The 72089-nt window shown below is 44.3% G+C and overlaps 1 protein-coding gene and 1 pseudogene across 1 annotated transcript; both read right to left on the bottom strand.

Moving 5' to 3' along the window:
- Positions 1–48761: 48761 nt before the first annotated feature.
- On the bottom strand, positions 48762–60055 carry LOC110504776 (regulator of cell cycle RGCC). The gene is made up of 5 exons (XM_036975212.1): positions 59881–60055; positions 59347–59532; positions 51455–51550; positions 50950–51012; positions 48762–49699 (listed from the first exon to the last, which is right to left on the bottom strand). Exons 1-5 carry the CDS (start codon positions 59948–59950, stop codon positions 49692–49694), a joined length of 423 nt encoding a protein of 140 aa, XP_036831107.1. The 5' UTR covers positions 59951–60055; the 3' UTR covers positions 48762–49691.
- Positions 60056–60775: 720 nt separating this feature from the next.
- On the bottom strand, positions 60776–64314 carry LOC110504766 (annotated as a pseudogene).
- Between the last annotated feature and the right edge of the window lie 7775 nt (positions 64315–72089).

Below are 72089 nucleotides of genomic sequence, written 5' to 3'. Positions count from 1 at the left end.
GGCAGAGTGATGAATCGATAGACAGAGGGAGGAATGGATAGAGAGAGGGAGGAATGGATAGAGGTGAGGGAGGAGTGGATAGTGGTAATTTCAGAAGTGTGTGAGGAGAGGAGGGGTGGAGTGACAGACTGCATTCTCTACTGCTTGCGTAACATGCCTTACATAAAACCACACACACACACACACACACACACACACACACACACACACACACACACACACACACACACACACACACACACACCCCAGCCTGGGTGTGGGTTTGACCTGTAGGTGAGCATCTCACATACCCTGGAAAGATATTTGACTGACATTTGCAGAGTTATAAAAGAAAGGAGGAAGCTTTAGTGTTCTGTACTAGAGCATAATAAAATCATGTTTTGAAGAAGCTAAGTCCATGTTTAGTCAACAGCACAGACACACACACGTATGTAAGAGTGAGCGCCACAGACACATACCTCAGTCGGCTGCTATAAATTCCCTTGTCATAAACAACACCAGGAGTAAGACACGGGGCCGGGGGCCTATGCATTTATGTAAACAGCAGCTGTTGCACGATATCTAATGAAGTCTCAAAGTTTGCTCGCCTGAGGTAGAGTATCTCATGACAAGCTGTAGACCACACTATCTACCTAGAGATTTTTCATCTGTATTTTTCGTAGCTGTCTACATACCACCACAGAACGAGGTTGGCACTAAAACCTCACTCAATGAGCTGTATTCTGCCATAAGCAAATAGGAAAAACACTCTTCCAAAGGCGGCGCTCCTAGTGGCCAGGGACTTTTAATGCAGGGAAACTTAAATCTGTTTTACCAAATATCTATCAGCATGTTAAACGTGCAACCAGAGGGAAAAACATTCTAGACCACCTTTTCTCCACACAGAGAGAGGTGTACAAAGCTCTCCCTCGCCCTCCATTTGGCAAATCTGACCATAACTCTATCCTCCTGATTCCTGCTTACAAGCTAAAATTAAAGCAGGAAGCACCAGTGACTTGGTCAATAAAAAAGTGGTCAGAAGAAGCAGATGCTAAACTACAGGACTGTTTTGCCCGCACAGACTGGAATATGTTCCGGGATTCCTCCGATGGCGTTGAGGAGTACACCACATCAGTCACTGACTTTATCAATAAGTGCATTGAGGACGTCGATGCACGTATGTACGTACATACTCTAACCAGAAGCCATGGATTACAGGCAACATTCGCACTGAGCTAAAGGGTAGAGATGCTGCTTTACCTGAAGCAACCTCTTATGGATAGGGGAGACGCTAGCGTCTCAAGTGGCCAATAGCCTCGGGAAATGCAAAGCGCCAAATTCAAATAAAACTCAAACTTTCATTAAATCACACATGCAGGGTACTCAATTTAAGCTACACTCCTTGTGAATCCAGCCAACATGTCAGATTTTTAAAATGCTTTTCGGCGAAAGCATGAGAAGCTATTATCTGATAGCATGCACCCACCTGAACCACCTGAGCCAGTTGTAAACAAAAGAACTAGCGTAGCAGGCGCTACACAAAACGCTGAAATAAAATATAAAACATGCATTACCTTTGACGAGCTTCTTTGTTGGCACTCCAATATGTCCCATAAACACCACAATTGGTCCTTTTTTTTCGATTAATTCCGTACATGTATACCCAAAATGTCCATTTGTAAAGTAGGTTTGATCCGGAAAAAAACAGCTTTCCAAAACACAACGTCACTACAAAACATTTCAAAAGTTGCCTATAAACTTTGCCCAAATATTTCAAACTACTTTTGTAATACAACTTTAGGTATTTTTAAATGTTAATAATTGATAAAATTGTAGACGGGGCAATCTGTATTCATTAGAGCAAGTAAACAAAACATGCACCATTTTCCCTCTTGCGTAACTCTCAACAGTGTAACGTTGTTCCAGGATGTGCCTCTTCTTCATTTCACCAATGATTAAATTCAACCCAATTCCAAAGACTGGTGACATCCTGTGGAAGTCGTAGGAACTGTAAAATGGTCGCTATCAAATTTCCCTTGGCAAAGACAACTGAGGGAACGGTCAGAGGAAAAAAATAAAATAATTCTGAACAGTTTTTCCTCGGGGTTTTGCCTGCTACATAAGTTCTGTTATAGTCACAGACATGATTGAACCAGTTTTAGAAACGTCAGAGTGTTTTCTATCCACACCTATTAATCATATGCATGTAATATATTCCTGGCATGAGTAGCAGGAAGTTGAAATTGTGCACGCTATTTATCCAAAAGTGGAAATGCTGCCACCTATCCCCAAGAAGTTTTAACCTATATAGGCTAGGTGGGACGCTACCGTCCCACCTGACAAACATCCAGTGAAAGGGCAGGCGCCAAATTCAAACAACAGAAATATCATAATTAAAATTCCTCAAACATGCAAGTATTACACACCATTTTAAAGATAAACTTCCTGTTAATCCAACCACAGTGTCCAATTTCAAAAAGGCTTTACGGCGAAAGCATACCGTGCGATTATGTTAGGTCAGCACCTAGTCACAAAAAACATACAGCCATTTTCCAGCCAAAGAGAGGAGTCACAAAAAGCAGAAATAGCGATAACATTCAAATCAAATCAAATCAAATGTATTTATATAGCCCTTCTTACATCAGCTGATATCTCAAAGTGCTGTACAGAAACCCAGCCTAAAACCCCAAACAGCAAGCAATGCAGGTGTAGAAGCACGGTGGCTAGGAAAAACTCCCTAGAAAGGCCAAAACCTAGGAAGAAACCTAGAGAGGAACCAGGCTATGTGGGGTGGCCAGTCCTCTTAATCACTAACCTTTGATGATCTTCATCAGATGGCACTCATAAGACTTCATGTTACACAATACATGTATTTTTGTTTGATAAAGTTAATATTTATATCCAAAAATCTCAGTTTACATTGGCGTGTTATGTTCAGTAATGTTTTGCCTCCAAAACATCCAGACATCAATTTGCCTCCAACATCAATTTACAGAAATACTCATCATAAACGTTGATGAAAGATACAAGTGTTATTTAAACATAGTTTTAAAGATGAACTTCTCCTTAATGCAACCGCTGTGTCAGATTTCAATAGCACACCATGCGATAATCTGAGTACAGCGCTCAGCCATCAAAACAAGCCATACAGATACCACCAGCCTTGTTGTCGAGTCAACAAAAGTCAGAAATAGCATTATAAATATTCACTTACCTTTGAAGATCTTCATTGGAATGCACTCCCAGGAATCCCAGTTCCATAATAAATGTTATTTTTGTTCGATAAATTCCATCTTTATGTCCAAATACACGCGTTTAGTTCACTAATTCAAATGCACAGAGCTCGGGCACTAGGTCCAGACAAAGTCAAAAAAGTTCCATTGAAGTTCGTGAAACATGTCAAACGATGTATATAATCAATCTTTAGGATGTCTTTATCATAAATCTTCAATAATATTTCAACCGGACAATTCCTTTGTCATTAGAAAGGAAAGGGAACGGTGCTTATGCTCACTGCCTTGCGCGATAAACATAGCTTTCACTTGAACCACTTACTGTGAGTGGTCTTTTTCTCTCCCCTTTCACAATAGAAGCCTGAAACAATTTTCTAAAGACTGTTGACATCTAGTGGAAGCCTTAGGAAGTGAAATCTGACCCCATGTATACTATATATACACTAGGCAGGGTAGCCTAGTGGTTAGAGCATTGGACTAGCAACCAGAAGGTTGCAAGTTTGAATCCCTGAGCTGTAAAGGTACAAATCTGTCGTTCTGCCCCTGAATAGGCAGTTAACCCACTGTTCCTAGGCCGTCATTTAAAAAAAGAATTTGTTCTTAACTGACTTGCCTAGTAAAATTCAAATAAATAAATATTGGATAGACATTCACTTGAAAAACTACAGATCTCAGATTTCCCACTTCCTGGTTTGATTCTTCTCAGGTTTTGCCTGCCATATGAGTTCTGTTATACTCACAGACATCAATCACTTTTTGAAAAACTTTTAGAAACTTCAGAGCGTTTTCTATCCACATCTATTAATAATATGCATATCCTAGCTTCTGGGCCTGAGTAGCAGGCAGTTTACTCTGGGCACGCTTTTCATCCGGACATGAAAATACTGCCCCCTATCCCAAAGGCGGTCCAGACCTCTTCTGGATCGTCTGGGATATTGTGGGTGAGAACAGAGAAGCGGTTCTGCAGCTCAAGTTTGAATGTGGATGTGACATCAGGAATCTATATCTTAGCAACTTCAAACCTGTGTTGATTGGAAGAGGACACAATTTGATTTAGGTGAAGATGGAGGGACATGGATAGAAGCCTGTGATCGGTGTTCTCAACTTTCGCTCTGCAGTAGACCTGGCAATTTGAGGAAGCATGCCAGCAGGGGTTAGTTGAGAATTTGATCTATATTTCCTTGGTTGTCCAGCCATCATCACTGATCCATGTCATGCAGTGTATGTGTTTATGAGCGTAGAAGGATCATTCAGTCCATAGTCCGTGGCTCGTGCAAAACTCCAGGAGTCTGTTTCCATTGTCGTTGCAGGTGCCAGTGCCCTGGGGTTCTAGTGCGCTTTCATAGCCAGTCCTGTCGGAGCCTGTGTCTGAATTGAAGTGGGATAAACAAACTGACGGTTAAAGTCGTTCCAGTCATTGGCAGCAGAGAACTGGAAGGAAAGGCGGCCAAAGAAGGTGTTGGCTTAAGGGATGACCAGTGAAATATACCTTCTGGAAGTTTACATACACCTTTTTTCACAAATCCTGAAATGTAATCCTGGTAAAAATTCCCTGTTTTAGGTCAGTTAGGATCAGAACTTTATTTTAAGAATGTGAAATGTCAGAATAATAGTAGAGAGAAGGATTTATTTCAGCTTTTATTTCTTTTATCACATTCCCAGTGGGTCAGAAGTGTACATACACTCAATTAGTATTTGGTAGCATTGCCTTTAAATTGTTTGACTTGGGTCAAACGTTTCAGGTAGCCTTCCACAGCTTCCCACAATAAGTTGGGAGTATTTTGGCCTATTCCTCCTGACAGAGCTGGTGTAACTTAAACAGGTTTGTAGGCCTCCTTGCTCGCACACTCTTTTTCAGATTTCCCCACACATATTCTAGAGGATTGAGGTCAGGGCTTTGTGATGGCCAATCCAATACCTTGACTTTGTTGTCCTTAAGCAATTTTGCCACAACTTTGGAAGTATGCTTGGGATCATTGTACATTTGGAAGACCCATTTGCAGCCAAGCTTTAACTTCCTGACTGATGTCTTGAGATGTTGCTTCAAGGTATCCACATAATTTTCGTTCCTCATGATGCCATCTATTTTGTGAAGTGCACCAGTCCCTCCTGCAGCAAAGCACCCACACAACATGATGCTGCCACCCCCGTGCTTCACGGTTGGGATGGTGTTCTTCGGCTTGCAATCCTCCCCCTTTTTCCTCCAAACATAACGATGGTCATTATGGCCAAATAGTGTAGTTCTATTTTTCTATCATCAGACCAGAGGACATTTGGTAAAGTACGTTCTTTGTCCCCATGTGCAGTTGCAAACCATAGTCTGGCTTTTTTATGGCGGTTTTGGAGCACTTGCTTGCTGCGTGACCTTTCAGGTTATGTTGATTTAGGACTCGTTTTATTGTGGATATAGATACTTTGTAACTGTTTCCTCCAGCATCTTCACAAGGACCTTTGCTGTTGTTCTGGGATTGATTGGCACTTTTCGCACCAAAGTACGTTCATCTCTAGGAGACAGAACACGTCTCCTTCCTGAGCGGTATGACGGCTGCGTGGTCCCATGGTGTTTATACTATTGTTTGTACAGATGAACGTGGTACCTTCAGGCATTTGAAAAATTGCTGCCAAGGATGAACCAGACTTGTGGAGGTCTACAATTTTTTTCTGAGGTCTTGGCTGATGTCTTTTGATTTTCCCATGATGTCAAGCAAAGAGGCAGTGAGTTTGAAGGTAGGCCTTGAAATACATCCACAGGTACACCTCCAATTGACTCAAATTAGCCTATCAGAAGCTTCTAAAGCCATGACATAATTTTCTGGAATTTTCCGAGCTGTCAAAAGGCACAGTCAACTTAGTATATGTAAACTTCTGACTCACTGGAATTGTGATACAGTGAATTTAAGTGAAAACATCTATCTGTACACAAATGTTGGAAAAATTACTTGTGTCATGCACAAAGTAGATGTCCTAACCGACTTGCCAAAACTAAAGTTTGTTAAATTAACAAGAAATTTGTGTAGTGGCTGAAAAACAAGTTTAAATAATGACTCCAACCTAAGTGTATGTAAACTTCCGACTTCAACTGTATGATGATAAATGTGATATATCATATTATGATATATATAATATGTATGATGATATATTTGATGATATGTAAGATTATATATATATATATATATATATATATATATATATATATATATATATATATATATATATATATATGATAACATGTATGATGAAAGGTATGATTATATATCTGATGATATATTTGATGGTATGTATGATGATATATATAATGATATCTATAATATGTATGATGATATATAAAATATGTATGATGATATATATACTCCAATTGTGCAAGTTCTCCCACTTAAAAAGATGAGAGAGGCCTGTAATTTTCATCATAGGTACTCTTCAACTATGACAGACAAAATGAGAAAAAAAATCCAGAAAATCAAATTTTTAATGAATTTATTTGCAAATTATGATGGAAAATAAGTATTTGGTCACCTACAAACAAGCAAGATTTCTGGCTCTCACAGACCTGTATTTTCTTATTTAAGAGGCTCCTCTGTCCTCCACTCGCTACCTGTATTAATGGCACCTATTTGAACTTGTTATCAGTATAAAAGACACCTGTACACAACCTCAAACAGTCACACTCCAAACTCCACTATGGCCAAGACCAAAGAGCTGTCAAAGGTCACCAGAAACAAAATTGTAGACCTGCACCATGCTGGGAAGACAGAATCTGCAATAGTTAAGCAGCTTGGTTTGAAGAAATCAACTGTGGGAGCAATTCTTAGGAAATGGAAGACATACAAGACCACTGATAATCTCCCTCAATCTGGGACTCCACACAAGATCTCACCCCGTGGGGTCAAAATGATCACAAGAACGGTGAGCAAAAATCCCAGAACCACATGGGGGGACCTAGTGAATGACCTGCAGAGAGCTGGGACCAAAGTAACAAAGCCTACCATCAGTAACACACTACGCCGCCAGGGACTCAAATCCTGCAGTGCCAGATGTGTCCCCCTGCTTAAGCCAGTACATGTCCAGGCCCATCTGAAATTTGCTAGAGAGCATTTGGATGATCCAGAAGAAGATTGGGAGAATGTCATATGGTCAGATGAAACCAAAATATAACTTTTTGGTAAAAACTCAACTCGTTGTGTTTGGAGGACAAAGAATGCTGAGTTGCATCCAAAGAACACCATACCTACTGTGAAGCATGGGGGTGGAAACATCATGCTTTGGGGCTGTTTTTCTGCAAAGGGACCAGGACGACTGATCCGTGTAAAGGAAAGAATGAATGGGGCCGTGTATCGTGAGATTTTGAGTGAAAACCTCCTTCCATCAGCAAGGGTATTGAAGATGAAACGCTGGGTCTTATGACAATGATCCCAAACACACCGCCCGGGCAACGAAGGAGTGGCTTTGTAAGAAGCATTTCAAGGTGTGGCCTAGCCAGTCTCCAGATCTCAACCCCATAGAAAATCTTTGGAGGGAGTTGAAAGTCCGTGTTGCCCAGCAACAGCCCCAAAACATCACTGCTCTAAAGGAGATCTGCATGGAGGAATGGGCCAAAATACCAGCAACAGTGTGTGAAAACCTTGTGAAGACTTACAGAAAAGGTTTGACCTCTGTCATTGCCAACAAAGGGTATATAACAAAGTATTGAGATAAACTTTTGTTATTGACCAAATACTTATTTTCCACCATAATTTGCAAATACATTCATTAAAAATCCTACAATGTTATGTTCTGGATTGTTTTCTTCTCCTTTTGTCTATCAGAATTGAAGTGTACCTATAATGAAAATTATCTTCCACCAAGGCACCTGCAATTTCCCGGACATTTCTGGGGGGAATGGCCCAAGCCCTCACCCTCCGATCCAACAGGTCACAGACGTGCTCAATGGGATTGAGATCCGGGCTCTTCACTGGCCATGGCAGAACACTGACATTCCTGTCTTGCAGGAAATCACGCATAGAACAAGCAGTATGGCTGGTGGCATTGTCATGCTGGAGGGTCATGTCGGAATGAGCCTGCAGGAAGGGTACCACATGAGGGAGGAGGATGTCATAGGCGACGTTGTTGACGGTGATGTCTGGTGAGGACCTGCCTCTCAGCCTATTGCGGACAGTCTGAGTACTGATGACGGGATTGTGCATTCCTGGTGTGACTCGGGCAGTTGCTGTTGACATCCTGTACCTGTCCTGCAGGTGTGATGTTTGGATGTACCGATCCTGTGCAGGTGTTGTTACATGTGGTCTGCCACTGCGAGGACGATCACCTGTCCATCCTGTCTCCTTGTTGCGCTGTCTTAGGCGTCTCACTGTAGGGACTTTGCAATTTGTTGCCCTGGCCACATCTGCAGTCCTCATGCCTCCTTGCAGCATGCCTGAGATACGTTCACACAGATGAGCAGAGACCCTGGGCATCTTTCTTTTGTTGTTTTTCAGAGTCAGTAGAAAGGCCTCTTTAGTGTTTTAAATTTTCATAACTATGACCTTAATTGCCTATGTTGTTTACAATGTTTATTTTTTGCTGAGTTATTATTATATGTACTGTATGTGTCAGAGTTCTGGCACAGCTCATAGCCCTGCACTATAAGGGAAAGGAAAGGGAAAGGGAAAGGTGGATAACTGCATACGTACACACGCACAAAGTCATGTTTGTGCTGTGTGGGTTGGAGGTGAACTTCAGGAGAGCGTATCTGTTTTTGTACTTCCTGTGTCTTCTGCCCTTTGACCTGGCACACACACACACACACACACACACACACACACACACACACACACACACACACACACACACACACACACACACACACACACACACAATACCAAGGGATGGCCGGCAGAAACTGGGCTCTTGTGGAATGCAGGGACTGTGTACAGGGTACTTTCCCACCTGAGTGCACAAGCTCAGCTAAATGTTGAACAACACCTTCCTCTAAGTGTCTGTGTGTGTGTGTGTGTGTGTGTGTGTGTGTGTGTGTGTGTGTGTGTGTGTGTGTGTGTGTGTGTGTGTGTGTGTGTGTGTGTGTGTGTGTGTGTGTGTGTGTGTTTAAGTGTGTGTCTGCCTGTGCGTGTGTTCCTGAGCTCTATCTATATCAACAAGTGCGGCTCCTTTCCTTCCTGGAAACTGGATACTGTGACGCCCGCGCAGCACCTCTAATCACCACTGTTCCTCACAACCCCACTCTCCTCCTCTCAGCTCCACTCTCCTCCTCACAACCCCACTCTCCTCCTCTCAGCCCCACTCTCCTCCTCTCAGCTCCACTCTCCTCTCAGCTCCACTCTCCTCCTCTCAGCTCCACTCTTCTCCGCTCAGCTCCACTCTTCTCCTCTCAGCTCCACTCTCCTCCTCTCAGCTCCACTCTCCTCCTCTCAGCTCCACTCTTCTCCTCTCAGCTCCACTTTCCTCCTCTCAGTCCCACTCTGTTCCTCTCAGCTCTACTCTCTTCCTCTCAGCTCCACTCTCCTCCTCACAACCCCACTCTCCTCCTCTCAGCTCCACTCTCCTCCTCTCTGTCCCACTCTCCTCCTCTCAGCAACACTCTCCTCCTCTCAGCTCCACTCTCCTCCTCTCAGCTCCACTCTTCTCCTCTCAGCTCCACTCTCCTCCTCTCAGCTCCACTCTCCTCCTCTCCGCTCCACTCTCCTCCTCTCAGTCCCACTCTTTTCCTCTCAGCTCCACTCTCATCCTCTCAGCTCCACTCTCCTCCTCTCAGCTCCACTCTCCTCCTCTCAGCTCCACTCTCCTCCTCTCAGCTCCACTCTTCTCCTCTCAGCTCCACTCTCCTCCTCTCAGCTCCACTCTTTTCCTCTCAGCTCCACTCTCCTCCTCTCAGCTCCACTCTCCTCCTCTCAGCCCCACTCTGTTCCTCTCAGCTCCACTCTTCTCCTCTCAGCTCCACTCTCCTCCTCTCAGCCCCACTCTGTTCCTCTCAGCTCCACTCTTCTCCTCTCAGGCCTGCTCTCCTCCTGTATGCTAATCTGTGCTCCAAACTGCTTCTTTCAGCACTACTCTCCTCCTCTCAGCTCCACTCTCCTCCTCTCAGCTCCACTCTTCTCCTCTCAGCTCCACTCTCCTCCTCTCAGCTCCACTCTTTTCCTCTCAGCTCCACTCTCCTCCTCTCAGCTCCACTCTTTTCCTCTCAGCTCCACTCTTCTCCTCTCAGCTCCACTCTCCTCCTCTCAGCTCCACTCTCCTCCTCTCAGCTCCACTCTCCTCCTCTCAGCTCCACTCTCCTCCTCTCAGCTCCACTCTCCTCCTCTCTGTCCCACTCTTTTCCTCTCAGCTCCACTCTCCTCCTCTCAGCTCCACTCTTTTCCTCTCTGCTCCACTCTCCTCCTCTCAGCTCCACTCTTTTCCTCTCTGCTCCACTATTCTCCTCTCAGCTCCACTCTTCTCATCTCAGCTCCACTCTTCTCCTCTCAGCTCCACTCTCCTCCTCTCAGTCCCACTCTGTTCCTCTCAGTCCCACTCTGTTCCTCTCAGCTCCACTCTGTTCCTCTCAGCTCCACTCTCATCCTCTCAGCTCCACTCTCATCCTCTCAGCTCCACTCTCCTCCTCTCAGTCCCACTCTGTTCCTCTCAGTCCCACTCTGTTCCTCTCAGCTCCACTCTGTTCCTCTCAGCTCCACTCTCCTCCTCTCAGCTCCACTCTCCTCCTCTCAGTCCCACTCTTTTCCTCTCAGCTCCACTCTCATCCTCTCAGCTCCACTCTCATCCTCTCAGCTCCACTCTCCTCCTCTCAGTCCCACTCTCCTCCTCTCAGTCCCACTCTGTTCCTCTCAGTCCCACTCTGTTCCTCTCAGCTCCACTCTCCTCCTCTCAGCTCCACTCTTCTCCTCTCAGCTCCACTCTCCTCCTCTCAGTCCCACTCTGTTCCTCTCAGTCCCACTCTTCTCCTCTCAGCTCCACTCTCCTCCTCTCAGCTCCACTCTTTTCCTCTCAGCTCCACTCTTCTCCTCTCAGCTCCACTTTCCTCCTCTCAGTCCCACTCTGTTCCTCTCAGTCCCACTCTGTTCCTCTCAGCTCCACACTCCTCCTCTCAGCTCCACTCTGGTCTGTAAATATGAGAAGCACTTGCAGGATGCAGAGGGTGACGTTAGAGAGGACAGAGGAACAGGAGTAAATGAGGGCAAGTTCAGAGAAAACAACTATTGAGAAAGAGAGTGGAATAGAAGGGGGAGAGGTAGAGGGAGAATGTCTGCGCATCTATCAAAGGATCCTTTCTTTAACTTGCCCTTCCAGTGTTGGTCAGCTCAGTTCCCATCGGCAAAATCCTTATCATTTCACTCAATAGGCTGATTTCTTTCTAGATGTCTCTTATGTGATGTTGGGATAGCATGGTGGAGGGGTAGACGGATAGCCTGATGGAGGGATAGCATGGTGGAGGGATAGACGGATAGCCTGATGGAGGGATTTTTATTTATTTTATTTCACCTTTGTTTAACCAGTTAGGCTAGTTGAGAACAAGTTCTCATTTACAGTTGCGACCTGGCCAAGATAAAGCAAAGCAGTTCGACACATACAACAACACAGTTACACATGGAGTAAAACAAACATACAGTCAATAATACAGTAGAAAAATAAGTCTATATACAATGTGAGCAAATGAGGTGAGATAAGGGAGGTAAAGGTAAAAAAAGGCCATGGTGGCAAAGTAAATACAATATAGCAAGTAAAACACGGGAATGGTTGATTTGCAGTGGAAGAATGAGTAGAGATAGAAATAATGGGGTGCAAAGGAGCAAAATAAATAAATAAATATGGTAGGGAAAGAGGTAGTTGTTTGGGCTAAATTATAGATGGGCTATGTACAGGTGCAGTAATCTGTGAGCTGCTCAGACAGCTGGTGCTTATTAAAGCTAGTGAGGGAGATACGTTTTTCCAGTTTCAGAGATTTTTGACGTTCGTTCCAGTCATTGGCACGTGCTACGAGTGGGTGCTGCTATGGTGACCAGCGAGCTGAGATAAAGGGGGACTTTACCTAGCAGGGTCTTGTAGATGACCTGGGGCCAGTGGGTTTGCCGACGAGTATGAAGCGAGGGCCATCCAACGAGAGCGTACAGGTTGCAGTGGTGGGTAGTATATGGGGCTTTGGTGACAAAACGGATGGCACTGTGATAGACTGCATCCAATTTTTTGAGTAGGGTATTGGAGGCTATTTTGTAAATGACATTGCCGAAGTCGAGGATCAGTAAGATGGTCAGTTTTATGAGGGTATGTTTGGCAGCATGAGTGAAGGATGCTTTGTTGCGAAATAGGAAGCTGATTCTAGATTTAACTTTGGATTGGAGATGTTTGATGTGAGTCTGGAAGGAGAGTTTACAGTCTAACCAGACACCTAGGTATTTGAAGTTGTCCACATATTCTAAGTTTCGTGTCTTTGGCTATGCCGGATTAAGCGATATGACATGCTGTTCTATAAAATCATTTCTCTGTAATTAATATTACCTGATTGAGCTAATCATGTAAATGTAATTAACTAGAGAGTCGGGCACCACAAAATAATATTTATAGAGCTGTTATCTTCCGAATAAACTCTTAAAGACCTAGTATTATTTTACATCAATAGCAGTAAATATTAATCGTCATCTTAATTCAGTCTCATCTGAAAGTTGTAAATTCTTGGTTATCTTCATGAACCCTGGCTAACAAGTTGAATCAGCAATACAAAATGGGGTTTAATTATTTATTTACTAAATACCTAACTATCACACAGAATTACACATACACATAATTAAGCATAACTTGATTACAAATTACGTCATAAAGGAAAACGCCCCTAAAGCGGGTGGATCAGATATGACAGCTTGTTACACAAAATAAAAGGGGCTGGGTCTGAATGAAAGAGCTGGAAGACTGAGGAACAAAGGGTGAAGCTGTGCTATGGTAAATACAGTATCTTATGCATTCTAAATTACAAAAAAAGGAAAATGCAATAAATATTTACTCTGAGCTGCGCTTCAGTAGGTTGGTGATAGATGGAAGACCGTGTTGCCAAACCAAGTCCTTTGTCCTTTGAAGAATGTATCTGGTTGTCAATTGGATACGTTGTAGGAACGTCGTTGTTTGATGGACGGGATACTCTGTCTGTTCCTTCCTAACCCTCGTTTACAGCTGCTGTTGCTAACTCAATGGCTAGGAGGTATCACTTCTGTAGTGAATAAGAGTTCAAAGTTCATACCATTCGCAACCAAAGCTCATGCTGATGTTGGCTTCGTTCTGTAGTTATTATCTGAACCATTCTGACATCGGACCGATTGTCCTCACATCCTCGGAACAGGAGGTTACATTGTTTTAGAAGCTAAAATCACATTTCATCGCATCATGAATAATTTCATATTCAAACATTTAATTTGAACAACAATTCCATGTGAATCCGATAACTCTGATGTGTAGACTTTCCACTGTAGGGTTTATGTCATCTTATCATTGATGAGAATGTCTCAGATGACAACCGAACTGACATCATATTCATTAAGTACCACTGCATATGTTCAATTGGTCGGATTACCAGAATATAGTTAATTTCCCCCCACCTTCTGATGTTCCCAGAATATCTATGTTAACCGAAGGGGTTTGCAAATGTAACATCAGTAGGGTGGAGAGAAGAAAAAGGGGGAAGATGTATTTATGACTGTCATAAACCTACCCCCAGGCCAACGTCATGACATAAGTCAGAACCGTCCAGAGAAGTGATGTTGGACAGGCGGGCAGGTGCAGGCAGCGATCGGTTGAAGAGCATGCATTTAGTTTTACTTGTATTTAAGAGCAATTGGAGGCCATGGAAGGAGAGTTGTATGGTATTGAAGCTCGTGTCCAAAGAAGGGCCAGAAGTATACAGAATGGTGAGATCTGCGTAGAGGTGGATCAGAGACTCACCAGCAGCAAGAGCGACATCATTGATGTATACAGAGAAGAGAGTCGGTCCAAGAATTGAACCCTGTGCCACCCCCATGGAGACTGTCAGAGGCCCGGACAACAGACCCTCCGATTTGAAACACTGAACTCTATCAGAGAAGTAGTTGGTGAACCAGGCGAGGCAATCATTTGAGAAACCAAGGCTGCCGAGTCTGCCGATGGTGTGACGGAGGGATAGCGTGGTGGAGGGATAGCGTGGTGGAGGGATAGCCTGATGGAGGGATGGCATGGTGGAGGGATAGCATTGTGGAGGGATGGCGTGGTGGAGGGATAGCGTGGTGGAGGGATAGCGTGGTGGAGGGATAACCTGGTGGAGGGATGGCATTGTGGAGGGATGGCATTGTGGAGGGATGGCATTGTGGAGGGATAGCCTGGTGGAGGGATAGCCTGGTGAAGGGATAGCGTGGTGGAGGGATAGCGTGGTGGAGGGATAGCGTGGTGGAGGGATAGCGTGGAGGAGGGATAGCGTGATGGAGGGATAGCGTGGTGGAGGGATAGCTTGGTGGGGGGATAGCGTGATGGAGGGATAGCGTGGTGGAGGGATAGCGTGGTGGAGGTATAGCGTGGTGCAGGGAAAGCGACCTGTTTTCACTCTGACTCTGTTGCTCGGTTTTACAGCGATGGTTGTTGGTGTGTGTTTCACTCACTGTATGCTGGATGTGTTTGACTAGATTGACTACAGACCCAAACCAAGTGTCATGATTCAACTTTGGGCTTTTTAAATACTGCTGTATATCAGATATTTTCCATTATTTTTCCAGTAATTCTTAACATTGCTGCTGTAATTTATTGAACTGTATCATCCATTTGTTTCATGCTTCCTGTGAATTGTTTTTCATTGATTGTAATGGTATAAATATGAACAAAGATTTCCTGTGCGGTGTTGCAAGATTATTAGTGTTTGTTTTCTGTGTTTGGTAAGTAGTGTGTTATGATTGAACCCAATTGTTCAAGCAAAGACCAGTAGCCCTGTTCTCAGAATCTCAGGGAGTTCCTGGAACGCTTCCACGACAGTTCCAAGTCAAACATTGATGCTTATCATCAGTAGCGGCAGGGAGTGTGGATGTGGTGTGTGTGTGTGTGTTTCCTGATGCAACCCAGCTGTCTTTGCATTTCTTTTTTTACTTTTGCTCTCTGGCCACATTTTCCAAGTCCTGTTATGAGCCTTGTAAGCCTTATCCCCACAAAAAGTACTTGGACCTCCTTAAGGCTGGATTAAGCCTGCAATTTAGACCTCCTTATTGCTGGGTTAAGCCTTCTCGTTGGACCTTCTTAAAGCTGGGTAAAGCCTCCTCCTTAAGGCTGGATTAAACCTTCTCCTTAGACCTCCTTAAGAACTCCTTAAGGCTGGATTAAACCTCCTTAAACCACCGTAAGGCTGGGTTAAGCCTCCTCCTTAAACCACCGTAAGGCCGGGTTAAGCCTCCTCCTTAAACCACTGTAAGGCCGGGTTAAGCCTCCTCCTTAAACCACCGTAAGGCCGGGTTAAGCCTCCTCCTTAAACCACCGTAAGGCCGGGGTAAGCCTCCTCCTTAAACCACCGTAAGGCCGGGTTAAGCCTCCTCCTTAAACCACCGTAAGGCCGGGTTAAGCCTCCTCCTTAAACCACCGTAAGGCCGGGTTAAGCCTCCTCCTTAAACCACCGTAAGGCTGGGTTAAGTCTGATTCCTGAGCCCCAGGCCAAGGTTTACCCCATTCCACTCTTGAGATAGGGACCACAGATCTAGGATCAAATCACCCTACCCCCTCATAAATAACAATTAAGGGGGTAAATGTAAATCTGACTATGAATCTGTGATTAGTGTGAACTTCTGCCTGTAGGGTGTATACACCCTGGAGTGTGTTGTTAATACTTCTACCACATAAACACACACTCACAATGTCATAATGCACACCTGTCTGGACCTGCTATTCTCTCCCTGATTGCAATGGAGAGATAAGGTGTCTAGACGCGTGGGATGTTCTCTGAGTCAATCTCTGATAGCTGTGTTTGTTTGTGTATGACATGCAATTCAGACTACTGTTGAGGCACCTAGAACACACAGACAAACATACAGCTCTTTGTTATTAAGTTGTGGGTTCTAGTTGAATGATGTCATGTTTGAGTCAGGTTCAGTGTCTTAGGGTCATTTAGTCCATAGTATATAATAGTCTAGTCAGTCATGGACACAACAGTCTCCAGAGCTATGGACACAACAGTCTCTCAGAGCCATGGACACAACAGTCTCTCAGAGCCATGGACACAACAGTCTCTCAGAGCCATGGACACAACAGTCTCTCAGAGCCATGGACACAACAGTCTCTCAGAGCCATGGACACAACAGTCTCTCAGAGCCATGGACACAACAGTCTCTCAGAGCTATGGACACAACAGTCTCTCAGAGCCATGGACACAACAGTCTCCAGAGCCATGGACACAACAGTCTCTCAGAGCCATGGACACAACAGTCTCTCAGAGCCATGGACACAACAGTCTCTCAGAGCCATGGACACAACAGTCTCCAGAGCCATAGACACAACAGGAAACACACTGGAAAATAGCTAGTTACACTTGACAGAACAACTAGAACTACATAACAGTCATAGACTGTAGTGGGCTCAAGTGGAACATCACTTAGAGAGGGTTACTGTAGAGCAGTGGTTCCCAAACTTTTTATAGCCCCGTACCCCTTCAAACATTCAACCTCCAGCTGCAAACTCCCTCTACACCAGGGTCAGAGCACTCTCAAATGTAGTTGACATTGTCCGTAAGCTTGAGTTAATTTGCACACAAAAAAATCATACAATGATTGAAAGACCTGTGTATTTTCCTTGTTAATGCAGACAGAAAAGAGCTCCAACTTCTTAGTCATAGCTACAATTTTATCCCGCATATTGAATGTAGTTGCGGAGAGTCCCTGTAATCCTAGATTCAGATCATTTAGGTGAGAAAAAACATCACCCAGGTAGGCCAGTCGTGTGAGAAACTAGTCATCTTGCAAGCTGTCAGACAAGTGAAAATTATGGTCTGTAAAGAAAACGTTAAGCTCATCTCTCAATTAAAAAAAATGTGTCAATACTTTTCCCCTTGATAACCAGCGCACTTCTGTATGTTGTAAAAGTGTTACATGGTCGCTGCCCATATCATTGCATAATGCAGAAAACACATGAGAGTTCAGGGGCCTTGCTTTAACAAAGTTAACAATTTTCACTGTTGTGTCCAAAACGTCTTTCAAGCTGTCAGGCATTCCCTTGGCAGTAAGAGCCTCTCAGTGGATGCTGCAGTGTACCCAAGTGGCGTCGGGATCAACTGCTTGCACGCGTTACCACTCCACTATGTCTCCCTGTCACGGCTTTTGGCCATCAGTATAGATACCAACACATCATGACCACCAAAGTCCATTTGATGTCACAAAGCTGTCCAGTACTTAAAAAATATCTTCTCATGTTGTCCTGGTTTCCAATGGTTTGCAGAAGAGGATGTCTATACCAGGAGCTGTGCCAGGCCCTCCACTTCTGTTGACTCATCCAGCTGTAACGGATATAATTCACTGGCTTGTAATTGTTTCAAAACAACTCCTGCCATGTCGCTGATGCGTCTTGAAGCAGTGTTGTATGATGAAGTCATTGTCTGTATCGTATTTTTTGGCCTTTTCCCCCAGCATTGGCAGCAGGAAGAACTAAGTCCTCCACAATAGTTTGGGGCCTGCCTGTCCTAGCCACTCATTAGCTCACCATTTAAGATGATTCTAGCCCCTTCTTAATAATGGTATCTGTTGCTTTTTAAACATGTCGAAAGTCTTCTTTATTCTCTTTCCAAAAACTTGGCCTATTTTTCAAATTGACATGCTTTGTTTCTAAATGTCTGCACAAGAGTGAAGTTTCCCGCAAGAGAGTAACAGTTAATGTGATTGGATGTTAATTATTTGACTAAGCTACCTGTTCTTGACATTGTGTTGTTATTTCGCTGAAAACTAGATGGTTGAATTTTATTTTTGGCAGTGAAACAAGGCAATAAATCAACCTCACCCAAATGTATAGCCCCGTTGAAAACATTATTTGAAAATGTGAAGAAAATGAACAATGTTTTAAAAAAAATGAAATTTGTGAATTACATTTTTATTTGATGTACCCCCAACGGCATTCGGCGTACGTACCCCAGTTTAGGAATACCTGATGTAGTGGACTCAAGTGGATTATCATTTAGAGAGTGTTACTGTAGTGGACTCAAGTGGATTATCATTTAGAGAGTGTTACTGTAGTGGACTCAAGTGGATTATCATTTAGAGAGTGTTACTGTAGTGGACTCAAGTGGATTGTCACTTAGAGAGTGTTACTGTAGTGGACTCAAGTGGGTTATCATTTAGAGAGTGTTACTGTAGTGGACTCAAGTGGATTATCATTTAGAGAGTGTTACTGTAGTGGACTCAAGTGGATTATCATTTAGAGAGTGTTACTGTAGTGGACTCAAGTGGATTGTCACTTAGAGAGTGTTACTGTAGTGGACTCAAGTGGATTATCATTTAGAGAGTGTTACTGTAGTGGACTCAAGTGGAGTATCACTTAGAGAGCATTACTGTAGTGGACTCAAATGGATTATCATTTAGAGAGCATGACTATTTGACCTGGATCTGTTCCAGAAGTGGAACGGTTAGTTACAACGACAGTCTGACATCTGTTGTCATCTCTCTTCACTCCAGGGCTCACATGACATTGATCAGTAAATTCGTGGAACACACACGCACACACAAAGACACATGCACAAACACACATGCACACACACACGGACAATGTGACCTATCTTCTATGGCCTCTTTACCCCAGTGTGAAAGTGCAGTGCCAATGATAAGGAATCAGGAATGACTGATCACTTGTTACCATGGAGACCCAGAGGGTGGAATAGGACAGCTAGATTAACAGTTGATTGTTTATCAACCATAGTGAAAAATTTGACTCACATCGTCACGATCAAGGTTGGCATGTCAGCGTGTTTGACTGTGTGTAGTTCATGAGCATTAATATGGAGTTGGTCCCCACTTCGCTGTGCTATCAGCTTTCAGGGAAAGTTCTCCACTTGATGTTGGAACATTGCTGTGGAGACTTGCTTACATTCAGCCACAAGAGCATTAGTGAGGTTGGGTACTGATGCTGGGTAATTACAGTGCCTTGCGAAAGTATTCGGCCCCCTTGAACTTTGCGACCTTTTGCCACATTTCAGGCTTCAAACATAAAGATATAAAACTGTATTTTTTAGTGAAGAATCAACAACAAGTGGGACACAATCATGAAGTGGAACGACATTTATTGGATATTTCAAACTTTTTTAACAAATCAAAAACTGAAAAATTGGGCGTTCAAAATTATTCAGCCCCTTTACTTTCAGTGCAGCAAACTCTCTCCAGAAGTTCAGTGAGGATCTCTGAATGATCCAATGTTGACCTAAATGACTAATGATGATAAATACAATCCACCTGTGTGTAATCAAGTCTCCGTATAAATGCACCTGCACTGTGATAGTCTCAGAGGTCCGTTAAAAGCGCAGAGAGCATCATGAAGAACAAGGAACACACCAGGCAGGTCCGAGATACTGTTGTGAAGAAGTTTAAAGCCGGATTTGGATACAAAAAGATTTCCCAAGCTTTAAACATCCCAAGGAGCACTGTGCAAGCGATAATATTGAAATGGAAGGAGTATCAGACCACTGCAAATCTACCAAGACCTGTCCGTCCCTCTAAACTTTCAGCTCATACAAGGAGAAGACTGATCAGAGATGCAGCCAAGAGGCCCATGATCACTCTGGATGAACTGCAGAGATCTACAGCTGAGGTGGGAGACTGTCCATAGGACAACAATCCTATATTGCACAAATCTGGCCTTTATGGAAGAGTGGCAAGAAGAAAGCCATTTCTTAAAGATATCCATAAAAAGTGTTGTTTAAAGTTTGCCACAAGCCACCTGGGAGACACACCAAACATGTGGAAGAAGGTGCTCTGGTCAGATGAAACCAAAATTGAACTTTTTGGCAACAATGCAAAACGTTATGTTTGGCGTAAAAGCAACACAGCTCATCACCCTGAACACACCATCCCCACTGTCAAACATGGTGGTGGCAGCATCATGGTTTGGGCCTGCTTTTCTTCAGCAGGGACAGGGAAGATGGTTAAAATTGATGGGAAGATGGATGGAGCCAAATACAGGACCATTCTGGAAGAAAACCTGATGGAGTCTGCAAAAGACCTGAGACTGGGACGGAGATTTGTCTTCCAACAAGACAATGATCCAAAACATAAAGCAAAATCTACAATGGAATGGTTCAAAAATAAACATATCCAGGTGTTAGAATGGCCAAGTCAAAGTCCAGACCTGAATCCAATCGAGAATCTGTGGAAAGAACTGAAAACTGCTGTTCACAAATGCTCTCCATCCAACCTCACTGAGCTCGAGCTGTTTTGCAAGGAGGAATGGGAAAAAATGTCAGTCTCTCGATGTGCAAAACTGATAGAGACATACCCCAAGCGACTTACAGCTGTAATCGCAGCAAAAGGTGGCGCTACAAAGTATTAACTTAAGGGGGCTGAATAATTTTGCACGCCCAATTTTTCAGTTTTTGATTTGTTAAAAAAGATTGAAATATCAAATAAATGTCGTTCCACTTCATGATTGTGTCCCACTTGTTGTTGATTCTTCACAAAAAAAATACAGTTTTATATCTTTATGTTTGAAGCCTGAAATGTGGCAAAAGGTCGCAAAGTTCAAGGGGGCCGAATACTTTTGCAAGGCACTGTAGGCCTGGTTTGCGGGCGGCATTCCAATTCATCCCAAAGATGTTCAATGGGGTTGAGTTCAGGGATCTGTGCAGGCCAGTCAAGTTCTTCCACACCGAACTCAACAAACCATTTCTTTGTGGACCTCTTTTTGTGCACGGGGTCATGCTGAACAGGAAAGGACCTTCCACACAAAGATGGAAACACAGAATCGTCTAGAATGTCTTTGTATGCGGTAGCGTTATGTCCCTTCACTGTAACTAAGGTGCCTAGCCCAAACAATGAAAAACATCCCCAGGCCATTGTTCCTCCTCCACCAAACTTTACAGTTGGCACTATGCATTCAGGTAACATTCCCCTGGAAAACACCAAACCCAGATTCGTCCATCAGACTGCCAGAGGTGGTGGGGCACAGAGGTGCAGGCATGAAATTCCGGGAAAAAATCATTCAAAAACAAATCCAATTTTGATAAACTCCCATATCTACTAGGGGAAATACCACAGTGTGCCATCACAGCAGCAAGATTTGTGACCTGTTGCCACAAGAAAAGGGCAACCAGTGAAGGACAAACACCATTGTAAATACAACCAATATTTATGTTTACTTATTTTCCCTTCTGTACTTTAACTATTTGCACATCGTTACAACACTGTATATAGACATCATTTGATATTTGAAATGTCTTTATTCTTTTGGTGTAACTTTTACTGTTAATTTGACATGTTTGTGTATTATCCATTTCATTTGTTTTGACAATGTAAACATATGATTCCGATGCCAAAAAATCCCCTTAAATTGAAATTGAATAGAGAGAGACAAGTTGTGTAGACAGGAGTTAGCGGCCCCAGTGTTTTATGGACTCTGCATTAATGACAGCTCTGCTATAACTGCCCTCACTAATCACCACTTGGGTTTGTTGCTGGGACCCCACCACACTGACGGATGGATGGAAGGGGGTTCTACACACACACACACACACACACACCCACACACACACACACACACACACACACACACACTTTGGAAGCCCAATGAGATTCTAATATATCATACTGTTGACAGACAGACTGCCCTAGGGACAGACAGACATAATTTGACTGCTGACAGACTGACCACCTTAATGAGCAGAATATCAGATCAGGTTTCACTCAGATTCTTACCCTAAGAACCATGTAGCCTGCTGATGAGATGGCTCTTTAGTCCTTCCTTCCAAACAGGAATCATGTTTTGAATAGTGGAAAGTCGTACTTCTCCCTCAACAGAACCCGAGGCTTAGTCCAGTACGCAGTTAAAGGTTCAGCAGTGTAACTGATTAACATATATAACACCATATGGAAAAGACATTGTGTGACCTGCTGTGACCTTGGCGCTGGAACGCACCAGAACATCAGTGAGGGAAAGAAAGACAAGCTTTTATAGATGAAACTATGTATGTGTGATTTAAACAACATTATCAGTGTGTGTCGATTCATCGTAGGCAGAATTTCAGTATAATAACGAAGCAAAAGGTTTAAAAGGAGCACCTGATGATGTTTTTGGAGTGTTTCTGACGTCATCCAGAGGAATGGTTTACCTCTGTGTTTCTGGGTTTCCTCACCCATGTGGATAAGAAAGGGCCGTTTCTCCTGGCAACATTGGCAGGTGTCTTCACTGACATTTTCAACATGTCCCTGATTGACTCTGTAGTACCAACATGCTTCAAGCAGACCACCATAGTCCCTGTGCCCAAGAACATTAAGGTAACCTGCATAAATGACTACAGACCCTTAGCACTCACATCCTTAACCATGAAGTGCTTTAAAAGGCTGGTAAATCCCCCACATTAACACCATCATCCCAGAAACCCTAGATCCAATTTGCATACCGCCCAAACAGATCCACAGATGATGCAATCTCTATTGCACCCCACACTGCCCTTTCCCACCTGGACAAAAGGAACACCTATGTGAGAATGCTATTCATTGACTACAGCTCAGAGTTCAACACCATAGTGTCCTCAAAGCTCATCACTAAGCTAAGGACCCTGGGACTGAACACCTCCCTCTGCAACTGGGTCCTGGACTTCCTGACGGGCCGCCCCCAAGTGGTGAGGGTAGGTAGCAACACAACAATTGATACCCTCAGGGTTGCATGCTCAGTCCCCTCCTGTACTCCCTGTTCAACTATGATTGCATCACCAGGCATGACTCCAACACCATCATTAAGTTTGCAGACAACACAACAGTGGTCGGCCTGATCACCGACAACGACAAGAAAGCCTATAGGGAGGAGGTCAGAGACCTGGCAGGGTGGTGCCAGAATAACAAGCTATCCCTCAACGTAATCAAGACAAAGGAGATTATTGTGGACTATAGGATAAGGAGGACCGAGCACGACACCATTCTCATTGATAGGGCTGTAGTGGAGCAGGTTGAGAGCTTCAAGTTCCTTGTTGTCCATATCACCATCAAACTATCATGATCCAAACACACCAAGACAGTCGTGAAGAGGGCAGGACAAAACATATTCCCCCTCGGGAGACTGAAAAGATTTGTCACGGGTCCTCAGATCCTCAAACGGTTCTACACCTACAACATTGAGAGCATCCTGATGGGTTGCATCACTTCCTGGTACGGCAAATGCTCGGCCTCCGACTGCAAGGCACTACAGAGGGTAGTGCGTATGGCCCAGTACATCACTGGGGCTAAGCTGCCTGCCATCCAGCACGTCTACACCAGGCGGTGTCAGAGGAAGGACCAAAATATTGTCAAAGATCCCAGCCACCCCAGTCATAGATTGTTCTCCCTGCACTGCATGGCAAGTGGTACCGGAGCGTCAATTCTAGGACCAAAATGCTTCTCAACAGCTTTAGCCCCCAAGACTCCTGAACAGGTAATCAAATGGCTACCTGGACTATTTGCATTGTCCCACCCCCCTTTGTAGAGACACCTTTTGCAGCAATTACAGCTTCAAGTCTCTTGGGGTATGTCTCTGTAAGCTTGGCACATCTAGACACTGGGATTTTTGCCCATTCTCAAAGGCAAAACTGCTCCAGCTCCTTCAAGTTGGATGGGTTCCGCTGGTGTACAGCAAGCTTTAAGTCATACCACAGATTCTCAATTGGATTGAGGTCTAGGCTTTGACTAGGCCATTACAAGAAATTTGAATGTTTCCCCTTAAACCACTAGAGTTTTGCTTTAGCAGTATGCTTAGGGTCATTGGGACCCAAGATGGCATAGCAGTCAGACGTCCTTTGTCCTCGTCTTGTCTTGTCCCGTGTATATATTTACATCTTTTCCACCTGGAAATATATTTGTATATATATTTTTTCTAAAACTCTCAACTTCAAAACACTCTCCTGCAACCCACCTAAAGTGGTGATCCTAACTGACCTGAGACAGGGAATTTTTATACGGATTAAATGTCAGGATTTGTGAAAAACTGAGTTTAAATGTGTTTGGCTAAGGTGTATGTAAACTTTCGACTTCAACTGTATTGTTTACCTAATACCTATTTTTTACATAAAAATGTCACTGTTTTTTAGTGCTTGTAAGTTAGCGTTTCAATTTTAGGTTTTACACCTGTTGTATTCAGCGAACGTGACAAATAATACTTGGATTTGATTTAATCTAAACAACCTTATATCTCTGTGTAAACTTGTCATGTTCATGTCAGTTTCGTCATAGTGCAAAGTGACAATATTAAAGTATCAGATGATGTAATGATTTGATAGAGAAGTCCATGACAATATGACAACCATTATTTCAAACATTAGAACAAATATCTTTCTATATCAGCGCAACGTTGTCTGGTTGTCATTTTTGTGTAAGTTTCCAAACTTTATCTAAAGTGATTTAAAGAACAGGCCTACTTTGTTTTTGAAAACATAAAAATGGCTTGGTATCTCTGCATGCTTGCGTAGATTCATCCTTCATCACTAGATGTGTTGTTTTTGTATCATGTAGATCTACCTACTCATCTCATGGGGAAAACATTTCCAATATTAGTTTTGCAGCAGGTTTTGCCATAGGTCTCTCTAAAATGATATGATGGGGACTGCAGATGGAAATGAGCTGTTAGCTAAGTCTGGTGCAAAACATCACATCTCACTTTTGAGATGTGTTTTTGTTGTACATTGTCCATGTCCAAATAAACATATGAAATAAAATAATGATGGGTTAGTAGTCCTAGACAATAGCAAAACATTGTTTCTCAGAATGACCCTGTACACCAATAATTTATATGTACCCTAAATGATTGATAGGCGGTGAAGTCTTGAAGCCACCGTACCTACATCTTGGCACTCACTCACCATTGTAAAAAAAAACATATTTTGGAGGATTTAGAAATGCATTTACTAATGTCCACAGTCATACAGACACCTTAATACATAGTTTTAAATTATATTGTGAACAGGTTGTTTGGAACCTGGGCTCAGATTGCAACTCCTGCAAAATAACATGAGGTGTTAGTGTCATAATTCCACTGTCCTTCAGCCCAAACAGGAAATTCAAAAAACGTAATCTCCCTCTGGAAAGAAAACATATACATATTATTTTTCCATATTACTATTTGGTTTCCAACAGTTGGGTGTTGAATGAAACTACCTGTCTGCCACTAAGAACTGTGCAACAAAATCAAATCAAATGTATTTATAAAGCCATTCTTACATCAGCTGATACAGTGCCTTGCGAAAGTATTCGGCCCCCTTGAACTTTGCGACCTTTTGCCACATTTCAGGCTTCAAACATAAAGATATAAAACTGTATTTTTTTTGTGAAGAATCAACAACAAGTGGGACACAATCATGAAGTGGAACGACATTTATTGGATATTTCAAACTTTTTTAACAAATCAAAAACTGAAAAATTGGGCGTGCAAAATTATTCAGCCCCCTTAAGTTAATACTTTGTAGCGCCACCTTTTGCTGCGGTTACAGCTGTAAGTCGCTTGGGGTATGTCTCTATCAGTTTTGCACATCGAGAGACTGACATTTTTTCCCATTCCTCCTTGCAAAACAGCTCAAGCTCAGTGAGGTTGGATGGAGAGCATTTGTGAACAGCAGTTTTCAGTTCTTTCCACAGATTCTCGATTGGATTCAGGTCTGGACTTTGACTTGGCCATTCTAACACCTGGATATGTTTATTTTTGAACCATTCCATTGTAGATTTTGCTTTATGTTTTGGATCATTGTCTTGTTGGAAGACAAATCTCCGTCCCAGTCTCAGGTCTTTTGCAGACTCCATCAGGTTTTCTTCCAGAATGGTCCTGTATATGGCTCCATCCATCTTCCCATCAATTTTAACCATCTTCCCTGTCCCTGCTGAAGAAAAGCAGGCCCAAACCATGATGCTGCCACCACCATGTTTGACAGTGGGGATGGTGTGTTCAGCTGTGTTGCTTTTACGCCAAACATAACGTTTTGCATTGTTGCCAAAAAGTTCAATTTTGGTTTCATCTGACCAGAGCACCTTCTTCCACATGTTTGGTGTGTCTCCCAGGTGGCTTGTGGCAAACTTTAAACAACATTTTATGGATATCTTTAAGAAATGGCTTTCTTCTTGCCACTCTTCCATAAAGGCCAGATTTGTGCAATATACGACTGATTGTTGTCCTATGGACAGAGTCTCCCACCTCAGCTGTAGATCTCTGCAGTTCATCCAGAGTGATCATGGGCCTCTGATCAGAGATGCAGCCAAGTCTTCTCCTTGTATGAGCTGAAAGTTTAGAGGGACGGCCACGTCTTGGTAGATTTGCAGTGGTCTGATACTCCTTCCATTTCAATATTATCGCTTACACAGTGCTCCTTGGGATGTTTAAAGCTTGGGAAATCTTTTTGTATCCAAATCCAGCTTTAAACTTCTTCACAACAGTATCTCGGACCTGCCTGGTGTGTTCCTTGTTCTTCATGATGCTCTCTGCGCTTTTAACGGACCTCTGAGACTATCACAGTGCAGGTGCATTTATACGGAGACTTGATTACACACAGGTGGATTGTATTTATCATCATTAGTCATTTAGGTCAACATTGGATCATTCAGAGATCCTCACTGAACTTCTGGAGAGAGTTTGCTGCACTGAAAGGAAAGGGGCTGAATAATTTTGCACGCCCAATTTTTCAGTCTTTGATTTGTTAAAAAAGTTTGAAATATCCAATAAATGTCGTTCCACTTCATGATTGTGTCCCACTTGTTGTTGATTCTTCACAAAAAAATACAGTTTTATATCTTTATGTTTGAAGCCTGAAATGTGGCAAAAGGTCGCAAAGTTCAAGGGAGCCGAATACTTTCGCAAGGCACTGTATATCAAAGTGCTGTATAGAAACCCAGCCTAAAACCACAAACAGCAAGCATTGCACGTGTAGAGGCACGGTGGCAAGGAAAAACTCCCTAGAAAGGCCAAAACCTAGGAAGAAACCTAGAGATGAACCAGGCTTGAGAGGTGGCCTGTCCTCTTCTGGCTGTGCCAGGTGGAGATTATAACAGAATATGGCCAAGATGTTCAAATGTTCATAAATGACCAGCATGGTCAAATAATAGTAATCACAGTGAACAGGGCAGGGTTCCATAGCCGCAGGCAGAACAGTTGAAACTGGGGACAACAAAGAGCCATCATGCCAGGTAGTCCTGAGGCATGGTCCTAGGGCTCAGATCCTCCGAGAGAGCGAAAGAAATTAAGAGAGAAAGGGAGAATTAGATAGAGCATACTTAAATTAACACAGGACACCGAATAAGACAGGAGATACACTCCAGATATAACAAACTGACCTTAGCCCCCCGACACATAAACTACTGCAGCATGAATACTGGAGGCTGAGACAGGAGGGGTCAGGAGACACTGTGGCCCCGTCCGTTGATACCCCATGGACAGGGCCAAACAGGCAGGATATAACCCCACCCACTTTGCCAAAGCACATCCCCCACACCACTAGTGGGATATCTTCAACCACCAACTTACCACCCTGAGACAAGGCTGAGTATAGCCCACAAAGATCTCCGCCACGGCACAACCCAAGGGGTGGAGCCAACCCAGACAGGAAGGCCACGTCAGTGACTCAACCTACTCAAGTGACGCACCCCTCCTAGGGACGGCATGGAAGAGCACCAGTAGGCCAGTGACTCAGCCCCTGTAATAGGGTTAGAGGCAGAGAATCCCAGTGGAGAAATTGGACACGGCCAGGCAGAGACAGCAAGGGTGGTTCGTTGCTCCAGTGCCTTTCCGTACACCTTCTCACTCCTGGGCCAGACTACACTCAATCATAGGACCTACTGAAGAGATGAGTCTTCAATAAAGACTTAAATGTTGAGACCGAGTCTGCGTCTCTCACATGGGTAGGCAGACCATTCCATAACAATTGAGCTCTATAGGAGAAAGCCCTGCCTCCAGCTGTTTGCCTCCAGCTGCTCCAGAGGCCTGCGTCTTGTGACCGTAGCGTACGTGTAGGTATGTACGGCAGGACCAAATTGGAAAGATAGGTAGGAGCAACCCCATGTAATGCTTTGTAGGTTAGCAGTAAAACCAACGTATCAATTCACAAATGTATTCTCTCACGTGCTAGTAGGCTAGCTAGCCTAAGAATGAATGTAAAACTAATAATTCACCATGACAAGCGCAAACAGAATTCGATTAATACGTTCATTCCTATGGGTGCTCCTACAAGGGAGTGTCACTATGGCCAACAGGTGGCTCTACTCAGAAGTAGTGCGCTATACAGGGAATGGTGTGTCATTTCACTAACTCTTTCATCATGTAGTGGTGGATAACTCATTTGAACACATACATCTGTTGTCATAGCTACAGACAGTGTCTGACATGGGGAACTCTTTTTGGTGTGAGCCCTATTTTGTTAGTGCCATAGATATGGTCTGTGGTCTGTGAGTGCACCGTCACTCACTCCACTCCCTACTGGGTGTGGTGTGTTAAATGTCTGTCAGACTGTGTGTGTGTGTGGACAGACAGGGTGACACGTCTCTGAGCAAGGTAGCAGTGTGTTGCTCTACAGAGTCAAATATTTTTTCCCCTTCTCCTTTCTCTCCTTCCTCCCTCTTTCTTTCCTCCCTCTTTCTCTCCTCCCTGACCTTGGTGAACATGGTGACTAGTCACCTTCAACATACAAAATCTTATCATCATTTTATTTTTAGATTTTCAATACAATGCAAATGCACACACTGCTGAAACGACGACTGGACCTGAACGTCAACGGAGGCCAGGCAAGTTGCATCAAGGCCTTTTAACTGACCACCCACAGAGGGTCCTCTGATGAACTGACCCTGAACACAGGGGCACCCCAGGGGTGTGTCCTTTCACCGTTGTTGTTCTCTATCTACACTAACGAGATGAAAATCCGGGGAAACAATGTGAGGCTTTATAAGTATGCGGATGACATGGCTCTGGTAGGACTCTTTTTTAAAGACGCTACTTCAGATGGGGACAGCTATTTATAAACAGACCAACAACCTTCAAGAATGGTGCCAGTCAAGTGCCCTCCACATCAATGTGGAAAATACAAAGGAGCTGATCATCAATGGCAACAACTTACCAATGTTCCAACCACTCTTCCTGAACCAGTGGAGGTGGATGAGTGTTTCACATACAGCGGGACACACATTGATAACAAGCTGAGTTTAAGAGTGAATTCAGACTGTATTTTTTTTTAAAGCAAGCCAACGTCTGTTCTTAATCATTAATGGGGTTTGGGGTCAGCCAGGCTGTTCTGGAGAATGTGTACAGCAGCTTGTTGGAGAGAATCCTCACATTCAATATGAAAGTCTGGTATGGTAATCTGAGCATGAGGAGCAAAAGTAAACTGACCAGAATAGTAAACACAGCCAGCAAAGTAATTGGTCGACCACAGGCACATTTGAGCAATCTATTCCACAAGGCAACCAAAAAGAAGACACTGGCTGTCGTTGGAGACCCTTCTCACCCTCTACACCCTCAGGTGGAGACCCTTCCCACCCTCTACACCCTCAGGTGGAGAGTCTTCCCTCTGGCCGGCACTTCAGAATGCCCATGGCCAAGAAGAACGGGTTCAAACATTCGTTCCTCGTTCCGCTGTAGGACTACTAAATGCTAAGTCAGTTGTGTCTGTATATGTACTTATCTATCTAGGGCAGTTGGGACAGCGGTCTGTTTTGAGTGAATGTATCAATGTCCTCTATGTTGTTAGTGTACAACATGATGGACTGACTGGTTTAAATGTGTATGATGTGAGAATGTACGTGTATTTGATTATTTTAATGGAAGGTGATAACAAAGAAACATTTCCATCCTGGATGGACATAAAGCCAACCAAGGCTGGTTACAGTAGCTGGTTACAGTAGCTGGTTAAAGTGGCTGGTTACAGTGGCTGGTTACAGGAGCTGGTTAAAGTGGCTGGTTACAGTGGCTGGTGACAGTAGCTGGTTACAGTAGCTGGTTGCAGTAGCTGGTTACAGAAGTTGGTTACAGTAGCTGGTTACAGTGGCTGGTTACAGTAGCTGGTTACAGTAGTTGGTTACAGTAGCTGGTTACAGTAGCTGGTTACAGTGTCTGGTTACAGTAGCTGGTTACAGTGGCTGGTTACAGTAGCTGGTTACAGTGGCTGGTTACAGTAGCTGGTTACAGTAGCTGGTTACAGTGACTGGTTACAGTGTCTGGTTACAGTAGCTGGTTACAGTGTCTGGTTACAGTAGCTGGTTACAGTAGCTGGTCACAGTGTCTGGTTACAGTAGCTGGTTACAGTGGCTGGTTACAGTAGCTGGTTACAGTGGCTGGTTACAGTAGCTGGTTACAGTAGCTGGATACGGTGGCTGTTACATTAGCGCATTAGGTCATTCCTGTATATCTGAGTGGATGGTTACAGTAGCTGGTTACAGTAGCTGGTTACAGTGGCTGGTTACAGTAGCTGTTACAGTGGCTGGTTACAGTGGCTGGTTACAGTGGCTGTTACAGTGGCTGGTTACAGTAGCTGGTTACAGTAGCTGGTTACAGTAGCTGGTTACAGTGGCTCATTAGGTCATTCCTGTATATCTGGGTGGATGGTTACAGTGGCTGGTTACAGTGGCTGGTTACAGTAGCTGGTTACAGTGGCTGGTTACAGTGGCTGTTACAGTAGCTGGTTACAGTGGCTGGTTACAGTGGCTGGTTACAGTGGCTGGTCACAGTAGCTGGCTACAGTAGCTGGTTACAGTGGCTGGTTACAGTAGCTGGCTACAGTAGCTGGTTACAGTGGCTGGTTACAGTAGCTCATTAGGTCAGCAGGAGGCAGTTAGCCTAGTGGTTAGAGCATTGGGCCAGTTACTGAAGGTTGCTAGATCGAATCCCTGAGCTGACAAAGTAAAACATCTGTTGTTCTGCTCCTGAACAAGGCAGTTAACCCACTGATCCTAGACCAGTTAACCCACTGATCCTAGACCAGTTAACCCACTGATCCTAGACCAGTTAACCCACTGATCCTAGACCAGTTAACCCACTGATCCTAGACCAGTTAACCCACTGATCCTAGACCAGTTAACCCACTGATCCTAGACCAGTTAACCCACTGATCCTAGACCAGTTAACCCACTGATCCTAGACCAGTTAACCCACTGATCCTAGACCAGTTAACCCACTGATCCTGGACCAGTTAACCCACTGATCCTAGACCAGTTAACCCACTGATCCTAGACCAGTTAACCCACTGATCCTAGACCAGTTAACCCACTGATCCTGGACCAGTTAACCCACTGATCCTAGACCAGTTAACCCACTGATCCTAGACCAGTTAACCCACTGATCCTAGACCAGTTAACCCACTGATCCTAGACCAGTTAACCCACTGATCCCAGACCAGTTAACCCACTGATCCTAGACCAGTTAACCCACTGATCCTAGACCAGTTAACCCACTGATCCTAGACCATTATTGTTCATAAGAATTTGTTCTTAACTGACTTTTCTAGTTAAATAAAATAAAAGATAGGTCATTACTGTCTCTGTGGCTAGAGTTAATTAACTTATTGCTGAGCCTGGAACAAAGCCTCTGAGGAGTGCCTGTCTGTCTAAATCACAATTAATTTATGTTTGGGAAAACATCCCTTCACTCAACAACCATAAATCTGGACAAGTATGGACTTAGTTACGTAGGACGCACGCGCACGCACACGCACACACACACACACACACACACACACACACACACACACACACACACACACACACACACACACACACACACACACACACACACACACACACACACAGTGGTAGTGACAAAGACCTCTAAACACTCTTAGCCTGTTTTCACTGACCGCGTTTAGAGCAGCAATTAGACAGAGTAATTTACACCAACCCTGCAGCTCTACTGTTGTCAGACTCAGTGTTGGTATTTGTAGTCAGTACATGGTGTTACCAGACACAGTGTTGGTATTTGTAGTCAGTACATGATGTTACCAGACACAGTGTTGGTATTTGTAGTCAGTACATGGTGTTACCAGACTCAGTGTTGGTATTTGTAGTCAGTACATGATGTTACCAGACACAGTGTTGGTATTTGTAGTCAGTTCATGGTGTTACCAGACTCAGTGTTGGTATTTGTAGTCAGTACATGGTGTTACCAGACACAGTGTTGGTATTTGTAATCAGTACATGGTGTTACCAGACTCAGTGTTGGTATTTGTAGTCAGTACATGGTGTTACCAGACACAGTGTTGGTATTTGTAGTCAGTACATGGTGTTACCAGACACAGTGTTGGTATTTGTAGTCAGTACATGGTGTTACCAGACTCAGTGTTGGTATTTGTAGTCAGTACATGGTGTTACCAGACACAGTGTTGGTATTTGTAGTCAGTACCTGGTGTTACCAGACACAGTGTTGGTATTTGTAGTCAGTACATGGTGTTACCAGACACAGTGTTGGTATTTGTAGTCAGTACATGGTGTTACCAGACTCAGTGTTGGTATTTGTAATCAGTACATGGTGTTACCAGACACAGTGTTGGTATTTGTAGTCAGTACATGGTGTTACCAGACACAGTGTTGGTATTTGTAGTCAGTACATGGTGTTACCAGACTCAGTGTTGGTATTTGTAGTCAGTACATGGTGTTACCAGACTCAGTGTTGGTATTTGTAGTCAGTACATGGTGTTACCAGACTCAGTGTTGGTATTTGTAGTCAGTACATGGTGTTACCAGACACAGTGTTGCATGGAGTATTTCTCTTCTACTGCTTCCCTGATGCTAACATGGTGGCATCACAATTCTAAATGTTCAGAAATATTTGGCCAAAGTCTGCATATCTTTGGCTCTGGGTAACGCTATTGACAGGTAGTAATGGCAAGGACTGGGCCAGTCTGTGAACACCAGGAGGTATAGGTGACCAAAAGGGCTGAGTGACCTTCCCTGACTCCAGGGTCCAGGAGTTACAGAGACTCCAGTCACTAGTGAACCAGGACTCAATGAAAGGACTCAATGCAAACGCATATAACAACTGACCAACCACTCTAACCTGGATGGCTGGGTAGGAGAGAGAGAACCAACTCCCTAACCTGGCCAGAGGGTGGATGGCTGGGTGGGAGAGAGAGAACCAACTCCCTAACCTGGCCAGAGGGTGGATGGCTGGGTGGGGAAGAGAGGGAGGGAGACCCACCTCACTAACCTGGCCAGAGGGGTAGGAGGCTGGGTGGGGGAGGGAAGAAGACCCATCTCCCTAAGAACTGGCCGGAGGGATGGGAGGCTGGGTGGGGGAGGGAGGGAGCCCCACCTCCCTAACCTGGCCAGAGGGTTGGGAGGCTGGGTGGGGGAGGGAGGGAGCCCCACCTCCCTAACCTGGCCAGAGGGGTGGGAGGCTGGGTGGGAGAGTGAGAGTGAGTGAGAAAGAAAGAAAGAAAGAGAGGGGGTGGGACAGCTAGATAGATAGACAGAAGAGGAGGGGGACAGAGGTAAAATGAGGGAGACAGGGGAAGATGGGAGAGAAAGGGAAGGGACGTGGAGTTGAGAGAATGGGAGAGATTGAAAGAGGGAGGTAAAGCATTACAAGCTGTTTCCTTCTTGTCCTTATCTGGACATCTGTTAAAGTGAATAATTAACAGTGATTATCTCTGTCTGACCAAGTAGCTGTATGTCCCATTTCAAATCTGTAGTTAAAAATCATCTCTTTAACCTTCCAATTCAGGAGCTCATTTTGGGCACATTTAGTGCCCTGTGCATTGAGAAATGTAATGAGTAACCTATAATATGCTCTTAGATTGACGGGAAATGACAAACTCATCAGAATTTGTTTTCCGAGATGACATGCTAGTGTAAGTGACAAGAACAGAGTCTACCAGAGCCCTTATTCACATTTTAACACACTATTTTCTTTCTCACTTGCAAGGCACATAAAATGTAGCTGCATTTGACAGAAGTGAAGCCAAGCAATTAGTTGAATTAGTCGAGCTACAATTGTCACATCTCATTCACATCACAACACGTTTATCTCCTTTTGAAGAGATTAAACAGAAATGTTACACTCAACTAGCACTATCAACTCAATTACCAACGCGACATATTTTGCATTTTGTTGGGAAGGTTTTAATGTGGGAATAGATTGGTTTAACTTGTTTTTCACTCTATCTCTATTTTTCTTACTCAATCTCTCTCTCTTTCTCTCTCTCTCTTTCTCTCTCTCTCTCTCAATCTCTAATACACTTTCACTCACCACTCCCTTGTCATTGTTTGAGTTATTGACTTAGCCTCTTTAGCTAATGATAAAACAACTATCTGTTCTGCCATATGATGGGTGGAGCTGCATGGGAGCTGAGGATTGGGTGTCTGGCAGACAGACAGGCAGAAAGGCCTATGGACCACTATACTAAGAAGTAAACTAAGATCAAATCAAAATCACATGTATTTATATAGCCCTTCTTACATCAGCTGATATATCAAAGTCCTGTACAGAAACCCTGCCTAAAACCCCAAACAGCAAGCAATGCAGGTGTAGAAGCACAGTGGCTGGGAAAAACTCCCTAGAAAGGCCAAAACCTAGGAAGAAACCTAGAGAGGAACCAGGCTACCAGGCCTGTTCTGGCTGTGCCGGGTGGAGATTATAACAGAACATGGCCAAGATGTTCAAATGTTCATAAATGACCAGCATGGTCAAATAATAATAATCACAGTAGTTGTCGAGGGTGCAACAAGTCAGCACCTCAGGAGTAAATGTCAGCTGGCTTTTCATAGCCGATCATTGAGAGTATCTCTACCGCTCCTGCTGTCTCTAGAGAGTTGAAAACAGCAGGACTGGGACAGGTAGCACGGCCGGTGAACAGGTCAGGGTTCCATAGCCGCAGGCAGAACAGTTGAAACTGGAGCAGCAGCACGGCCAGATGGACTGGGGACAGCATGGAGTCATCATGCCAGGTAGTCCTGAGGCATGGTCTTAGGGCTCAGGTCCTCCGAGGGAAAGAAAGAAAGAAAGAAAGAAAGAAAGAGAGCATACTTAAATTCACACAGGACACCGGATAAGACAGGAGAAATACCAGATACAGATACTGCAGCATAAATACTGGAGGCTGAGACAGGAGGGGTCAGGAGACACTGTGGCCCCATCCGATGATACCCCTGGACAGGGCCAAACAGGCAGGATATAACCCCACCCACTTTTCCAAAGCACAGCCCCCACACCACTAAAGGGATATCTTCAACCACCAACTTACCATCCTGAGACAAGGCCGAGTATAGTCCACAAAGATCTCCGCCACGGCACAACCCAAAGGGGGGCACCAACCCAGACAGGAAGATCACATCAGTGACTCAACCCACTCAAGTGAGGCACCCCTCCTAGGGACGGTATGAAAGAGCCCTAGGAAGCCAGTGACTCAGCCCCTGTAATAGGGTTAGAGGCAGAGAATCCCAGTGGAGAGAGGGGAACCGGCCAGGCAGAGACAGCAAGGGAGGTTCGTTGCTCCAGAGCCTTTCCGTTCACCTTCACACTCCTGGGCCAGACTACACTCAATAATTTGACCCACTGAAGAGATGAGTCTTCAGTAAAGACTTAAAGGTTGAGACAGAGTCTGCTTCTCTCACTTGGGTAGGCAGACCATTCCATAAAAATTGAGCTCTATAGGAGAAAGCCCTGCCTCCAGCTGTTTGCTTAGAAATTCTAGGGACAATTAGGAGGCCTGCACCTTGTGACCATAGCGTACATGTAGGTATGTACGGCAGGACCAAATCGGAAAGATAGGTAGGAGCAAGCCCATGTAATGCTTTGTAGGTTAGCAGTAAAACCTCGAAATCAGCCCTTGCCTTAACAGGAATTCAGTGTAGGGAGGCTAGCACTGGAGTAATATGATACAATTTTGGGGTTCTAGTCAGGATTCTAGCAGCCGTATTTAGCACTGACTGAAGTTTACCTAGTGCTTTTGCCGGAAAATAGAGCATTGCAGTAGTCTAACCTAGAAGTAACAAAAGCAAAAACTAAGACCCCTTCATGTCACAGACTCTGATCACTAATGTAAATTATACAGTGCCTTGCAAATGTATTCATCCCCCTTGGCATATTTCCTATTTTGTTGCATTACAACCTGTAATTTAAATTGAATTTTATTTGGATTTTTTTGTAATGAACACACACAAAATAGTCAAAATTCGTGAAGTGAAATTTAAAAAGTAACTTGTTTCAAAAAATAAAAAAAAAAGAAAGAAAAAAGTGGTGCGTGCATATGTATTCACTCCTTTGCTATGAAGCCCCTAAATAAGAGAGAGGGCCGCCCACCAAAACCCACAGACCAGGTATGGAGGACATTAATCAGAGAGGCAACAAAGAGACCAAAGATAACCCTGAAGGAGCTACAAAGCTCCACAGCGGAGATTGGAGTATCTGTCCATAGGACCACTTTAAGTCGTACACTCCACAGAACTGGGCTTTACAGAAGAGTGGCCAGAAAAAAAGCCATTGATTTTTCCACCATAATTTGCAAATCATTTCATTAAAAATCCTACAATGTGATTTTTTGAAAATGTTTGTCTATCATAGTTGAAATGTACCTGAAAATTACAGGCCTCTCTGTCACGAGTCCGACCGAGGGTGTTTCCCTTTCCCGGGCAGGTGGCGCTCGGCGGTCGTCGTCACCGGCCTATTAGCTGCCACTGATTGTTTTTCCTTCCCCTCCTTGTATGTTGAGTGGTAGCACCTGTGAATGTTTATTAGTTTGTCTTTATTAGACAGCCGGCCCGCCTGGTTGTTGTGCGGGATTATTTCTATGTAAACCTTCGGCTCTGTGGTATAGGCACGTGTTAGTGTCCGGTCGGGATTGTTTCCCATTGTACATTTTGATTCCCTGTGTTTTGGGAACGTAACGTTTTTGTGAGCACCCTGTGGTGCATTGGTGCGATTAAAAGACGCGCAGCATTGAACTCTCTGTCTCCTGCATTTGACTCCACACCCACGACACCCGGAGCATTACACTCTCTCATCTTTTTAAGTGGGAGAACTTGCACAATTGGTGGCTGACTAAATACTTTTTTGCCCCACTGTATTTCAGCCACTCTCTCAGGCATACTTCGTCTCAAGGTGCTAATCTCTAGTCTCAATTCTCGAGATTCACTTGTGCGTCCCGTCCCTTCTTTCGCTTCCTTCAGAGTTTAGCTCCTATAACACATCCAAACAATGCATCCAAACAACACATCCAAAGAACAATGTAAATAATGAATCCTTATAACAATGCATTAAAACAATTCGACCTCACTCTTCCTAAACTACTGACCTGCCGAATTTCACACTTGGAAGATTATTGTTATCTATTGTAACTCCCATAGCCTGGGTTTGTGGATGTCCAGATGGAGGGATGGAGGGAAGAGATAGAGATTGATTGTTGCAGAGATGGACATCCTCCATACAGAAGGCCGCAGAAACTACAGATGGAATCCAGACAGTCCTGGAGAGGAACCAGAGAGGAGTGGTGACCGCACCATAGAACCATTTAGTTGGATGTTGATGTGATGTCTACTGTCTTCAAACTGACTTTCTCTCTGAGAAGCTGGGCTCAGATACAAGCTGCTGTATGATTATGGATAAGGAGAATGAACTACTGCCATAGATTTGGCTGTGAAACTATTCTGATCCTTTGGCTAAGCTGGCCTGCCGGTGGGGGTGAGAGTTCATTGGTGTTACTGGGAGGTCAGGAGAGGTCAGACGGGTGGGGGAGGGGTGATACAACCACAATGGTAGAGCTGAATGGAAGAACTGAGGTCTGGGAGCCCCATCACTTTAAATCACTGTGTCTAAGCTGTGTTGCCTTAGGGAAGCATTCCATACCCCACACACACACACGCACTCACAAACGCACGCACACACACACACACACACAGGTACCACCATAAATTAGTCCGACATGTACAGAGAATTATCTTTAAATCAGTGTTCTATATAATAATGGTGAATATGTCTGAAACATTTTGTTCACCAATGTATACCTAGGGCTAGATTCAATCATCCGCATAGCGTTGTTTTGGCTACGTCGGAGGTGTCAAATCCACAAGTGGCTTGTTACCTTATCGCGTACAATGCCATTGGATGCAACGAAAAACCACACCTGACTATAATCCAACAAATCTCATGTAGCCGAGTTACTAATTCAAACACTCAAATTAGACTGATAGGCATGAACTTCTAAAGCGGTAGGGATAGTAGAGAAGGGAGTGGTTTGTAACAGACAAGAGAAGCCACTCACGATGTGTCAGGTAGGGATAGTAGAGAAGGGAGTGGTTTGTAACAGACAAGAGATGCCGCTCACCGATGTGTCAGGTAGGGATAGTAGAGAAGGGAGTGATTGGTGACAGATAAGAGAAGCCGCTCACCGATGTGTCAGGTAGGGATAGTTGAGAAGGAAGTGGTTTGTGACAGACAAGAGAAGCCGCTCTCCGATGTGTCAGGTAAGGATAGTAGAGAAGGGAGTGGTTTATGACAGACGAGAAGCCGCTCACCGATGTGTCAGGCAGGGATAATAGAGAAGGGAGTGGTTTATGACAGACGAGAAGCCTCTCACCGATGTGTCAGGCAGGGATAATAGAGAAGGGAGTGGTTTATGACAGACGAGAAGCCGCTCACCGATGTGTCAGGCAGGGATAATAGAGAAGGGAGTGGTTTATGACAGACGAGAAGCCTCTCACCGATGTGTCAGGCAGGGATAATAGAGAAGGGAGTGGTTTATGACAGACGAGAAGCCGCTCACCGATGTGTCAGGTAGGGATAGTAGAGAAGGGAGTGGTTTGTGACAGACAAGAGAAGCCCGTCACCGATATGTCAGGCAGGGATAGTAGAGAAGGGAGTGGTTTATGACAGACGAGAAGCCGCTCACCGATGTGTCAGGTAGGGATAGTTGAGAAGGAAGTGGTTTGTGACAGACAAGAGAAGCCGCTCACCGATGTGTCAGGCAGGGATAATAGAGAAGGGAGTGGTTTATGACAGACGAGAAGCCTCTCACCGATGTGTCAGGCAGGGATAATAGAGAAGGGAGTGGTTTATGACAGACGAGAAGCCGCTCACCGATGTGTCAGGTAGGGATAGTTGAGAAGGAAGTGGTTTGTGACAGACAAGAGAAGCCGCTCACCGATGTGTCAGGTAAGGATAGTAGAGAAGGGAGTGGTTTATGACAGACGAGAAGCCGCTCACCGATGTGTCAGGCAGGGATAATAGAGAAGGGAGTGGTTTATGACAGACGAGAAGCCTCTCACCGATGTGTCAGGCAGGGATAATAGAGAAGGGAGTGGTTTATGACAGACGAGAAGCCTCTCACCGATGTGTCAGGCAGGGATAATAGAGAAGGGAGTGGTTTGTAACAGACAAGAAGCCGTTCACCGATGTGTCAGGTAGGGATAGTAGAGAAGGGAGTGGTTTGTGACAGACAAGAGAAGCCCGTCACCGATATGTCAGGCAGGGATAGTAGAGAAGGGAGTGGTTTGTAACAGACAAGAGATGCCGCTCACCGATGTGTCAGGTAGGGATAGTTGAGAAGGGAGTGATTGGTGACAGATAAGAGAAGCCGCTCACCGATGTGTCAGGCAGGGATAATAGAGAAGGGAGTGGTTTATGACAGACGAGAAGCCGCTCACCGATGTGTCAGGCAGGGATAATAGAGAAGGGAGTGGTTTATGACAGACGAGAAGCCTCTCACCGATGTGTCAGGCAGGGATAATAGAGAAGGGAGTGGTTTATGACAGACGAGAAGCCGCTCACCGATGTGTCAGGCAGGGATAATAGAGAAGGGAGTGGTTTATGACAGACGAGAAGCCTCTCACCGATGTGTCAGGCAGGGATAATAGAGAAGGGAGTGGTTTATGACAGACGAGAAGCCGCTCACCGATGTGTCAGGTAGGGATAGTAGAGAAGGGAGTGGTTTGTGACAGACAAGAGAAGCCCGTCACCGATATGTCAGGCAGGGATAGTAGAGAAGGGAGTGGTTTGTAACAGACAAGAGATGCCGCTCACCGATGTGTCAGGTAGGGATAGTAGAGAAGGGAGTGATTGGTGACAGATAAGAGAAGCCGCTCACCGATGTGTCAGGTAGGGATAATAGAGAAGGGAGTGGTTTATGACAGACGAGAAGCCGCTCACCGATGTGTCAGGCAGGGATAATAGAGAAGGGAGTGGTTTATGACAGACGAGAAGCCTCTCACCGATGTGTCAGGCAGGGATAATAGAGAAGGGAGTGGATTATGACAGACGAGAAGCCGCTCACCGATGTGTCAGGCAGGGATAATAGAGAAGGGAGTGGTTTATGACAGACGAGAAGCCTCTCACCGATGTGTCAGGCAGGGATAATAGAGAAGGGAGTGGTTTATGACAGACGAGAAGCCTCTCACCGATGTGTCAGCTCGTACCGCTGTTACACCTCCAACACCGCCAAAACATCTGCTATGTGGATGTGGGCCAACGCTGCTTAAAGCTGGTTAACGCTGGTTAATGCTGGTTAATGCCCTAGAGACATTCTGTATTTGCCTTTACAGTAATTCCACATCACACTGTATATCCACATCGGGCTATATATCCTCACCACCTTAATTAATTAAGCATGCCCCAATCAAAAATGAAGAACTAAGAACAAATATAGCCCTTGGTTTACTCCAGCCTGGACTGCCCTTGACCAGCACAAAAATATCCTGTGGCGTACTGCATTAGCATCGAATAGCCCCCGCAATATGCAACTTTTTAAGGAAGTGCCAATAGGTGCCAATACACAGAGTCAGTTAGGAAGGCAAAGGCTAGCTTTTTCAAACAGAAATGTACATCCTTTAGCACAAATTACAGAAGGTTTGGGACACTGTAAAGTCAATTGAGACTTTACAGCTGCTCACTGCACTGAGGCTAGGAAACACTGTCACCACCGATAAATCCAAGATAATCCTGAATTTCAATGAGCATTTTTCTACGGCTGGCCATGTTTTCCACCTGGCTACCCCTAAGCCAGCCAACAGCTCTGCACCCCTTGCAGCAACTTGCCCAAGCCCCTCCCAGCTTCTCCTTCACCCAAACCCAGATAGCTGATGTTCTGAATGAGCTGCAAAATCTGGATCCCTACAAATCAGCTGGGCTTGACAATCTGGACCCTCCCTTTCTAAAATGATCCGCCGAAATTGTTGCAACCCCTATTATTAGCCTGTTCAACCTGTCTTTCATATCGTCTGAGAATCCCAAAGATTGGAAAGCTGCTGCTGTCATCCCCCTCTTCAAAGGGGGAGAAACTCTAGACCCAAACTCTTATAGACCTATTTCCATCCTAACCTGCCTTTCTAAAGTCTTCAAAAGCCAAGTTAACAAACAGATCACCAACCATTTAGAATTCCACCGTACCTTCTCAGCTGTGCAATCTGCTTTCCGAGCTGGTCATGGGTGCGCCTCAGCCACACTCAAGGTTCTAAATGATATCATAACTATCATCGATAAAAGACAGTACTGTGCAGCCGTCTTCATCGACCTGGCCAAGGCTTTTTTGTCAATCACCGCATTCTTATCGGCAGACTCAACAGCCTTGATTTCTCAAATGACTGGCTCGCTGGTTCACCAACTACTTCTCCGATAGAGTTCAGTATGTCAAATCGGAGGGCCTGTTGTCCGGACCTCTGGCAGACTCTATTGAGGGTTAAATTCTCGGGCCGACTCTTTTCTCTGTATATATCAATGATGTCACTCTTGCTGCTGGGGATTCTCTGATCCACCTCTACGTAGACAACACCATTCTGTATACTTCTTGCCCTTTTTTGGACACTGTGTTAACAAACCCCCAGACGAGCTTCAATGCCATACAACACTCTTTCCGTGGCCTCCAACTGCTCTTACGTTAAATGCTAGTAAAAGTTAATGCATGCTCTTCAACTGATCGACGCCTGCACCCGTCTGCCTGACTAGCATCAATACACTGGACGGTTAGACATCTACAAATACCTAGGTGTCTGGTTAGACTGTAAACTCTCCTTCCAGACTCACATTAAGCATCTCCAATCCAAAATTAAATCTACATTCAGCTTCCTATTTTGCAACAATGCCTCCTTCACTCATGCTGCTAAACATACCCTGGTAGAACTGACTATCCTACCAATCCTTGACTTTGGCGAAGTCATTTACAAAATAGCCTCCAACACTCTACTCAGCAAATTAGATGTAGTCTATCACAGTGCCATCCGTTCTGTCACCAAATGTCACGTCCTGACCGTAGAGATCTTTTTATTCTCCATGTTTGGTTGGTCAGGGTATGACTCGGGAGGGAAACTCTATGTTCTTTGTTTCTATGTTTTGGCCTAGTATAGTTCTCAATCAGGGACAGCTGTCTTTCGTTGTCTCTGATTGGGAATCATACTTAGGCAGCCTTTTCCCCTTTTGTATTTGTGGGTAGTTGTCTTTGTTAGTGGCATTATAGCCTAAGTAAGCTTCACGGTCGTTTTCTTGTTCTTTGTTTTGTTGGCGACATTTACCAATAAAAGAAATGTACGCTCACCATGCTGCACTTTGGTCCGGTAATTTCCACGACGACAGCGATCGTGTTGGAATGTTGGCTGGCCCTTGCTTCATACTCGTCGCCTAACCCACTGGCTCCAGGTCATCTATAAGTCTTTGCTAGGTAAAGCCCCGCCTTATCTCAGCTCACTGGTTACCATAGCAACACTCACCTATAGCACGCGCTCCAGCAGGTTTATTTCACTAGTCATCCCCAAAGCCAACTCTTAATTTGGCCACCTTTCCTTCCAGTTATCTGCTGCCAATGACTGGAACGAATTGCAAAAATCAATATATCTCCCTCACTAACTTTAAGCATCAGCTGTCAAAGCAGCTTACCGATCACTGCGCTTGTACACAGCCAGTCTGTAAATAGCCCACCCAACTACCTCATCCCCATATTGTTATTTATTTTTGCTCATTTGCACCCATCATCTGCACATCTATCACTCCAGTGTTAATGTTAATTGTAATTATTTTGCCTTTATGGCCAATTTATTGCCTTACCTCCCTAATCTTACTACATTTGCACACACTGTACATGGATTATTCTATTGTATTATTGACTGAGCGTTTGTTTACTCCATGTGTAACTCTGTGTTGTTGTTTACTCCATGTGTAACTGTGTGTTGTTGTTTTTTGTTGAAACTGCTTTGCTTGATCTTGGCCAGGTCGCAGTTGTAAATGAGAACTTGTTCTCAACTGGCCTACCTGGTTAAATAAAGGTGTTCTCAACTAGCCTACCTGGTTAAATAAAGGTGTTCTCAACTGGCCTACCTGGTTAAATAAAGGTGTTCTCAACTGGCCTACCTGGTTAAATAGAGGTGTTCTCAACTGGCCTACCTGGTTAAATAAAGGTGTTCTCAACTGGCCTACCTGGTTAAATAAAGGTGTTCTCAACTGGCCTACCTGGTTAAATAAAGGTGTTCTCAACTGGCCTACCTGGTTAAATAGAGGTGTTCTCAACTGGCCTACCTGGTTAAATAAAGGTGTTCTCAACTGGCCTACCTGGTTAAATAAAGGTGTTCTCAACTGGCCTACCTGGTTAAATAAAGGTGTTCTCAACTGGCCTACCTGGTTAAATAGAGGTGAAATAAAATATAATAATACAAAAATATATTGTTGTTGGCGATAGAGAACTATCTTCACTGTAAATCAGGTTGATTGCTGTTTGTGTCTGAAATTAGGTTTGAGTTTTTTTGTCTGCTAAGGAAATTGACCTTTTAGCAAACATAACTTGTTACACATGCTCAAGGGTGCAACACTTTAAGACACTTTAACATGATAAAGGCTAATCTGAAACATTGGCTATATAGGTCCGTGTGTGTATGGTTGCTAATGAATGCTAGATATTCATGTATTCATGTATTCATTATTTAACCAGGAAAGAATCTTGGGCGTTAAAAACATATTTTGCAAGTCAAACTGTGTGTGTGTGTGTGTGGTTGGATCTATTGCAAAATTTCCCCTTGAGATTTGCCTCATGTGTCCGGTCGGTGGTTTGTCATGTGTACCAGGTCACTCTCAGGTCACCTTCTAATATTATCTCTGCCTCACAAGCTCCGTTCCAGCATCCACACTAACCACTGAGAATAGAATAACGTTTTGGAAAAACATTGTAATAAACAATGTATATTGTGTGTGTGCAGCCTATCCCTCATTAGGGAGATCAGGTCTAAGGCATGAAGATGTTTGTTAGCTTATTCCCAAGTTGACTGTGTTGAGTTGAGTCAGTGTAGCGGTAAGACAGACGAGACAGCTACGTCCAGCACGATCAGCGGAACCAATGGTTTCGGTCAAGCCCTGTGACATCATCAGTTTCCTCTACATTGCATCACAGTGACATCATCATCCCAGGCCAACGCTTCGCCCACGTGAGACATCTCTCAAGAGGGCAAAATAGTTGAAAGGTCATGCTACTGTGTTGTGACGGGCGTCGTGGGTTTCTCTCATACTCTCCCAATGAGAGGCAACAAAATCCTGCTAAACTTGAATGTTCCCTTTCACCTCAGTTTCAAGTGATATGAGTTTTTCCAAAATGACTGAGTGTTCAGAATCCCGTCTAGCACCTTCCATTCAGCTGAAGATACTGTACACACACAGCAAAACAACCCCCCCCCCCCCCCCACACACACACACACACACACATTTTGACCTTGCTGTGACACATGCTGGACTGAGTGTGTGTGTGTGTGTGTGTGTGTGTGTGTGTGTGTGTGTGTGTGTGTGTGTGTGTGTGTGTGTGTGTGTGTGTGTGTGTGTGTGTGTGTGTGTGTGTGTGTGTGTGTGTGTGTGTGTGTGTGTGCGTGTGTGTGTGTGTGTGTGTGTGATGTCATGGGAGTCTTGGGCTTGTGTGAAATCATTTTGGAGATGTGGGTGTATAATGGGTTCCCATCATGTATTCTCCATCCCTTCCTATGCTGACTAAGATCCATACGAAGACAAATGCGAGGTGGGTATTTGGACATGTACAGGCCAAAAGAAGCTGCAGTTGTCTGCATCATATTTTCTTTATTGCAGAGTGAGTCATGAAAGTCACAGGGTTATTTTGTTAGGTCATAGGTCATCAAATGTATAAAACAATTAATGTTATTCTAAATAATAATGAATGTGAAACTTCGGAAAGTTTACGAACTTCAGATTATTTAAAACTGACTGCCCTGGACCATAGAGAACTGTATTTAAAACTGACTAACCTGGCCCATAGAGAACTGTATTTAAAACGGACTAACCTGGCCCATAGAGAACAGTATTTAAAACTGACTAACCTGGCCCATAGAGAACTGTATTTAAAACTGACTAACCTGGCCCATAGAGAACTGTATTTAAAACTGACTAACCTGGCCCATAGAGAACTGTATTTAAAACTGACTAACCTGGTCCATAGAGAACTGTATTTAAAACTGACTAACCTGGCCCATAGAGAACTATATTTAAAACTGACTAACCTGGCCCATAGAGAACTGTATTTAAAACTGACTAACCTGGCCCATAGAGAACTGTATTTAAAACGGACTAACCTGGCCCATAGAGAACAGTATTTAAAACTGACTAACCTGGCCCATAGAGAACTGTATTTAAAACTGACTAACCTGGCCCATAGAGAACTGTATTTAAAACGGACTAACCTGGCCCATAGAGAACTGTATTTAAAACTGACTGCCCTGGCCCATAGAGAACTGTCTTGAAAACTGACTAACCTGGCCCATAGAGAACTGTATTTAAAACTGACTAACCTGGCCCATAGAGAACTGTATTTAAAACTGACTAACCTGGCCCATAGAGAACTGTATTTAAAACTGACTAACCTGGTCCATAGAGAACTGTATTTAAAACTGACTAACCTGGCCCATAGAGAACTGTATTTAAAACTGACTAACCTGGCCCATAGAGAACTGTATTTAAAACTAACTAACCTGGCCCATAGAGAACTGTATTTAAAACTGACTAACCAGTTTTCTATGGGCCAGGTTAGTCAGTTTTAAATAATGTTCTCTATGGTGATATATTGTGTGAATAAAGAGAAAAAAAAGCCTTTTGTTATTATCTGGCGTTAGTGAGGAGCCGAAACCTAAACTTTAGGATCCAACTGTAGAGTGCCAAATACACGCCGATTGCAAAACGCTTTTGGGAACATTTGCAGACAGTTAACTTTGATCTACTGAGTCACAAAGGACAATTTTGGAGTTTAATTGAATAATAGAAAAGATGTGAAATGGAGAGTTGAAAATGAAGAGAACGGAGGGCCAGAATAATAGTCTAATGTTTGGGAAAGATTTGGTCATGTGGTAAAAGAGGACGATAGCTGTGTCAAATCAAACCTTACAGTGAAATGCTTACTTACAAGCCCTTAACCAACAATGCAGTTTTAAGAAAAATACCTTAAAAAAAGAAATAAAAGTAATCAAATAATTTAAGAGCAGCGATAAAATAACAATAACGAGGCTATATACAGGGGGTACCGGTACAGAGTCAAAGTGCAGGGGCACCTGTTAGTCAAGGTAATTGAGGTAATATGTACATGTAGGTAGAGTTATTAAAGTGACAAGGCATAGATAATAACTGAGTAGCAGCAGTGTAAAAGAGGGGGGAGGGGAAAATACAAAAAGTCTGGGTAGCCATTTGATTTGATGTTCAGGAGTCTTATGGCTTGGGGTTAGAAGCTGTTGAGAAGCCTCTTGGACCTAGACTTGTTCATCCAGTACTGCTTGCCGTGCGGTAGCAGAGAGAACAGTCTATGACTAGGATGGCTGGTGTCTTTGACAATATTTAGGGCCTTCCTCTGACACCGCCTGGTATAGAGGTCCTGGATGGCAGGAAGTTTGGCCCCAGTGATGTTCTGGGCCGTACGCACTACCCTCTGTAGTGCCTTGTGGTCGGAGGCCGGGCAGTTGCCGTACCAGGCAGTGATGCAACCCATCAGGATGCTCTCAATGTTGCAGCTGTAGAACCTTTTGAGGATCTGAGGAACCATGCCAAACCTTTTCAGTCTCCTGAGGGGGAACAGGTTTTGTCGTGCCCTCTTCACTACTGTCTTGGTGTGCTTGGACCATGTTAGTTTGTTGGTGATGTGGATGCCAAGGAACTTGAAGCTCTCAACCTGCTCCACTACAGTCCCATCGATGAGAATGGGGGCGTGCTCCGTCCTCCTTTTCCTGTAGTCCACAATCATCTCCATTGTCTTGATCACGTCGAGGGAGAGGTTGTTGTCCTTGCACCCCACGGTCAGGTCTTTAACCTCCTCCCTATAGGCTGTCTCGTCGATGTCAGTCTATCTTGACGGCTAAATCAGCCATTGGCTAGGCCTTCAGAAGCTAGGCATAATGTTGGACTGAAAGTGGTTTCAACCAGTCACGTTTTTGTATTGTAACAGGTGGACACATTTTTACAAAAACGTATGGAAACCTCTGTCTCCTCGAAGGCCAAAAGATCACTGCGCAATAGTGAGCAGGATTTTTCTAACGGTCTAGTTAGCTAGGTTTTGTTGTAGACTAGTTTGCAGTGTGTTAGGTAACAGGTGTTATCGAAGAGGATGTTGTGGCTAATTTGTTAGCTTCACTCTTTTCAAGATTAACTTTGAACATGAAGATAAGTTTAAAATTATCATCATCTGGTGAGTAGAACAGTATTTTTGTATTGCAGCTTGCTTGCTGTTGTTAGCTATCTTTTTGAAAATAACTTCTGTGTGAAACATTGTTGGTTAAACTTTAAACATACAATATGTTACTAATTTGCTAAATGTACAATAGGTTACGAATTTGCAATTAGTTGTGGCTAAATTTAGTTGGTGGCTAAGGCTAACGTTAGCTAGGCTAGGGGTTAGGGGTTAAGGTTAGGAGTTAGGCTAAAGGGTTACGGTTAGGGAAGAGGGGAAGGGTTTGCTTAAAGGGTTAAGGTTATGGGCAGGGGAAGGATTAGCTAACATGCTACTGTAAGTAACTGAAAAGTTGCTAAAATGCTAAAGTTGTCCATCATGAGATTTGACCTAGCAATATTTTTGCTAGACTTTCGCATAATTCATCCACCCAGCCACCATACTTTTGTCGTAAGTAGCAATCTGTCTTCTGTAACCATACCAAACGTAGCATATCATTCTAATTTGAGTGTCCCGGAGATACATTTACTATATTACGTCTAGTCTATGAGACCAGGCTATGTGATTGAATGAATTGTAATATCCTTCCTGTTAAAATAAAAAATAAAAACAAAAAATACAATTCTGAACAATTCTCCCTGTCATTGTTTGAGGTTGTTACTGCTGTTTGTATTTTTATATACTGTAGTATAATACAACTGAACTGAAAAGGGACACTCAAGAACGAGACACTCAAGGTGACGAGTCTGGAGTACTACAACACTGATCCAAATTATAATTATTAACATTAACTTAGCTAGTTTAGATGTTATACGGGAGACCAATCATGTACGCAGGAAAAAAAGAGAAGAGACATGTTTTAAAAGAATAATATTTAACTTTAATATGATCTCTTATAGACAATAGACATTAGCTGTATTAAATACATTTTGTTGGATTCCAGTTTTCAGAGTTAATCCACTTTTTGTTTCACGTTCTTTAAAAGCATCAACACATCTTAACTCCAGTCAATGAGTGACCAACCTAAAACCCATCATATAAACTTTTTAATGCCAATGCAATAGAATCTGAAACAATTATTATTTACATATAGATACAAAAATATATATCACAAACAAGTATTATTGATAAATGTACAATGATCAGCTCTATAAAATTACAAATATACTTCTATTATAAAAAGCCATTTCTTAAATACTCTTCCAGCTCAAGTTTTGTATAAAGGACGCATAGTATGTGAGATGGTGTTTGTCTGTCTGACAGTGTCCCAATACTTTTACAAAGCTTAATTTCCTTAATCTCCTTCCTAATATCCTCCCCTAGTCTCCTCCATGACTTGTAAAAGTTTATAAACTAGGGCTGTGTCAGAAATAATACCCAATGTTATATAGTGCAATAGGACATGAGGTGCTATTTCACATTTGCCCATTCTAACTGTGTAAACAAACCTATTTAACCTATCCAGTACAATCAGATCAGCTCATGAAGGAAAGGAGATGAGGAAGAGGAAAGGAGATGAGGAGATGACGCTGTCTTATACTATTGGGACGCAGCCTTGAGATGAAGTTGTTCAGTACTTCTGACAGCCACTTTGACTGTCCCTGTTCACAGCACTCCTGGAGTTTGTGTGTGTGTGTGTGTGTGTGTGTGTGTGTGTGGGTGTGGGTGTGGGTGTGGTGTGTGGTGTGTGTTTGTTGGGGGGGCGCCTGGGTGTCTGGACAGGCAGTCCCCTCCTCTCGATGGCAACTCTCCAAAAAGGGTCTCTGTCACTTTGATTGGGCTCTATGTCACATGCCTAAGGGGAGACAGACAGACAGACGATGTTTGATTAGTAATGGACTGTAGACTCCACTACGTACCTCAGGTCAGACAGTAATGGACTGTAGACTCCTCTACGTACCTCAGGTCAGACGGATAGACCAAGGGGGCGGAGGTAAACTGTAGACCCTAATAAAAATGCCAGGCTCTGCTTAACCTGAGAAGCAAATACTGTAGCTGACTCTCCCTTTACTTCATGTGACTGACTGACTGACTGACCGTCCCATTGCCTAACGTGTCTGACTGACTGACTGACCGTCCCATTGCCTAACGTGTCTGACTGACTGACTGACCGTCCCATTGCCTAACATGTCTGACTGACTGACCGTCCCATTGCCTAACATGTCTGACTGACTGACCGTCCCATTGCCTAACATGTCTGACTGACTGACTGACCGTCCCATTGGTTTGAATGAAGAACATTCAGTACTCTAACCGTTATTAACGGACTAGGATTCGCTGTCTGTAGGTCTTAAGAATAGCACCTGAACACTTTCATTGGCAAATCCATTTCCTGTTGATATTCCGCCCCAGGTTTTACATGGGAACATTCCAATGTACCCGCCCCTGACGCAGGTTCCAACACTCTGGAGTACTGGAGAAATCCAAAACAAATAAACAGAGCTATGTTGGTCTGTACCCGGTACATAAACTCAGCTCTCTCTCTCTCGGGTTACGCTCTAACATAAGCTGTCACTGGGGGGGTTGTTCGCGTGTGTGTGTACGTGTGTGTGTGTGTGTGTGTGTGTGTGTGTGTGTGTGTGCGCATGTACGTGTGTGTGTGTGTGTGTGTGTACGTGTGTGTGTGCGTGTGTGTGTACGTGTGTGTACGTATGTGTACGTGTGTGTGTGTACATGTGTTTGTGTGTGTGTGCGTGTGTGTGCATGTGTGTGTGTGTGTACATGTGTTTGTGTGTGTGTGTGTGTGTGTGTGTGTGTGTGTGTGTCAAGGTATAATGACATTGGTGACAGCTGAAAGGGATATATTTTCTTTACCTCCCACCTCCCTAGAGGTCTCATCTTTCCCATCCATACATCCCCATACGCCCCAATACCCCAACCCTGTTTAGAGCTGACACCGCTTATTGAGCGTACTGTTTAGGATAACCACAGAGTTATGACGATCATGTAGCTACAGTATATGAGTGGTGGTTAGCATCGCTAACATAGTTAGCATACCCACCCCCCGCGTAAGTACTGTGAATGGTGCAAGGTATTAGCACTTACTGGCTAATGTCTTGTCAAGGTCAGCAATGAAGTCCTCCAGTTCTTTAGTGTCTCCCAGTTTAGCTGTAAACAGTCAACATAGAGAGATAGTCAAAAAATGTAATAGCACTTGATAGTCCACCTGCAATTGCATAACATAAAATGAACACCCATCATGCATTGTGTGAATTGAACAACACATGGCGCTGGCTACTACAAATACAAATACTACTATCTTACTAAAGAAGAAGAATGAGTCACTTGAACTATAATTAGTTAATAAGTGAACCATTGGAATAGCTGATGCTAGCTGAAGTGCTCTAAGCCTGAGGCAATATGTCTGCCAATCATAACATTTGGCGTCTCCTTAAACAACATCATGTAGAATCCTGCCTCTGTCGTTTCGTCTAAACAGGAGTAATACAGAGCTGCACTTTGGCTGTCAAACTGAGATCCAAGTTCTAGTCAGAATGACGTGTGTGTGTGTGTGTGTGTGTGTGTGTGAGGGGGGGGGGTCGAGGCTCACCTTTGGGTGACGTCAGAGATGGGGTAGTGGTGAGGGAGGGAGAGTTCAATCTCTCATCACTGAAACTGAAGCTGTTCCTGTTGAGTGACTCAGCACCTGAGAGAGGGAGAGGGACGGGAGAGAGAGAGATAGAGAGGGAGAGGGACGGGAGGGAGAGAGATGGAGAGGGACAGGAGAGAGAGAGATGGAGAGGGACGGGAGGGAGAGAGATGGAGAGGGACGGGAGGGAGAGAGATAGAGAGGGAGAGGGACGGGAGGGAGAGAGATGGAGAGGGACAGGAGAGAGAGAGATGGAGAGGGACGGGAGAGAGAGAGATAGAGAGGGAGAGGGACGGGAGAGAGAGATAGAGAGGGAGAGGGACGGGAGCGAGAGAGATAGAGAGGGAGAGGGCGAGAGAGAGATAGAGAGGGACGGGAGAGAGAGAGATAGAGAGGGAGGGAGAGGGACGGGAGAGAGAGATAGAGAGGGAGAGGGAGAGATAGAGAGGGAGAGGGACGGGAAAGAGAGAGATAGAGAGGGAGAGGGACGGGAGAGAGATAGAGAGGGAGAGGGATGGGAGAGAGAGAGATAGAGAGGGAGAGGGACGGGAAAGAGAGAGATAGAGAGGGAGAGGGACAGGAGAGAGAGACACAGACAGAGACACAGAGAGGGAGACACAGAGAGAGGGAGACACAGAGAGAGAGAGAGAGAGAGAGAGAGATTAAAAGATTGTTAATTTTTCTGTAGCTCCCAAGAAGCCGTAGGGTCTAGTGCCACATCCAGATGTTTGTGTGCACACATACGTATGAATCCACACACACACACACACACACACACACACACACACACACACACACACACACACACACACACACACACCGTATCCCTCAACGTGATCAAGACAAAGGAGATGATCGTGAACTATAGGAAAAGGAGGGCCGAACAGGCCCCCATTCTCATCGACGGGACTGCAGTGGAGCAGGTTGAGAGTTCCAAGTTCCCTGGTTTCCAAATCACCAAAAAACTAACATGGTCCAATCACACCAAGACAGTCGTGAAGAGGGCACAACAACGCCGTTTCCCCTTCAGGAGACTGAAAAGCATTGGCATTGGTCCCCAGATACTCAAAACGTTCTACAGCTGCACCATCGAGAGCATCCTGACCTTTTGCATCACTGCCTGGTATGGCAACTGCTCTGCGTCTGACAGTGAGGCGCTATAGAGGGTAGTGTGAACAGCCTAGTACCTCACTGGGGCCAAGCTTCCTGCCATCCAGGACTTATATACTATGTGGTGTCAGAGGAAGGCCCCAAAAATGGTCAAAGATGGTCAAAGACTCCAGTCACCCAAGTCATAGACCAGGTCTAGGTCCAAAACGCTCCTTAACAGCTTTTACCCCCAAGCTATAAGACTGCTATTCGTTTTTGTTATTTTATTGTCTTACTTTTAACTTTATTTTTTACCTTAGTTTATTTGGTAAATATTTTCTATTCTATATTTCTTAACTCTATTTCTTGAACTGCATTGTTGGTTAAGGACTTGTAAGTCAGCATTTCACGGTAAGGTGACTACACCTGTTGGTTAAGGACTTGTAAGTCAGCATGTCACAGTAAGGTTTAATACACCTGTTGGTTAAGGACTTGTAAGTCAGTATTTCACTGTAAGGTTTACTACACCTGTTGGTTAAGGACTTGTAAGTCAGCATGTCACAGTAAGGTGACTACACCTGTTGGTTAAGGACTTGTAAGTCAGTATTTCACTGTAAGGTGACTACACCTGTTGGTTAAGGACTTGTAAGTCAGCATGTCACAGTAAGGTGACTACACCTGTTGGTTAAGGACTTGTAAGTCAGCATGTCACAGTAAGGTTTAATACACCTGTTGGTTAAGGACTTGTAAGTCAGTATTTCACTGTAAGGTGACTACACCTGTTGGTTAAGGACTTGTAAGTCAGCATGTCACAGTAAGGTTTAATACACATGTTGGTTAAGGACTTGTAAGTCAGCATGTCACAGTAAGGTTTACTACACCTGTTGGTTAAGGACTTGTAAGTCAGCATGTCACAGTAAGGTCTACTACACCTGTTGGTTAAGGACTTGTAAGTCAGCATGTCACAGTAAGGTCTACTACACATGTTGGTTAAGGACTTGTAAGTCAGCATGTCACAGTAAGGTTTACTACACCTGTTGGTTAAGGACTTGTAAGTCAGCATGTCACAGTAAGGTCTACTACACCTGTTGGTTAAGGACTTGTAAGTCAGCATGTCACAGTAAGGTGACTACACCTGTTGGTTAAGGACTTGTAAGTCAGCATGTCACAGTAAGGTGACTACACCTGTTGGTTAAGGACTTGTAAGTCAGCATGTCACAGTAAGGTTTAATACACCTGTTGGTTAAGGACTTGTAAGTCAGCATGTCACAGTAAGGTTTAATACACCTGTTGGTTAAGGACTTGTAAGTCAGCATGTCACAGTAAGGTTTAATACACCTGTTGGTTAAGGACTTGTAAGTCAGCATGTCACAGTAAGGTGTACTACACCTGTTGGTTAAGGACTTGTAAGTCAGCATGTCACAGTAAGGTCTACTACACCTGTTGGTTAAGGGCTTGTCAGTCAGCATTTCACGGTAAGGTGACTACACCTGTTGGTTAAGGACTTGTAAGTCAGCATGTCACAGTAAGGTCTACTACACATGTTGGTTAAGGACTTGTAAGTCAGCATGTCACAGTAAGGTTTACTACACCTGTTGGTTAAGGACTTGTAAGTCAGCATGTCACAGTAAGGTCTACTACACCTGTTGGTTAAGGACTTGTAAGTCAGCATGTCACAGTAAGGTGACTACACCTGTTGGTTAAGGACTTGTAAGTCAGCATGTCACAGTAAGGTGACAACACCTGTTGGTTAAGGACTTGTAAGTCAGCATGTCACAGTAAGGTTTAATACACCTGTTGGTTAAGGACTTGTAAGTCAGCATGTCACAGTAAGGTTTAATACACCTGTTGGTTAAGGACTTGTAAGTCAGCATGTCACAGTAAGGTGTACTACACCTGTTGGTTAAGGACTTGTAAGTCAGCATGTCACAGTAAGGTCTACTACACCTGTTGGTTAAGGGCTTGTCAGTCAGCATTTCACGGTAAGGTGACTACACCTGTTGGTTAAGGACTTGTAAGTCAGCATGTCACAGTAAGGTCTACTACACCTGTTGGTTAAGGACTTGTAAGTCAGCATGTCACAGTAAGGTTTACTACACCTGTTGGTTAAGGACTTGTAAGTCAGCATGTCACAGTAAGGTTTAATACACCTGTTGGTTAAGGACTTGTAAGTCAGCATGTCACATTAAGGTTTAATACACCTGTTGGTTAAGGACTTGTAAGTCAGCATTTCACGGTAAGGTGACAACACCTGTTGGTTAAGGACTTGTAAGTCAGCATGTCACAGTAAGGTTTACTACACCTGTTGGTTAAGGACTTGTAAGTCAGCATGTCACAGTAAGGTTTACTACACCTGTTGGTTAAGGACTTGTAAGTCAGCATGTCACAGTAAGGTTTAATACACCTGTTGGTTAAGGACTTGTAAGTCAGCATGTCACAGTAAGGTTTAATACACCTGTTGGTTAAGGACTTGTAAGTCAGTATTTCACTGTAAGGTTTACTACACCTGTTGGTTAAGGACTTGTAAGTCAGTTTTTCACGGTAAGGTGACTACACCTGTTGGTTAAGGACTTGTAAGTCAGTATTTCACTGTAAGGTTTACTACACCTGTTGGTTAAGGACTTGTAAGTCAGCATTTCACGGTAAGGTGACTACACCTGTTGGTTAAGGACTTGTAAGTCAGCATTTCACGGTAAGGTGACTACACCTGTTGGTTAAGGACTTGTAAGTCAGCATTTCACGGTAAGGTGACTACACCTGTTGGTTAAGGACTTGTAAGTCAGCATTTCACGGTAAGGTGACTACACCTGTTGGTTAAGGACTTGTAAGTCAGCATGTCACAGTAAGGTTTAATACACCTGTTGGTTAAGGACTTGTAAGTCAGCATTTCACGGTAAGGTTTAATACACCTGTTGGTTAAGGACTTGTAAGTCAGCATGTCACAGTAAGGTTTAATACACCTGTTGGTTAAGGACTTGTAAGTCAGCATTTCACGGTAAGGTGACTACACCTGTTGGTTAAGGACTTGTAAGTCAGCATGTCACAGTAAGGTCTACTACACATGTTGGTTAAGGACTTGTAAGTCAGCATGTCACAGTAAGGTTTACTACACCTGTTGGTTAAGGACTTGTAAGTCAGCATGTCACAGTAAGGTTTAATACACATGTTGGTTAAGGACTTGTAAGTCAGCATGTCACAGTAAGGTTTAATACACCTGTTGGTTAAGGACTTGTAAGTCAGCATGTCACAGTAAGGTCTACTACACCTGTTGGTTAAGGACTTGTAAGTCAGCATGTCACAGTAAGGTTTAATACACCTGTTGGTTAAGGACTTGTAAGTCAGCATGTCACAGTAAGGTTTAATACACCTGTTGGTTAAGGACTTGTAAGTCAGCATGTCACAGTAAGGTTTAATACACCTGTTGGTTAAGGACTTGTAAGTCAGCATTTCACGGTAAGGTGACTACACCTGTTGGTTAAGGACTTGTAAGTCAGCATGTCACAGTAAGGTTTAATACACCTGTTGGTTAAGGACTTGTAAGTCAGCATTTCACGGTAAGGTGACTACACCTGTTGGTTAAGGACTTGTAAGTCAGCATGTCACGGTAAGGTGACTACTACATGTGACAAATAAAATGCAATTTAATTAGTTTTCCCTTGTAACTCATGACTTGACAGTAGTCATCTGGTTAGTGTGAGAGAGTCAGAGCAGGGATATGAGTGGAGTAGAGGGTGAAGGGCCCTCAAACAGGGCCAGAACAACATGTTCAACTGGATTGCGGCTGGGTTCTCTTTGTCTCGCTCTCTTTCTCTGAATGCGATGATTAAGTATTAAGGAGAGGAGACAACAAGAGGGTAATTTCAACAATTGAGATTTTTCCCTATCACTAAACCTAACCCTAACCTTAACCCTCACTAACCCTCACTAAACCTAACTCCTAACCTTAACCCATAACCCTAAAATAGCCTTTTAATAAGTGAGGACTGGCATAATCTCCTCACTTCTCTGAATTTTAGTTGGTTTACTATTCTTGTGAGAACTTCTGGTTCTCACAAGTGTAGTAAAATGTGTGTACACACACACACACACACACACTACCACTCTCTCTCCTGCATTCCCCCACAGTGGTAACATTGGTTCAGACGACGTGTGGTCAAAACATTGACTGTGTGACTTCGGAAGTGACATAATAGCCACAGAAGATGACAGATCTGTTTCACTGTTTGTTTATATCCGGGAAAGGAATGTTGGTGGGAGAAGGAGACATCATCGTTGTTTCTTCTGAGTAAAATACAGAAAGGGGCTATATAGTGGAATTCATTCCTATTCCAAACAGCTCAGTTTAGTTTGACTATGAAGTCTGTATGTTCTGAAGTCAGGGTGAGTCCTGTAGATGGAGGGGCTGTTGTTTTACTATGAAGTCTGTATGTTCTGAAGTCAGGGTGAGTCCTGTAGATGGAGGGGCTGTTGTTTGACTATGAAGTCTGTATGTTCTGAAGTCAGGGTGAGTCCTGTAGATGGATGGGCTGTTGTTTTACTATGAAGTCTGTATGTTCTGAAGTCAGGGTGAGTCCTGTAGATGGAGGGGCTGTTGTTTTACTATGGTCATGTTCAACAGAAATGTATTCAGTTCCCTGTGTGGTCTGTCTCCAATCCAAAAGGTACAATAACTCCTTTCAACTCCTTTCAGATCGAGGTCTGCTGGTCTAATGGTATGTGATGTAGTCCTTGTAATACCCTCTTGACAGATCTAACTAGGAGTATGGTATGGCTAACTACTAGAGGATGCACAGCTTAACCTCCTCTTGCTCTAACTCTCTGTCTCTCCCTCTCTCTCTGTCTCTCTAACTCTCACTCTACTCCTCTCTCGTTCTCTCTCTTTCGTGCTATTTCTCACTCTCTTTCTCTCTACCTCTACCTCTACCTCTCTTTTTCTTTCTCTTTCTCTCTACTCTTCCTCTCCCCCTCTCTCTCTTTCTCTCTCTCTCTGTTTCTCTCCTCACACGAGAGTTCCACTGGATCCTGAAATAATATTTATTATGTAGTATTACCTACCCTGACCTCTACCACGCAGCGCCACACACACACACACACACACACACACACACACACACACACACACACACACACACACACACACACACACACACCTTGATCAGAGTCCAGAGATCTTGGGGTTAGATTGAGCTGCCGCTGCATATTTGGCACACAAGCCCCCATATTCCAACCCAGCCATGTCTCTGTGGAAGCCTATACCTCCTTAGATTGTATTGTCATAAGCAGTTTTGCCATCTCTCAGACGTCAAGCTGTGCATTACCATACTGTGTGTGTGTGTGTGTGTGTGTGTGTGTGTGTGTGTGTGTGTGTGTGTGTGTGTGTGTGTGTGCGTGTGTGTGTGTGTGTGAGAGTGTGTGTGTGTACACTGTCTTAAAGACGTACTTCCACAGCTGGCGACGCCTCTGGCCCTAACCCAAATGTGATAGACTCACACAGTTACACACAGACAGAAATATGCTCCCGTTCCCCCACTGGACACCGGTTTCATTTCCCAACCACATGTGAGTGTTAGAGTTTCCGAGGGATGATGTGGAAAGAGAACTTCATGTACTGTGTTCTAGAAACTCCATGTCTGCAGAACGAGTTAGGAAGGGTAGTGTCCAGGGTTAGAGGGTAAGGAAGGGTAGTGTCCAGGGTTAGAGGGTTAAGAAGGGTAGTGTCCAGGGTTAGATGGTTACGAAGGGTAGTGTCCAGGGTTAGATGGTTAGGAAGGGTAGTGTCCAGGGTTAGAGGGTTAGGAAGGGTAGTGTCCAGGGTTAGATGGTTAGGAAGGGTAGTGTCCAGGGTTAGAGGGTAAGGAAGGGTAGTGTCCAGGGTTAGAGGGTTAAGAAGGGTAGTGTCCAGGGTTAGATGGTTAGGAAGGGTAGTGTCCAGGGTTAGATGGTTAGGAAGGGTAGTGTCCAGGGTTAGATGGTTAGGAAGGGTAGTGTCCAGGGTTAGAGGGTTAAGAAGGGTAGTGTCCAGGGTTAGATGGTTAGGAAGGGTAGTGTCCAGGGTTAGATGGTTAGGAAGGGTAGTGTCCAGGGTTAGAGGGTAAGGAAGGGTAGTGTCCAGGGTTAGATGGTTAGGAAGGGTAGTGTCCAGGGTTAGATGGTTAGGAAGGGTAGTGTCCAGGGTTAGATGGTTAGGAAGGGTAGTGTCCAGGGTTAGAGGGTAAGGAAGGGTAGTGTCCAGGGTTAGATGGTTAGGAAGGGTAGTGTCCAGGGTTAGATGGTTAGGAAGGGTAGTGTCCAGGGTTAGATGGTTAGGAAGGGTAGTGTCCAGGGTTAGAGTTAGAGGGTTAGGAAGGGTAGTGTCCAGGGTTAGAGTTAGATGGTTAGGAAGGGTAGTGTCCAGGGTTAGAGCTATAGGGTTAGGAAGGGTATTGTCCAGGGTTAAAGTTAGAGAGTTAGAGAATGTAAAGAGTTAGGTTTAGAGTGAGTGAGTGAGTGAGTGAGTGAGTGAGTGAGTGAGTGAGTGAGTGAGTGAGTGAGTGAGTGAGTGAGTGTGTGTGTGTACGGCTGATATAGGTCTTCAGCAGACCGGGAATAGCACTCGTTGGACACATGACAAGATATCACCTATCAGCTCTGCCTGGCACAAGCAGGAGTTGTGCGTCTCAGTGCAAACTGTAACGCTCGTTGGTTCAACCTTTGTTCCAGATATACTCCATAATAATTGCTACAATATATGTGTGTGTGTGTGCGTGTGGGTGTGGTTCACTTACTTTCCGAGTCGCTGATGCCGCTGTCACTGACGCTGGCGCTGCTGCGTCTCTTCGCTGTCTTCAGGTGCTCGTCGTAGCGGAAGTGTCTTTTTTCCACCGGCGACGTAAAATCCTCGATCACCGCGTCAAACTCACACAGCACGTCAGACAGATCATCCTCCTCCTCAGGGAATATAGCTGAAATAACTGATGAAAACAACCATTCCCATTAAAATTATATTTTATGGTATTCATTTCAGTTATCCTAATGAAATAAATTGCTCTATATTAATGTATCCTATCTCGTGCTAACCTATTGATGGTCTATGTTTTTGTGGCATTAATAAACGTGTGCAACACGCATGTTACATTGTAGTAAACACATTGTCAAATACTAACAGATGTTGAATAACAACCACACTATCTGACATAGCTTTAAGGCTCCTTTTCTGCAAACGCTAAACTAACCCCATGCCTGGTAAGTGTGCAATGCATTATATTTTGTCCCGTAGAAATCCCAAGAACAAATTAGATGGTCAGCATTCTTCAACTCACATTTGCCTTGAGACTTCAACTTTGGAGATTTCATTTTTATTGTCTTGTGAATCTCAAAACTACTCAACATAAACTCCGCGGGTATTCCCAATAAATACGTTCTTGCTCTCCGTCTGCTCCTGTCCACTACTAGTCCGCGAAAACGACGCACTGTCCCTTTTATGAAGTGTCCCGCGTCTCAAGATTGGTTTTAAACCCTTCCCTACCTACGGAAGAGGCGGCGTCTCGGAGGAGGCGGGAGAGAGAGAGAGAGTTCACGCACTATGCATCCTTTACTGGTATCCGTGACCATTTTCTATTCCTAGAGAGATTATGGTGATGTTACGCTCGCTGGCATCATCCCCCGTAAACTATGTTGGTGAACAATGTGTGTGTCACTGAGCAGTAAGAAATGTAATGCTTGTCTGGTATTCATATAATAATTTCCTTGACTTTTTATTTATATCCCTGACCCTGAGCTTTCCATCTTTTATCACTGGGCAGGTTTTGAACAGATTTGGACAAACTGTTTAAACAACTTTTAAAGTGAAAATGAAGCTAACAAACAATGTATTTACCAATTGATTATTGGAAATGTCTACAATATCAATCTTAATATTAAGATTTGGCAATAGTCTTTAAAAAATAAAGTCAATTGTGATGCTTGTCACTACATCTTTTATTTTCAACAGCTTATTTCAACTGCCCCAAATGTGCCATTGTGGTCTATGCCAGAATTAAGTGGAACCAGAAGTACATTCATAAATCCAGCATACTAATGACGTTAGCCTGCTGGTAGTAGCCTCATTTGAGTGTGTAGTGACACCTTCTGGTAGGAAGTAGAGTTGCAGCCCCTGCAGCTCGCTTTTCTATGCCACTCTCATGAAACACAATCCATCAAGATTCTGACTGATTCCTAACCAGGGTGTGATTGGGGTTCCTGGTATTCTGGTGTGAAAGACAGGGTGTGATTGGGGTTCCTGGTATTCTGGTGTGAAAGACAGGGTGTGATTGGTGTTCCTGGTATTCTGGTGTGAAAGACAGGGTGTGATTGGTGTTCCTGGTATTCTGGTGTGAAAGACAGGGTGTGATTGGGGTTCCTGGTATTCTGGTGTGAAAGACAGGGTGTGATTGGTGTTCCTGGTATTCTGGTGTGAAAGACAGTGTGTGATTGGGGTTCCTGGTATTCTGGTGTGAAAGACAGGGTGTGATTGGGGTTCCTGGTATTCTGGTGAGAAAGACAGGGTGTGATTGGGGTTCCTGGTATTCTGGTGTGAAAGACAGGGTGTGATTGGTGTTCCTGGTATTCTGGTGTGAAAGACAGGGTGTGATTGGGGTTCCTGGTATTCTGGTGTGAAAGACAGGGTGTGATTGGTGTTCCTGGTATTCTGGTGTGAAAGACATGGTGTGATTGGTGTTCCTGGTATTTTTATTTTGCTTCCAGGTAAGATTTCCCTCTGCTCATTGCCAATTAACTAAACTCTAATTATCTATTTGTATCATGATTTTTAATAGAACATTTATTTTACATATCACATACAAATCAGTGCCATAGCAATGAGAGTACACGTTTTTGGAACGTTAATGCACTACTGTATCATAAAAAACAAGGACTTCTCTTTATTAGGCTACTGCACATATTGCCGATGAGCTTGAATTGAGAAAGTCACTGCATGAGCGGAAGCAGTAAATATAGCAGCTCTCAGAATGTGAAAACAGGCTAATGTGCTCGGCCACTTGGGCATCAACAGGGTTGGAGAGCTGTGACAATATCTCGGAGCCAGCCTCTCTTCTCCTCTTTAGGCAAACGGAAATGCAGTTTAGAATAGTTATGGACACCATTACCAGTAGAGCTGACAGGATAGACAGATCTGTCTGCTCCAGACTCGGGTACCCAGCTGACATCCAGCTTGTTGTCCAGACTGAGGTGGGAGGCAGTGCAGGTGTAGTTGCTTCTCTCTCTCAGTTCCTCTGTACTGACCTCCAGACTCTTCCTCAGCTGGTACGTGCCGTCTCCATTGGGCAGCAGCTGCCCCCTGTTCTGCTATTGGCTGACCGTCTCTCAGCAGGGTCAGGTTGATGTGGCGGGGATAGAAACCAAACGCCAGACTGCTGGAACCCTCCAGACATGGCTTTCTGTATGAGCCTGACTCTGGGACGCACTTTCTGCATTATACATTTCTTCTCTTTCTCCAGGAACCTTTTTAATGTGTCCATGCAAATGTTCAGGTAAATGTTCAGGTAAATGTTCAGGTAAATGTTCAGGTAAATGGTCTGATAAAGTCCTTTTACATATGTTTGATGCACCTTACTCCATGGCGGCAGGAGGTTTCCAGAAATGTATGAATAATGTGTCATGTTGGAATATATTGCTAAATCTGCATAAATTCCATTGAAACTGTCCCTAGATATGATAAGTGCCGGTTCTCCATTGTCCGACATCTCACACCCAGCCAGCCTCTGTTGAACATGAATACCTTTGGTGGAATTGAAGCGCTTCAGCTCTGATGATCTCGCTTTCAGGCTCTGTGTGTAGTTAACCGACCCTCTCTGCCCATTCATCACCATTTTACCTGTTGTTGTTGTTTTAGCTGATTAGCTGTTGTTGTCTTACCTGTTGTTGTCTTAGCTAGCTCTCCCAATCAACACCTGTGATTACTTTTGTCCGTGTCAAATCGGAGGGCATGTTGTTCGGACCTCTGGCAGTCTCTATGGGGGTACCACAGGGTTCAATTCTCGGGCCGACTCTTTTCTCTGTATATATCAATGATGTTGCTCTTGCTGCGGGCGATTCCCTGATCCACCTTTACGCAGACGACACCATTCTGTATACTTCTGGCCCTTCCTTGGACAATGTGCTAACTAACATCCAAACAAGCTTCAATGCCATACAACACTCCTTCTGTGGCCTCCAACTGCTCTTAAACGCTAGTAAACCCAAATGCATGCTTTTCAACCATTCGCTGCCCACACCCGCCTCACAACCCTGGACGGTTCCGACCTAGAATATGTGGACCACTATAAATACCTAGGTGTCTGGTTAGACTGTAAACTCTCCTTCCAGACTCATATTAAGCATCTCCAATCCAAAATCAAATCTAGAATCGTCTTTCTATTTCGCAACAAAGCTTCCTTCACTCACGCCGCCAAACTTGCCCTAGTAAAACTGACTAGCCTACCGATCCTTGACTTTGGCGATGTCATCTACAAAATAGCTTCCAATACTCTACCAGCAAACTCGATGCAGTCTATCACAGTGCCATCCGTTTTGTTACTAAATCACCTTATACCACCCACCACCACTGCGACCTGTATGCAATAATCGGCTGGCCCTCGCTACAACTTTAAACATCAGCTATCTGAGCAGCTAACTGATCGCTGCAGCTGTACATAGTCCATCTGTAAACATAGTCCATCTGTTTATTTACTTTTCTGCTTTTTTGCACACCAGTATCTCTACTTGCACATCATCATCTGCTCATTTATCCCTCCAGCATTAATCTGCTAAATTGTAATTATTCGCTCCTATGGCCTAATTATTGCCTTACCTCCTCATGCCTTTTGCAAAGATGTATATAGACATTGACTTTTATTGTGTTATTTGCTTGTTTATTGTTCACTCCATGTGTAACTCTGTGTTGTTCTCTGTGTCACACTGCTTTGCTTTATCTTGGCCAGGTCGCAGTTATAAATTAGAACTTGTTCTGAACTAGCCTACCTGGTTAAATAAATATATATATATATATATATATATATTTAAATTAAAACTGAAGGACATGGCCCCAAATATAAAAGCTATGTGATAAGCTTCTTCAACCTCTGTTTCCTCAGAGGCATTATATCCCTTGTGGATATAGCGTTTAATGTTGGAGTCAAAGTAACCAACTTTAAAAAAAAAATGTTACCTTTATATAACTAGGCAAGTCAGTTAAGAACAAATTCTTATTTTCAATGACAGTGGGCTAACTGTCTTGTTCAGGGGCAGAAAGACAGATTGTCAAAACCTTGTCAGCTTGGGGATTTGAACTTGGAACATTTTGGTTAGTAGTCCAATGCTCTAACCACTAGGCTACGCTGCCACCACAATGTGAATGTCATCCAGCATCAACACAACAGTAAAAACAGGGAAAGGTGTCTCCTGAGATATATGTTGCAATTGCCTACAGAGAATGGGATCCTAAACCTGAGAGAGGGTGAAAACAAGATCAGTGAATATTTTCACAATGGTTATGTCTGAAAATCCTGTAATATAGCCAATATACTGTGTATAGGCTGTACTACAAGAACGTTGCTGATAGTTTTGCTGATTGTTTTGGCTGCACTTTTGACTAGTGACATTTGACCCTGTCGTTTCCCTTCCCTGCTGTTATTTATGTTATGAATATTCATCCTAGCAGCCGATTTATAATTAAATCTGATATACACCAGAGAATAAAACATCCATCTTACCTGCATTTACAATAGTGTTAAATGAAATAACTAACAAAAAGACACACAGTTTGCCCATGGTTTTGAAAGTGCTCACTACTTTTTCAGTACCCTCGCTTCAAGGCTCTCAAATAAGAGCTTGCACACTTTCACTTTCACTTTCTTGGTGAACAGCCTGTGATGACATTTGAACTGTCTGCAATGTAAACAGTTTCTCAAACACAGCAAGGGATTTTAAGGATAGATACATTTTTTATTGCAGATAGAAAGGTTTTCTGTCTGCTGGTTACGCCACGTAGTGTAATCAGGATGCTGTCTCATTTAGCAGAAACTCTCCTGTCTCAGCCAAGATGGTGCCGACAGACACGGTCGCCCTGTTGCTAGCTTCTAGCCAACTTTGCATTATTTTATATCAAATCAAATCAAATTGTATTTGTCACATGCGCTGAACACAACAGATGTAGCCCTTACAATGAAATGCTTACTTACCATATTAACCAACCATGGAGTTTTAAGAAAATAGAGTTTAAGAAAATATTTACAAAATAAACTAGTTTAAAAAAAAGTACACAAGAAAATAACAATAACGAGGCTATACACTGAATAATCCTGAATTTAAAATAGATTAAATTGAGATTTTGTGTCACTGGCCTACACTACTGGGCCACAATACCCCACAATGTCAATGTGGAGTAATGTTATCAGACATTTAAACAAATTAATTAAAAATGAAAAGCTGAAATGTTTTGAGTCAATAAGTGTTTAGCCCCTTTGTTATGGCAAGCATAAAGTACTTCAGGAGTAAGAATGTGCTTAACAAGTCACATAATATGTTGCATGGACTCACTCTGTGTGCAATAATAGTGTTTAACATGATTTTTTAATGACTACTTCATCTCTGTACCCCAATACATATGTAAGGTCCCTCAGTCGAGCAGTGAATGTCAAACACAGATTCAACCACAAAGACCAGAGAGGTTTTCCAAATCCTCGTAAAGAAGGGCACCTATTGGTAGATGGGTAAAAAGGCAGACATTAAATATCCCTTTCAGTATGGTGAAGTTATTAATTACAATTTGGATGGTGTATCAATACACCCAGTCACTACAAAGATACAGGCGTTCTTCCTAACTCAGTTGCCGGAGAAGAAGGAAACCGCTCAGGGATTTCACCATGAGGCCAATGGTGACTTTTAAACAGTTACAGAGTCTAATAGCTGTGATAGGAGAAAACTGAGGATGGATCAACAACATTGTAGTTACTTCACAATACTAACCTAATTGACAGAGTGAATAGAAGGAAGCCTGTCCAGAATAAACATATTCCAAAACATGCATCTTGTTTTCAACAAGGCACTGAAAGTAATACTGCAAAAAATGTGGCAAATAAATTAACTTTATGTCCTGAATACTAAGCGTTATGTTTGGGGCAAATCCAACACACACATCACTGAGTACCACTCTTCATATTTTCAAACATGGTGGTGGCTGCATCATACTATGGGTATGCTTGTCATCGACAAGGACTAGGGAGATTTTTCACGCAGTTGCTGCAGATTGGACGGTGGTATATTCATGCTGTGACCAGCCCATTCCATGTCATGCTCTATTGGGTTGAGGTCTAGGGACTGACCAGGCCACTCAAGTAAACTGAACTCACTGTCATGTTCCAGGCAATGTTTTGTCCATTCCTCATTTGTCCAGTGTTGGTGATCGCGTGCCCACGGGAGCCGCTTCTTGTTTTTAGCTGATAGGAGAGGAACCAGGTGTGGTCGTCTGCTGCATCAGTGACAAGGATCGTCAAGATGTGCGTTTTGAGACGCCGTTCTGCACAACACTGTTGTACCGCACCGTTATTTGTCTGTTTGTGGCCCTGCTGTTAGCTTGCACGGTTCTTGCCATTCTCCTTCGACCTCGCTCATCAACAAGCTGTTTTGGCCCACAGGACTGCTGCTGACAGGATGTTCTTCACTTGTCGCAGCATTCTAAAACCCTAGGCACCACCTTGCATCAAATACCCAGGAGGGTGGCCATTTCTGAGATAATGGATCTGGTGCGTCTGGCACCGACGATCAAACCATGCTGAAAGTCTCTTAGGTCACTCGTTCTGCACATTCTAACGTTCAATCAAACAGTAACTGAATGCCTTGATTCCCGTCTGCCTGCTTTATATAGCAAGCTATGGCCACGTTACTCACTGTCTGCAGTGGGGGGGCAGGGGGTATTATTAAACCATCAGGGCTGTTTGCATTTCAGATTAGGGAGGTGTTAAACAATGGAAGTGTTAATGAATTTACCTGCACAAAATCAGAGAACAATTCACACAGACCCGATAGCTGGATTTTGGTTACAGAGTGTTTGAAAATGGAGCAATCATGACTAGGTCTTTAGGTGAGTATTATTTTACCTTGTTTTTTTACCACCTTCCCCTGTCAGACACAAACAAAGCAAGCAAAAATAAGCAGGTACTGTAAATGAGTGGGATTTCAGTCTGTGTGTGAAAGGGATATGACTGACAACAAAATAACAGCGACATAGTTTTTTATTTGGCAGAGAATGTAAATTCTTTAGTTTCATTTATTATACAAAACACAATGTTTAAAGACAACATACATAAATATATATTATACTACCTATTAAGCTATAGGCTACTTCCTAATCTATGAGGCAGTAATATTGTATGTATCCTATAGGAACTAAGGGCTGAATAATATAGGAACTAAGGGCTGAATAATATAGGAACTAAGGGCTGAATCCAATAGGAACTAAGGGCTGAATCCTATAGGAACTAAGGGCTGAATAATATAGGAACTAAGAGCTGAATAATATAGGAACCAAGGGCTGAATAATATAGGAACTAAGGCCTGAATAATATAGGAACTAGGGGATGAATAATATAGGAACTAAGGGCTGAATAATATAGGAACTAAGGGCTGAATAATATAGGAACTAAGAGCTGAATAATATAGGAACTAAGAGCTGAATAATATAGGAACTAAGGGCTGAATCCAATAGGAACTAAGAGTTGAATAATATAGGAACCAAGGGCTGAATAATACAGGAACTAAGGGCTGAATAATATAGGAACTAAGGGCTGAATAATATAGGAACTAAGAGCTGAATAATATAGGAACTAAGGGCTGAATCCAATAGGAACTAAGAGTTGAATAATATAGGAACTAAGAGCTGAATAATATAGGAACTAAGAGCTGAATAATATAGGAACTAAGAGCTGAATAATATAGGAACTAAGAGCTGAATAATATAGGAACTAAGAGCTGAATAATATAGGTGTCATGTATTGTCATGTTGTGTCTTGTTTCTGTCCTTTCTCTTCACCCTGTCTCCCTCTGCTGGTCGTACTAGGTTACCTTTTCTTCCCCTCTTTCCCCCAGCTGTTCCTTGTCTTCTCTGACTACCTCGTTCACCCCTTTTCCCACCTGTTCCCTTTTTCCCTCTGATTAGGTCTCTATATCTCTCTCTGTTTCTGCTCCTGTCTTTGTCGGATTCTCGTTTGTGTTTCTCATGCCTGAACCAGACTATCGTCGTGTTTGCTGCAACCTTGTCCTGTCCTGTCGGAATCTGCCAGTTCATCTAACCTTGTCCTGTCCTGTCGGAATCTGCCTGTCCATCTGAGCCTACGTGTGTTTCGTCATTAAAGAAACTCTGTTTTGTTAATTCGCTTTTGGGTCCTCATTCACGCACCTGACAGAAGAATCCGACCAAGAATGGACCCAGCGACTTCGGATCCTCTCCACTCAGCCGTCGAGATCCAGGGAGCGATGCTAGGCAGACACGAGCAGGAATTGTCTGCCGCTCGACATGCCGTTGAGACCCTGGCCACCCAAGTCTCCAACCTCACTGAACAGGTTCACCATCTCCGCCTCGATCCACCGGCCACTTCCAGGGCTTTCGAATCTCCGGAGCCCAGAATCAATAACCCGCCGTGTTACTCTGGGGAGCCCACTGAATGCCGCTCGTTCCTCACCCAGTGTGATATTGTGTTTTCTCTCCAGCCCAACACTTACTCCAGGAGCACTGCTCGTATCGCCTACGTCATATCTCTCCTTACTGGACGGGCTCGTGAGTGGGGCACGGCAATCTGGGAGGCAAGGGCTGAGTGTACTAACCAGTATCAGGACTTTAAGGAGGAGATGATACGGGTTTTTGATCGATCTGTTTTTGGGGAGGAGGCTTCCAGGGTCCTGTCTTCTCTATGTCAAGGTAATCGATCCATAACAGACTACTCTATTGAGTTTCGCACTCTTGCTGCCTCCAGTGGCTGGAACGAGCCGGCTTTGCTCGCTCGTTTTCTGGAGGGTCTCCGCGCAGAGGTAAAGGATGAGATTCTCTCCCGGGAGGTTCCTTCCAGCGTGGATTCCTTGATTGAACTCGCTATTCGCATTGAGCGACGGGTTGATCTTCGTCACCGAGCTCGTGGAAAGGAGCTCGCGTTCTCCGTTGCCCCCCTCTCCGCATCACTACCATCTTCCTCTGCCGGCTCGGGTGCTGAGCCTATGCAGCTGGGAGGTATCCGCATCTCGACTAAAGAGAGGGAACGGAGAATCACCAACCGCCTCTGTCTCTATTGCGGTTCCGCTGGTCATTTTGTCACTTCATGTCCAGTAAAAGCCAGAGCTCATCAGTAAGCGGAGGGCTACTGGTGAGCGCTACTACTCCTGTCTCTCCTTCAAGATCCTGCACTACCTTGTCGGTCCATCTACGCTGGACCGGTTCGTCAGCTTCCTGCAGTGCCTTGATAGACTCTGGGGCGGAGGGCTGTTTTATGGACGAGACCTGGGCTCGGGAACATGACATTCCTCTCAGACAGTTAAGGGAGTCCACGGCCTTGTTCGCCTTGGATGGTAGTCCTCTCCCCAGGATTCAGCGTGAGACGCTACCTTTAACCCTCACTGTCTCTGGTAATCATAGCGAAACCATTTCTTTTTTAATTTTTCGTTCACCTTTTACACCTGTTGTTTTGGGCCATCCCTGGCTAGTTTGTCATAATCCTTCTATTAATTGGTCTAGTAATTCTATCCTCTCCTGGAACGTCTCTTGTCATGTGAAATGTTTAATGTCTGCTATCCCTCCTGTTTCCTCTATCTCTTCTTCACAGGAGGAGCCTGGTGATTTGACAGGGGTGCCGGAGGAATATCACGATCTGCGCACGGTGTTCAGTCGGTCCAGGGCCACCTCTCTTCCTCCACACCGGTCGTATGATTGTAGTATTGATCTCCTTCCGGGAACCACTCCCCCCCGGGGTAGACTATACTCTCTGTCGGCTCCCGAACGTAAGGCTCTCGAAGATTATTTGTCTGTAGCTCTTGCCGCCGGTACCATAGTCCCCTCCTCCTCTCCCGCCGGAGCGGGGTTTTTTTTTGTTAAGAAGAAGGACGGGTCCCTGCGCCCCTGCATAGATTATCGAGGGCTGAATGACATAACAGTGAAGAATCGTTATCCGCTTCCTCTTATGTCTTCAGCCTTCGAGATCCTGCAGGGAGCCAGGTTTTTCACTAAGTTGGACCTTCGTAACGCTTACCATCTCGTGCGCATCAGGGAGGGGGACGAGTGGAAGACGGCGTTTAACACTCCGTTAGGGCACTTTGAATACCGGGTTCTTCCTTTCGGGCTCGCTAACGCTCCAGCTGTCTTTCAGGCATTAGTCAATGATGTCCTGAGAGACATGCTGAACATCTTTGTTTTCGTTTACCTTGACGATATCCTGATTTTTTCACCGTCACTCCAGATTCATGTTCAGCACGTTCGACGTGTCCTCCAGCGCCTTTTAGAGAATTGTCTTTTTGTGAAGGCTGAGAAGTGCACTTTTCATGCCTCCTCCGTCACATTTCTCGGTTCTGTTATTTCCGCTGAAGGCATTAAGATGGATCCCGCTAAGGTCCAAGCTGTCATTGATTGGCCCGTCCCTAAGTCACGCGTCGAGCTGCAGCGCTTTCTCGGCTTCGCGAACTTCTATCGTCGTTTCATCCGTAATTTCGGTCAGGTGGCAGCTCCTCTCACAGCCCTTACTTCTGTCAAGACGTGCTTTAAGTGGTCCGTTTCCGCCCAGGGAGCTTTTGATCTCCTCAAGAATCGTTTTACATCCGCACCTATCCTTGTTACACCTGACGTCTCTAGACAGTTCGTTGTCGAGGTTGACGCGTCAGAGGTGGGCGTGGGAGCCATTCTTTCTCAGCGCTCCCTCTCTGACGACAAGGTCCACCCTTGCGCGTATTTTTCTCATCGCCTGTCGCCGTCGGAACGTAACTATGATGTGGGAAACCGCGAACTGCTCGCCATCCGCTTAGCCCTAGGCGAATGGCGACAGTGGTTGGAGGGGGCGACCATTCCTTTTGTCGTTTGGACCGACCATAGGAACCTTGAGTACATCCGTTCTGCCAAACGACTTAATGCGCGTCAGGCGCGCTGGGCGCTGTTTTTCGCTCGTTTCGAGTTCGTGATTTCTTATCGTCCGGGCTCTAAGAACACCAAGCCTGATGCTTTATCTCGTCTCTTCAGTTCTTCAGTAGCCTCCACTGACCCCGAGGGGATTCTCCTTGAGGGGCGTGTTGTCGGGTTGACTGTCTGGGGAATTGAGAGGCAGGTAAAGCAAGCACCACACTCCGTCGCCGCGCGCTTGTCCTAGGAACCTTCTTTTCGTTCCCGTTCCTACTCGTCTGGCCGTTCTTCAGTGGGCTCACTCTGCCAAGTTAGCCGGCCACCCTGGCGTTCGGGGTACGCTTGCTTCCATTCGCCAGCGTTTTTGGTGGCCCACCCGGGAGCATGACACGCGTCGTTTCGTGGCTGCTTGTTCGGTCTGCGCGCAGACTAAGTCCGGTAACTCCCCTCCTGCCGGCCGTCTCAGGCCGCTTCCCATTCCCTCTCGACCGTGGTCTCACATCGCCTTAGATTTTGTCACCGGACTGCCTTCGTCAGCGGGGAAGACTGTTATTCTTACGGTTGTCGATAGGTTCTCTAAGGCGGCTCATTTTATTCCCCTTGCTAAGCTTCCTTCTGCTAAAGAGACGGCACAAATCATCATCGAGAATGTTTTCAGAATTCATGGCCTTCCGTCAGACGTCGTTTCGGACAGAGGTCCGCAATTCACGTCTCAATTTTGGAGGGAGTTTTGCCGTTTGATTGGGGCTTCCGTCAGTCTCTCTTCCGGCTTTCACCCCCAGTCTAACGGTCAAGCAGAACGGGCCAATCAGACTATTGGTCGCATCTTACGCAGTCTTTCTTTTCGCAACCCTGCGTCTTGGTCAGAACAGCTCCCCTGGGCAGAATACGCCCACAACTCGCTTCCTTCGTCTGCGACCGGGCTATCTCCTTTTCAGAGTAGCCTCGGGTACCAGCCTCCGCTGTTCTCATCTCAGTTCGCCGAGTCCAGCGTCCCCTCCGCTCAGGCTTTTGTCCAACGTTGCGAGCGCACCTGGAAGAGGGTCAGGTCTGCACTTTGCCGTTATAGGGCGCAGACTGTGAGAGCTGCTAATAAGCGTAGAACTAAGAGTCCTAGATATTGTCGCGGTCAGAGAGTTTGGCTCTCCACTCAGAACCTTCCCCTTAAGACAGCTTCTCGCAAGTTGACCCCGCGGTTCATTGGTCCGTTCCGTATTTCTCAGATCATTAATCCTGTCGCAGTGCGACTTCTTCTTCCGCGATATCTTCGTCGCGTCCACCCGGTCTTCCATGTCTCCTGTGTTAAGCCCGTTCTTCGCGCCCCCGCTCGTCTTCCCCCCCCCCCCCCCCATCCTTGTCGAGGGCGCACCTATCTACAGGGTCCGTAAGATTTTGGACATGCGT

The sequence above is a fragment of the Oncorhynchus mykiss genome, chromosome 3 (assembly GCF_013265735.2).
Source record: "Oncorhynchus mykiss isolate Arlee chromosome 3, USDA_OmykA_1.1, whole genome shotgun sequence".
Lineage (NCBI taxonomy): Eukaryota > Metazoa > Chordata > Actinopteri > Salmoniformes > Salmonidae > Oncorhynchus > Oncorhynchus mykiss.
This window is presented reverse-complemented; position numbering and strand designations above follow the sequence as displayed.

Coding starts and splice junctions, on each gene's coding strand:
- LOC110504776 (XM_036975212.1), bottom strand. CDS start 59,950: ATGTTGAGTAGTTTTGAGATTCACAAGACAATAAAAATGAAATCTCCA. Junction 51,551..59,346: donor CGGCATCAGCGACTCGGAAA/GTAAGTGAACCA, acceptor TCCCTCTCTCAG/GTGCTGAGTCACTCAACAGG. Junction 51,013..51,454: donor ATCTCTGACGTCACCCAAAG/GTGAGCCTCGAC, acceptor GACTGTTTACAG/CTAAACTGGGAGACACTAAA.